We start from the raw sequence: 52541 nt of genomic DNA on the forward strand, positions 1-52541 counted from the left end.
CATCACTGACGAGTTCTAGAAGGATCAAACAACTACATGGTGATCATTACTGACGAGTTCTAGAAGGATCAAACAACTACATGTTGACCATTACTGATGAGTTCTAGAAGGATCAAACAACTACATGGTGACCATCAACGACGAGTTCTAGAAGGATCAAACAACTACATGGTGACCATCAACGATGAGTTCTAGAAGGATCAAACAACTACATGGTGACCATCACTGACGAGTTCTAGAAGGATCAAACAACTACATGGTGACCATCACTGACGAGTTCTAGAAGGATCAAACAACTACATGGTGACCATCACTGACGAGTTTAGAAGGATCAAACAACTCCATGGTGACCATCACTGACGACTTCTAGACGGATCAAACAACTACATGGTGACCATCACTGACGAATTCTAGAAGTATCAAACACCTACATGGTGACCATCACTGACGAGTTTAGAAGGATCAAACAACTCCATGGTGACCATCACTGACGACTTCTAGAAGGATCAAACAACTACATGGTGACCATCACTGACGAGTTCTAGAAGGATCAAACAACTACATGGTGACCATTACTGACGAGTTCTAGAAGGATCAAACAACTACATGGTGACCATCACTGACGAGTTCTAGAAGGATCAAACAACTACATGGTGACCATCACTGACGAGTTCTAGAAGGATCAAACAACTACATGGTGACCATCACTGACGAGTTCTAGAAGGATCAAACAACTACATGGTGACCATCACTGACGAGTTCTAGAAGGATCAAACAACTATACTACATGGTGACCATCACTGACGAGTTCTAGAAGGATCAAACAACTACATGATGACCTTGACCATCACTGACGAGTTCTAGAAGGATCAAACAACTAGATAATGACTACAATCACTGACCATGTAGTTGTTTCATCCTTCTAAAACTCGTCAGTGACGATCACCATAAAGTTGTTTGATCCTTCTAGAACTCGTCAGTGATTGTTATCATGTAGTTGTTTGATTCTTCTAGAAATTGTCAGTGATGGACACCATGAAGTTGTTTGATCCTTCTAAAGCTCGTCAGTGATGGTTACCATGTGGTTATTTATCCTTCTAGAACTTGTCAGTGATGGACACCATGAAGTTGTTTGATCCTTCTAGAACTCGTCAGTGATTGTCACCATGTAGATGTTTGATTTGAAACTCAAACGCCGTTTAATATAAAATGACACAAAAACATTGATCCGCAACTGGCTTTTGGAAACTAGCGATGGTATTTTTGCAAGGTTATAATAGTGAATTCCACTTTCAACAGAAAATAAATGATAGGATAATTTCTTAATTACAAGGTTGTGAATAAGGTGACCAAGTACAATTAAATCGACTACAAAACTACTTACACTTCTGGGAATTATGTTGATAATGGTCACAACTGCACATTCCCATAAAATGATAAAATATCGTTATCGGCCACAAGTTGTCCTCAGTATTATAAGACATTTCTGGACTGTGAATATACCATTAAATTAAGCATAACAAACAAACTGCTGTAATTAAGAGATTTTATTCCACCTTCCTGGTGAACAAACATAAGTGCAATTTCAGCAAAGTGCAATTTCAAAAGTATAATTTTCTAATGAAACTGTCTTTGTTATTCAACTCCTTAAATAAACGACTTCACAATACAAGTATCAAAATAGATTTTACCACAAAATTTCAAATCGTACATTTGAACATTTTGTTGAACATTCTAACATAGCACTGATAGCATACCTTATAAATCTAATTCAATTGTCTTTTGTTGTTAACGTCTTCAAATTTTGACTGCAATTTCACTTTCTCTATTTTCATATACATATACATTGTATCATGTAAATATGCATAAAGAAATAAAAGAAAAATAAGTAAAAAAAGTATTTCGTTTGTACAGATTACAATTTCATAATTTAAAAGAACATCTACCCTTTCTGATTAATAACATAGACAAATATTAACTCTTTAAATATACAAAACTTTGAATACAGTAAGTTGAAACTTGTGCGTAATTCTTTTTTTCTTGACAACAAAAAGAAAATATACAATATTATACGATATTGTCTTTTTGTGAGCATTTGCTCAATTTAACATCATAGCATGGACATCTGATGAAAAGAAAAGCTCCATGAATGGTTTTCTTTATATTTAAATAATAAAGCAGTCTCTTTGAATCTTGCAACAATTTTGAACAAACAATTGTAATCAATGCCACGTCCAGATGGGTGTGTATGTATCCACATCGTATCAAAACATCCTACCGTTTTATGTAAGACGACCTTCAGCGAGTCAGGTGCATAATTTTAAATAAGATACAAAATCAATATCTACAAACACAACAAATAAACATATTTACGCGAAAATAAATAAGTAACATATTCATACATTTTAGAACATTATTGAGTCCTCCACACGGTCGACCCTACGTAGACACAGTATCACAGTAATAGTCTACAGTATTATCACAACACCAACAGGAGAGGAGGCCACCCGGAGCCTGGCGCCCACCAAATAAAGAATATTAACTTGCATAACCGTCAAAATTTGACTTCTTATAGGCTTCAATTGGCACCAAAATCTATACCACTGATCAGTTGGTTAAATCTATACACCCCAGAAAATGTTCAAGACTGTTTTTCTCGAATGTTTAGCAATATTCCCTGACCAGTCTAAACTCTAAACCTCGATGTGGCCAGTTAGTAATTATGAATATATTAAATTGCCATTTGATAAAATGGTCCTTATTTAATACCTTCACTTCTCCAACAACTACACAGACAACGGCAAAATGGCGATTTGATCTGCTTACCAATTATAGACAATAGGCATATAACGTGTCTTTTCTTGCCAATTTATTTGAAAACATTATTCACAAAGAACTATTCGGACATGTTTAGCAAAGATGGGGCGAATAAAAAACGAAAAAACAAAGTTTGATATGAAGTGGTATCGATATCAACTATACATTGTAATTTGTTGCAGACACGCGAAAAAATTATTCATATTTAATCTAATTTCCTAATGTTACTAGGTTTCTAATATGGACCAAAACTTTTCCACAATTTTTCTCGTTCTGATTTTCAGTATTGATTTTATTTCGATTAGAAAATGTTTAAGAAAAAAAATGCTTTTACATGTCTATTTCTTTATAAAGTTTTTCGGAGACGATTATTGTTATTGCGGTAAAATATAAAAATACACAATATATCAGTAAAAGATTCTCCGTATTGACAGGGTAAAAAAGTGCATAAAACATCACATGACAAATCAACTTCCGGCCTGAAATTTACTTCCGGCCATATTGCACCATGATTTAAAAACAATCGTCAGTGTTCCAAATGTCTGTCTCCTGACGGATTTAATGACGTTCTGATATTGCTATTCTGTATCAAAGCAAGCCATACACCTTGTCTTTCTTTGGTATCTTAAACAATCTGACACGTTCGGTATACATATATAGACATCACACCCGTATCACATGTTATGGAATGCAACTATCGTAACCTTAGTGTGTCTACATCGCAGCATCAGTCCATACCTTCCACAATGACCAAAAACTGTTTCTGGACTTAAAACACTTTTCCTCCACGCGCGGCTTTTCCAAAACATCCCAAACGCATCTTTTCTTGTGCCACTGCGTATGCCATTAATATGACAATACAAAATTGACTACCGGTTGGAGTCTGCCAAAATGATGCGGCTGCGGGAAAATATCCACAAAATGATTGATGTGGTTTTCACCTGGATAAATGGGTACTGGGGTGTACATCATGTCCTCAGGTAAAGGTTAACACCGGGCTCTGCAGCAGCTGCACGGGGCTGTGCAATATGGTCGTCTGTGGCATTTCCTCGTGCCCGAAGAAAGAAAACGCCGGAGTCGAAGATGTAACAAGTCGACATGGAGATACAGGTGGTGAGTACTTCCTTTTATTGTTCCGTGTTTGAATTTCTTTCTCAAAGTCCAAAAGTTGTTGTAAGAAACTGATGTTAGGTGAAATAACGCTCCGGCGAGACTTGACAAATTCGAAAGCTTCGTCCAAACTTAAACACTGGCTCTGCATGATGTAAGCCAGACAAATTGTAGCCGATCTGCTGATTCCTGCCTGACAGTGTACAAGCGTTTTCCCGCCTTGACGCTTCACTTCATCTGTAAATATATAGTGATTGAATTTAGTAAGCGGCGAAATAAAACATACTATTGCATTGCACAACACATTGAATTTCATATTAAGGATCTTTTATAAACATGTTCACGACTATTTGATCTAACTTTTAAATGCATCTTACTAATTACGTGCTTAATGTAAAACTAATTCTATAATCGGTAGAATTTCCCTGTACTAACACCAACCAAAAATGGCTGTCTTTTTGCATTATTTCTAAGTAGCAACAAAAGCTCCGTATCTCTCTTGTAATTACATCAGAGGCCCCGATAATTACTTCCTGTGGAAATTGATTGCCTTTGCATTTCCACGATTTCTGATTCTAATTAAAGAGGTTGTGCAGCGTCTTACAAGTGTTTACATGTCGGTCTAAACAACGAGAATTAAGCTAGCGTACCAAATAAGTCTTAATGAGCTTCACTCTTTGGTAACAGATAGTCATACCTAGGAACGTTCTTCTTAAGACGTGTTGAAACATTGCCCAGGCCCCCAGGATCAAGAAACAGTCTTAGACTTGGGTTTTTGCTTAGCCAGTAAAAAATAAAATAACCTTTAGTAACGTCATCTGTGATCGGCTCAGCAAAAAGTTAATACTGTTTTAGATTTAAGATTGTTTCGTGATCCTGGGGCCTGCAAATGTATCTTCTACATAATTTTATTAAACTATATCATTTATGAAAGTAACTGTGTTAGTTTTATTGTGTCTTCCATCATAGAAGAGTAGTTTAAGATAAAAATCATAGTTTGATATTATTCCGTTACCAAAACGCCGTATCTAAATTTAGATCTCCGATAATATTTATCCGATTTCCACACACTCCCTACACTAGACTACATAACGATCCGTCGGTGTGCTTGCCGTGTCTGTGTTAGTTTCATCAGCAGTGTCTGCCGACGAGCGCGTGGGTGTTAGTTCGATCGATCCGGACCAGCTCCGGTGACACCATTATAGTCTTACATAGCCAACATGGCTACCGTAGTCATGGAAATAATGGTTCGCATACAATCTAAAAGGATTACACGGGCAATGTTTTGGTAATTTTTTTCCGAAGAATTATCTTCAAAGTAACCAAATGAAATGCTTTCAGCAATGAAATAAAATAGAAATAAATATATCGTATGTTCATAAGAATACAAGTTCTGAGTGCTTAAACTATTTGGCAATATTCTTAAAGTCTATATTACATTTAGTGTCCAGAAATTAGTATCGAAACCAATCACTTTTTAATCAAAGCTATCCTAGTGGGATATAGTTTGGCTTAAGCAATATAACAATGTTATAATTGCTTATAAATACATATGTAGTTTATGAATTCTTCTAGTCCTTCATTTAACTATTGTAGTCGATTTCAAATGTATCCATGGAGAAAACAAAACGACGAGTTCACACTTAAGATGTCCTTCAGTATAATGGTTGTCAAGACGCGAATTTTCCATTAATACTAATGTAAAGAATCCGTGTCCTTTGAAATCTGTTTCAGCAATGCGTCACGAAGTGGCTGACTCAGGACAATTTACTTTGGACATTTACCGGAAACATCGCACTTAACAACGCCCGCTTCCGGTCAAAAAATCACAGCCGCTATGTTAAACCAGCGTGATTAAGAGTTAAAGAATGGCCCGATATGTACGTGTGTCACTGATACTGGCCTACAAAGACGTGTATGGAATCAGCGGCAGTGTTATTTACTATAACAAAAAGCTCTGTGTGGACAGGAATTCACAATTTACAGAATTAAACCCGACAAAACGCCTTTTCGTTTGATACTAGTTTAGGGTACTAAACGGGAAATTTGTGACCCGATGAGTAAAAATAATTTCATCAAATATTACACCGATACATCGTATTTCATAGTATAATATTCTCGAAAAGTAGTGAATCGACCTGGAGTATCACAAACTATCGCAAACATCCACAGGAACCGGAAATACTTGACGACCTATCCTAATGACTAAACTATTTGGTTTATTTCTGATAGCCATTGTCACAGGTCTTGTATCAACCTGATTTTATGTACAGAATTCAAACATTTGTCTGATGTTCATGAAGGATGTTCAATATAAATCGCCATACATACAAAACATAAAAGACAATTTACATACCTATGAAAGAAATTGCTTCCATAAACCACGTGGAAAGGTCGACCAGAGGATTGTCGTCGACTGGGATGTTCTTGTACCGGAAGTCGGCATCAAAATGGTTCTGACAACTATTTGAAACATTCAAGATGGCGGTGATTCCATGCGTCAACAGAACGTCCTTTCCGGCGGCACATAATGCGTTACCGATGTATAGGTGGCCAAGGAGTTCGACGGGCTCCGACTGGAACACACGGAACAGACAGTAAATAAGATGTAAAACATACCAAAGCTGTTATGTGGGTGGTCCTTATAAATTTCAGTAAACTCATGTTACCCAATTTCACAGTTTTGGTAAACATCGTTTATCAATTTAATGTCATGTTAATTGTATAATATTTTTCACATTGAAGACATAAACTCATTTTCTTATGTTGTAATGCGTTTTTTTGTATGCAATTGGAACCAATTTTGCATATCACACAGTTATCTCCTTTGCAAGTAGGTACCGATTGTGACGTCATTATTTGTAGGCGACAGTCACGTCTTTTTCTGAAAAATGTGACGTTACGCTCGCAATAAGACGTCACAATCAATACATGAATCTACCCGCAAGGACAGTCGACTCTTTAATATTCAAAGACGAGTAGCATTCGCCATTTCTAATTCACCAATAAGCTAACGTACCGGGACAGATATGTTTTGGAAGTGAGGGGTGTTGGAGGTCTTGGTTGTCGTCGAGTCGTCCTGGCTTTGTTTCGTGCATAGTGATGGGAACTGTTGTTTAAATGTGTTGTATCCACCTGGAACATACAAAATTAGGACAAATTAGTCGTATTAACCTACGCCCTTACACATATACACCAACACTACACATTCACCTACAAAGGCTTTTCCCTCCGGGATGCGTGGTCTGTAATAAACGTGACAGATGAATGCATTGGAATATTTTCTATTCAGAATTTGGGTATCGTCTAATGGAAGACATTTCTGTAACTAAAATTCAAATACGTTTGAATTAAAACCAATTTTTACGTCACTGTGAAGTGTAAAGGCCTAGATGGACACTAATTTTCGTGATAATGATTCGTGTGTTAAGTGCTACAACCACTCGCCCACGCAACCTGCCTCGTGATACAAAACCTTCTGCAGTGGGTTAATCTCCATAGCGATATAAATGACACATTCATACTGACACAAACTCTTAATTAAAACCGCTAACGCATTTCACCTGTGTATATAAATAAGCGTCATCATAATTAACATCAACACAATGTATGACCGGAAATTATGATTTTTTTCCCTTCAAATTTTAATTTTTCATCAAATATACTGTTTGTATAACAGATAGACGAGAAGTGTCATTCTTCATAAGGACACGAGTACATACATGTACCTAGTACATCATATATTTAATCATAGAGTATATATATATATACCTAGTACATCATAGATTTAATCATAGATTACATACTTAGCACATCATAGATTTAATCATACTAAGACATGCCCATTGTTTGTGTCTTGCTAGTGTATACAGTAAGTGGCTAGAGTATCCCATGCAAGACTAAATCGTATCTGACATGTTTTTCTTATTAATGTAAACTTGCTATATCCGGACAACATCCTATCTAAAAGTCGCCCTGTGGTCAATCTTAATCAACCATTTACACCAACTACAAATGAATATATACACAACATGACAGAAAAGTGTATAGCAAGAAGTCAAGATTCGATTGTTAACAGATCGTTACAAATTAACTCTACCCACATTCATAACGTATCTCGCCAGAACCTGTTATATAATACAGATTGGTTATGTGGGTTGTACAATTTACATTGTATCATAGATGTGTATATACCAGGGAGTGTTCTCGGGTCTGTATAGTCGTTACCATTTGTTTCTCTCTGTATACACAAACTGAACTGTTTCCATGGCCACATAGCTTCATCGTGTATGTCCTTACAATGTCGTATATATGATATTTTACAAAGAATACAGACTTGCAATACATTGTTGGGTGGATGTGCCCCACCCATAAACATACATATACATAATTACTGATATATGTGGTTGATAATTATCTGAGCATGACCGACTGTGAATGGTCAGCTATTTACGCTGTGTGTATAGTACGGCCGGGTGGACGCACCTGTTGAAAGACTAACGAAAATGTCATGTATTCAATTACCGTAATCGTGAATGGAGATGTTTATTTACAAACGTTGACCATCGGTCATTGAAATTCTCATTACGTGATAATGACGCACCTGTTGGTCACTATTGGCATGAATGGACAAACACCGGATGTTGGTATAGTCCAATTGTTGACTCAGTCGTCTCACGTGGGTATAACAATAGGTACATAAATACACTTTTGAATTTACCAAAGAAAGTGTTGCATCACTATGAGTATTTTACCCTTGCTAATTATATGTAAGTTTACGATTGACTGCGGTCAGCGACTCGCCTCCTCATATGTTGCTGATGAAACGTCTCTGAGAGGTGGGTTACAACTAGCTATCCCACGTTTTGGGCTTGTCTCTATCTATACCTACCTACCTACCTACCTACCTACATAGATGTATATATAGTACGTAGTGATCTAGGATATATGTTGGAATTTTTCTTTATTAAATATAAATTAAACAAGTCAATAAAAATTGTATAGAATTTCTAGTCTCCGAAAGTCCGTGACCGCTCCCGACTATAAACTTCGGAACTGTACATTTTGTAAACGCCACATACAACTTTGTGACACCAAAACAAACCCTTTATATCAAGATAATCGGTCATCGATCTTTAATTGATTAAAATCAGACATTGATTATTTCTGGTGCGTTCGACGAACCAGTAATTTCAAAATATGCTTCGGCTTTGTCTTTTACGAGATACAATGAACTTTATGCTGCCTCTTTTGATATGGGATTGACCGGCGGGATTTCATGTTATAAATTCTCTATACTTTTATAAATATCTGTTCAAATACATGTATTATAATTATACATTACCAAGTTTCTCGCCTTGGAATGACAGTCTCCGCAGCAACTTTGTAAACGGTTAACACTTTACTGATCAATTAATACCATGGCGTATTACACAACTATTGACTCCTGTAGTTATTAACTCAATAGAACTTAAGAAATATTGTAAAACCTATCTCAGCATGAATATAAAGAGAAAATATAAGTATTCAATTGCAGGAGGAAATACAGATGAAAGGAAATCGAACGAGATCTGGAAATTACTGTATCGATAACATCGCCGATTAAGAGGAAGTGCGAGGTTGAAATCGATAGCTTTTAAGTACACTCAACTTGACACTGGCTAGCACTAGAGGCAGACTTGGCGCGTTCGATCCTATCTAGAGTACCATAGGGGCATTCTATATGATCTAATGTTGACAGGATGTCGATATAACTCCGACCCCTATAGACACAGGAACCTGATGCATTTTACAGCTTGTGTCAGTTTAATATATGTAGAGAATATATAGGCGTGTGGAAATTAATGTCCCCATGCGGCCAACGTCCCAATGAACCCTGGTCTTTTATCATACGAGTCATTTTAGGTTACTGCTGATCGAAAGTTAAATTCCTCTTAATTATTCAAATTTGTGAACGAACTATCTTGAACTTATTGATGTTGGTTATCTCAAAACAAAATCGAAATCAATTTCCAACTTTTGGTCGATCTTCAAAAGCGAAGTCTTACCAGGACCGGAAACGTCTGAGTGTTTTATTGCAATTGGGTACGATGAATTGGTTTCATATTTTATTTCATAGCCATTGATAATCAGTGAAGTGAATCAAAGTTTAAAGATTTGCCTCAGGTCATAAACTTTCTCATATGCACAGGAGTTCATTGAACAGCACAACTTCCCATCAGGGACTTCTATTCTTTATTAAAGTTTAGTTGCTTTATTTCAATTGGGTGTCCGAGCGGCCAACGCCTCCGTAAGCCTACAAGGTCTTGTATATAATGATAAAAAATGGTAACAGTAAGTTTGTTTGTTTAGCAAACAGTGGACGTTTGTTAATGCTCATGTGTATAAAGAGAGAGTCAACGACCGAAAAGACGAGTTGAGTTTCCATAACTCACCCACATTGTACTATGACCCTGGCGTTTGTTCATAGACCAATGAACCTCACGTACAATGCAATGAACTGTTTTATATTCACTTTGTATACGACAACGGATTTCAGTCTCACTTTCTATAAAGATAATTTCCAGATAAACTTTGTGTATTTTTTTCTCATCTACATGCTTCTATTTGTCATAAATAAGTGTTCAGTTCAAACGATTTTTATGGGTTTTTTTTTTAAATTTAAAAAGATAGCTGTATAGTACACATATTATTTACGTAAATGTATATTTTAACACGTTAGAATTTATTTTCAATTTTAAAATTTTTGGCCGTCATGATTTTTCCAATCGTAAAAGAGAGCCAAAGTAAATATTTACAAATGGTATTACGCCTACATGTAGCTATATTGTTACTTACTAGTATATGTGTACATTGTACCATATATCCCTCCTGTCTGTATAGTATATAATGTGTGACGTGTTCAACATGTTTTTGTTTATGAAGTCATCTATGATAATTCCATCGTATTATTTTATGTTCATGCAATAACATCCTGGTGTATCGGTATATCTTTATGGTTACTCTATATGTCATGAGATACGACATACCTGATACATTAATATACATTGTACATCTGTATATCAAATATATGAAAGGCGTGTATACGGTTTCATTTTGAACTAAAATGTACACCCGATTCAGTTTACTTAATTTCATTTTATTTTTTACCGTTTTATATCGTTAAAACACAAATATATACTTTGATCATTGATTTAAGACTATATAGACAGAAATTATAAATGTGTGTTTAAAATAATCTTCAGATTCCACAGGATTCATGCATTCTGCTCCATCTGAATAAATATAAATTTTATTATTTAAATATTTATATTCCCGAGTATAAGAAGAAACATGTTTGATACTTGGTTCAACTCATTCAAAATAATTTTGAATTAAAATAGTTTCGTTATAAATAATATTGTGTGAAACACTTTATCTATATATTTACTATCCTCAGAAACATTTTACAGCGCATACGCATGCTAGGTGAACGGATGTCTCAAATAAACAAATGAAATGAAACTTACAGTTATCATCCCATATTCGCCTCTAGAGTGTGTTCATGAAGCAATAAATGCTTTTAGATATATGTGTGTAGTCTGTAGACCACCTCCAGTGATAAACCCGGCTGCTTACAACTTCCTGCACACGAGATCTACTCTAGGATTGTGGAGATAAGGGCCGTCTTATCAATGGAGACACGCAGTTCTCGCCGAGATCTATATAATTGGTGCCGAAATCTTACACCAATATTGAACCTTGTACGCTCTAGAGGTGCATTTCCGTAAATAAGGCGTAAATATGGACTCAAAAAATAATATAAAAAAACCCATCAAAGTAAAGCTAGGGTGGCCAGTTTGATTTTATATGTCGCCATTGCCTAAATGAAACCGGAATTACTAAACCACATAGTTTTGTATAACTTGATTGATATTTTAAAATAAGAGTAAATTAATAAAGTATTAAATTTTTGTGTTGAAACTTAACAATAGATTGTATTTCTCAAACTGATAATTACGGTACTACGAGTGGTATGAAGCCATTCCTTGTGTAGGAGTGGTATATATAACGATGATTGTCTATATAGACACAATTACATGTTTAAGCTGATTATCTATATAAGAAGATCAATATTTTTATGTTCTTTTTATTAATTTCACACGTTGTACTGAACGCAAGCTGATTTCGGCCAAAGGATAAAGCTTTTCTGACACGAGAAAAAAATATATACTTATTAGGTGGAATGTAAAAATAACCATATTCGTGTTTGTGGACTCAAAGTATTATTTCATCTACTTTTCATTCAATTAATTTCAATAAAATCGCTTTGAAATACATCAGGAAAATTTTCTCTGATTTTCAAATGTATATTTCATGTTCCAACAGCCAAAACAAAATTTCACCAGAATATTTTTAAACAAAGGACACCTGACTAAGATAATTTGACATATTGACTTTTGTCTGTCAGATGTCGAAATCTGGTGTTGGGTTCAGGGAAAACTCGGATGAAGTTCAAATAATTTTGTTGGTAATGAGAAGACCACAATCGAAATGACCAAACACAGATATTTTTCTTGATCTGTAATTAAATTATATATTTAATTATCTTAATAAGATATCTTACCTTTGAGGATTAAACACTTTGCATCTTTGGCGAGCTTGCATAATGTACGGTAGACAATGGTGAGGTCTGAGGTGTCTATCCCACAGCTGTTGTTGTTGAGGGTATTTAGAGTCGGGAGACATGGTCCTTCCTGATCATACACAACAATGGTAGAAAATTGTCCACAGATAAGCCGGTTTTTCGTTTCCACTCCAAGCATGGACTCCAGATGCACTTGGCCACCGTTTGCAAACCTCCTCTTCAGAATCGGGGGACAGTACATATTACAAGCCCCGGTGATGTGTTCTTCGTTGTACGCTATGTAGGGTCGACTGTCCACAATTAAAAGTTTACTCTCTGTTTTAAAATTCAACATTTCGTTTTCCATCACCTGCTTCAGTTGATGAGCGCTGACTCTAAAAGCCATAGTATAGTGATATGTCACTCGTAGTACTAGCGTATGTGCGGATATCTCACTGTCTGTTCGGTAAATACTGGAATGTAGCCGAGTTGTGGTCGTAGCCCATTCATAAAACTGCTTGTAAATCAAGCGCCTATATAAACAGCAGGAATGAAACTCTTCCGGCTGATAAATTATCATACGCCTAATTTGGATAGGCGATTTACTCAAACACTACGCGTTGTAATGTAGTTCTCGCTACTTACGATGCTATTGATTAAACCGACACGCTCAGCGACCAGTTATTAGCATTACTTAACATATTGACATTTATCCCGCGCTAAGATTACGTTTGTGAGTCAAATTAATTTATATTATTAAGTTTGTTCTGTGTGGGTTTTATGAATGAAAATCCTCAAACCATTACGTCATCATATAATTTTCATCCGCGTTTGGAAGCCACGCCTCCGAAGACCTTATTTAGCGCCCACATTTCCTTTCAGCGTAACTCTACCGGATGTAAACAAACCACAGCCATGTGAGTGAGCGAGATACAATTAGCAGACGACAGCCTCTGGCTTTTTCCCGCCTGATCGGGTTCGTTAGCAAATTACGAGGCAATGTCATTACATAATTTTCCACTCGGATGAAAGAGACAGGTGCAATTAATCGTCTCCATCGACAGGAAATCAATGTTTTGTGCGCGCGGCGATTTATTTTCTCTTTATACATGTAGGTAGGCGTTGAAATGCACTGCATGAGGTATCGGCAGTGTGGCATGCTTTTGATTGTGCACGATTCCTGTAATTAGCCATGATTAAGATACCAACGTTTGAGGAATATGGTATTTACATTATACGCTCTGCAGGAAAATATGCACACTACAACGACACTTAAATTATACTCCATTCATTTACACGTATCATAAGATACATTATTGTATGCCATGGACTAAATCAAGGACGTACTAAATAAATTGTACTAAATAAATTGTATTCAAGAATGTAAAAACCATGTATATACCAAAATTATTTAGCTGAATGCAAAATCGTTTACAACCATGATATAGTCAACTTATAGACTTATTCGTGTTAAAAAATTGCTAATTAATTAAGTTCATTTATGCGCATCATATTCAAACAAATTACATGTCCAATGGTCTTAGCGAGGAGCACAAAAACCCACATTTCATAAGTACACTGAGTTTTCTATCGGTTTTATATACAAATGTATGTCGTTGACGTTAAAATGAAAAATTAAAAAATTCTAACCTCTAGGTATTTTTATTGGCTTATTCAAGTCGGACTCCGGTCGCGTGTAGATTATACATGTACAGTACAGATTCTTGGCTCAACTTCTATATAATACGTGTTGGTACTAATATACGTTATTAATAAGCGGCTTATCAGGAAAGGAATTAGTGCCACGTCGACATTATCACAAGATATACAATTGTAGCTCGACAATATAATACAGCGTATATAATTGTATACAAGATTATATAGCTGAGAAAGAACGACGTGTTATACGAGTATTCAGCGAATGTATTTGTAAATACTTGTTTTAAAATCGACAGATCAAAGTATACAGACATATTTCTAAAAACTACATTAAAACCATTATAATGGGATTAATCATTATCATGGTGCTGTATGAAAATTATGGATACTGCTAAAGTTGCATGTTAAAGAGGAAATCGCAGTATCTCTATGATAAACCCGTGTATTTATACAAATGAACCACTAGATAAATAAACTTCCATCATTTCTGGAGCGAAAACCTTTTGCGTGAATGGGTGTATCGGAACTCCTCACACCAAACAACCAAACAGTTTATGCACTGATACACAAATAGATAAAAGGGTTATCTTCACGTGCACAGCGCGAGGGTTGCCAGGGGATATAATGCGCACGTGTTGGTTATTAGAACAATTACTACCGGAAACGAGCTATCCGTATTTTGAGCATTCCTAATCACTTCTAGCTGTTCGAAACCGGGAAGCTGTCAGCATTTAATGAGCTTTCCTGTTAATGAAGTTTCCATATTAAGGTCAGACGAAGGTGGTATCCTACAATGTCGGACAATGTACCAGTGTCATCTCCTAACCCAGAACAATTCACCAGTACACTAGTCTGACATATATACCAATGTTGTTACCTTTTTGTATTTCATTTGAATTACCATTTTGAATTTATACATCAAATCCAATTTCGTCAATGCACGCATTAAAATCATTGACTTGAACATTTAAATTACAAATCGACGATCAATTAAATGAGTACTCATTTGAGATATTGTTTCATTTGATAGCATTTTACTCTAATTTGTGCACAAATCTGAACACTGCACCAGCAAAATAATGGCTTATCAGTTTCAAAACCAGTTGTTTGTACGTATGCATGTCTGTGGATATCGGACCCGTCCCCTTTGTACCAACACTGTCTCGGCCCTCCCACCTTCACGATTTTGCATGCATGGCTATCCGCGGCGCGGACATGAGTTGAGGATGACCGAAGTTGAATAGTGTTACGCCGAATTACGCGTTGTTTCACGTTTTATATGAGTATATATAGATGTTCACTCCATGATAAGATATCTCACGTACTCGACTATTCCCGGGCCATAAATTCTTTTATTTCTCCGTTCTCTCTTTCCTGTTCGATGTCCCGGATATATACACTGGTCCGTGTAACATCCTGTTTGTAATTAGAACTAAACGGAAACTCCGGTACGTTTCCGCTCTCACACCTGTCCATCAAAGCGAGGCTCGAAAGATAAGACAAGCAGATGGTATTGGTTCATTTTAAAAGCTTTTAATTGGTTATCATATCATTCTGCTTCGTCACTCAAAAGTTTCCAACGAGCGTTTTAATACCTTATGTAATTACCAAATTTTTCATCACGGACACTTTCTTCAAGGTATACATGCCGTTTTCATTCTTTCAAACCAAGAAGAGCTTTTAATACAAATGGTATTCACCAGTAAAGTTACCACTATTTTGAAAATTACAATACTTCCAATGCATATGCTTTAATTTTAAGTACAAGTAAGAACTCGACAGGAATTTAGCAGTAAAATGAGTACATATGATCAGACCAGTCCACGGAGCCAAGTTGTTGTGGTCTACAATTTTATTGTCCTGTATTTGATTGAGAAAAAATACCATTTGTCAGCGGTGGATCATCTTTAACTTATGAGACCAAATGATTCTCAATAGGTTACCGAGACAAAAATCACATGTCAACCCCCCCCCCCCCCCCCCCCCCCCAGCTATGGCACATATACCTTCAAGAATGCATAAAGATGAACCATATTGCAAAGTTCCATTGCTGCCCCGAACTAAATAATAATAAGATGCATAGTTTTGTATTCAAATTCATATCATCATGAACCGATAAAAAATAGCTATAACCGATATTCGATATCACGGCAAAATGATACAGATATATTTAATAGAAAGACAAAACTCCGCAATATATTGCCATACATTTGCATGCTCGAATGCTTTTAGCACGTTCATCGACATATATTGAATTAGTTTGAAATATTTCCAATTGTTGATTATCCGATGAGTAAACGCGTATAAGTTTGTAACATTAAAAATGTCAAAAATTTTCATTTACATACAAAAAGTTCTAAAGATACTGCGTGGTTAATGAATTAACTCGTGGTTATTTCTGACACCTATTTATAGAACATAGGTGCGACAGAAAGGTAAATAAAACTTACTGAAGCAGCACCGGTTGACCAGAGATACGATAAATGGATATGTCTAGATCTATCTGCCTGTAAAGATTTTATCATATCTTGCGGTTTGTAATAAAAATATAACTTGTAGATTCAGATTTTATAAATGGAAGAAGATATGAAGCAATGAAGTCATGGCTATATTTAAAATTAATAGAAACATTTATATAAATTGTAATTTAATGCAGGCTATTCAGCATTCGCTGAACCATACTATTTAAAGCACATTCTCGTTTTATAATGATATATAATCATTTATTTCCTGTCATTTGTTACCCCTCAAAAACTTAAAATTAACTCTGTGTTCACAATATACTAAGGAAATGTCAAGGAAACAAAGGTATTATAGGATGAACAGATTAATATTAAATTAAACATAGAACATGTGATGAAATCTTGCGTGTGCCTGTATCTATTTATTGGATGGATTGAGGCCATGTATTATACAAACAGCGTGTATGTTTAATATTTCAGTTATGTGTAATGATGAAATGGGTTGATTTATTGATGGGAAATGGTAACATCCTTGTTTGGTTATATATAGGCGGCCTCGGGACACACTAAACCGCACTCCGCTGTCAAATAGAATATCATATCACCACAATCAAAGTAATCAGAACTATTTACATGTGGAAAAGAAAGCTACAAATATAACCCGAGTTTTTAACATTACATGGAAACAGTTATGAAAATTAAAAGACATCATTGGCAGATTAGGTCGATGTTGTTGGTTTATTAATTACGTTTAAGCGTTCTGATTTCAATTTAAGGACGGGCCACCCTGTATGCGGAATGCAGCATGTTGGGAGTGCATGTGTTTTTGGAGACATACAACCCGAGACAACGAACAACAGATTATTGGACAACCCTGCCTTAAGCCAGGGGACATTTTGGCTTGGTTTTGTGTAATTCGATTTAATTAAGAACCAGTGCCATTTTTAACACATAATCAAAGATAAGATCCTTATTAAGTCACATTTTTTTAATTTGTCCCTACATGCAGGGCCGAAACTCTAAATTTAGTCGCCTTTTAGGTAATCTGATTAAAATACAGATCCATATTATCACTACGTTTGATAAGAGAATCTGACAACATCCCGTTAGGGGTCACGTCCAGATGACCTTTGCAAACGGCCAATCAAGTTGGCACTGCCAGAATCTTGACTGGGGATCGAATAGTTTGAAAGAGTTGTCCGAATTATTTTCGTAAATGTAGTCATCTCGCCCAAAGAGCACAACAAAGGTAAATGTATTTGTATACTGGGACGAAATGGCGTTATCGATTTACGTTGCAATGTGTAGAAAATCTATTTGATCTGAAATACACGTGGTAAAAAGGTCACCGCACATGACCCCTTGTGGGGTGCTGTTAGATCCTCTATTGAACGGAGTGGTTATAAAAATCTGTACTTCTATCAGATCATGCAAATACATAAGCAGGCACAATTCTTACGCCCTAGCGGCAGGGAACACTCCACTTGGTCACTTTATACCGACAATGTAAATATATGTGCAAACCAATCTTTCTATTGCATTTGTGCCAAGCGCCAATTGTCCTGCATGTAGGGCGTTATAGTGATCGTAAAAGGCGACTAACTTTAGGATCTTATTTTGTCTCTTCTTCCGAACTGACTTATCCGTCCGAATACCTCCCTTGCTATCGCCTCACTTTTGAATTTGTGCTGAGCGTTCGAGGAAGACTCTGGGTTCTGTCCACCTGGCCGATACACAACAACGTCATAAAACTGGTAATTTATGCTCCCTGCTTAGCGCTCAGCATTAAGGGAGTAGGACGACGGGTTCGCCCGTTGTCAGTATGTGACCGGGTGTGGTGTGTTGCTTGGTGTCTTCGGCGGCATGCTTCAGAAACATATCGCTGAAAAAGGGGAACCAAACGAGAAGACATAACATGAACATACCAGTCTCCCAAAACACGCACCTCGAACTTCACACACTGCATACATTGGATGCCGTCCTTACATGACCATGTCTGCATAAGGACGTTCAAATAATCAAACAAACAATCCAAGAGCTAAGCAGGATTCTCGGCCACTGTCAGTGTTGACTGAAAAGAACCCAGAGCTTCACAAGGACGTGCGTGCAATGGAAGGCCAAAAACAAGGCGATGTCAAGCGAAACGTTCGGAAGAAGATAAAAGATAATCTCCTAAATTTGGTCGCCTTTTAGGCAATAGGCCTAGTGGCTATAGTGCAGGCACACATGTAATGTTCCACGTACAGAGCCAGGTCAGAGGTTTGGCCATTGGTTCACAGATGTCCATGGCCTTCCTCTTAGGGACTAACGCTCAAATCTAGACCAAAAGTGAGACGGTGTCAATAGGAACAAATACAAAATCAGTTTGGAAGGAACGTCTAGATTTAGAACCATTTAAAATTAGAAACAGAAAGATGGCGTAATCCTTTTGCATTGATTTTAATTGTTTCTCGCTTAATAAATTTATAGTGTATTTTATCTCCTGTTTTCATTTTTATTCAGAATATTTATTGTGAGATGTTAATTCAAGCGGTTGTTTCCTCGAAACAGGTCATTTCATCACCCTGCCACACTTATCATCATATAGAATAGCGGGTTCAGACGGAAAAATCAATCGGGGTAAGACACTAGATCGCATCCTTGACCAGCACATTCCCCGCAAATCGAAAGGTCTAAACCATTCAAAGGGACATGATTTAAAGTTATTCTGTAATTTTAGCGGAGATGTTTATTTCTGGTTTTGTTTTAAATATTTCGTCATTTTGTCAGACTATAAATAACACTTTATCATGGCGACAATGTTTTATAGTTTCCCTTAGTTACATTCTTAAAATACGGATTACCAAGTAAAGTGAAATATATTACGTCAATCATAAACACCTCCCCAACAAAATGACAAAGTTTACGTTCAAGACACCTGCGCAATTGCTTTCCATCGCCCGTATCAATTATCACTATATGTAGATAAACATCCTGTAGGCCTGGTACTAACGTGTGCAATTAATATTAACATCTATGTATGGAATACAGTATATCAATAGAAAATTCACCAAATATTTGTAGTGAAATGAAAATTAGCTAATTTTGTATATGGATAATTAAGCATATTATACTTCTGACGTCCGTCTCTGGCGTGGGAAACCAAACCAGGTACCACTAAACACCGATTATGTTTTGTCACAAACACAATTTAAAACAGTGTAGTACATATAGCTATTTATATAGGAGCATTTAAATCTTATATTGACAAAATATTGGCTTATCACAACGGAAGATCATATAATCAATTATGTTTTCATTATATTTTTAATAACTTTGAAAACTAAATGATTATCAATTTGACGAGTTAAACCTCCTCTTTCTCATTATTTATGCTGATTACCTTCTCCTCTTTCTCATTATTTATGCTGATTACCTTACCTGTTTGCTATCTTATATATTTACACTTAAACATTGAATCTAACGGTGAATGTTAGGGCATTGTTTACACTTAAACATGGAATCTAACGGTGAATGGGCAATGGTTCTATGATGGCAAGCTATTTGAAATTGTAAAACCAATTGACGTAATTGGAAGTTGTTTGTAGATTTGGTAAGGAGATTTTATTACTCCCCTGCTGGTGTAACCGGAGGGGACTATTGTTTTTGTTCCCGTCTGTCTGCCTGTCTGTGTCTGTCTGTCAATCCGGATTTCGTTTCCGGACGATAACTTGAGAAAAAAAATCAACGGATTTTGACCAAACTTCACACAATGGCAGCATATGGGAAAATACAGCCTGGGATTGAATTTGGGGTCAAAAGTCACTGTTACTAAAATAGTTGGTTTCACTCCAGACAACTTTGTTCAAACTTCATACAATGATAGCATAACTAAGCAATAATAACTGGTCATAGCTTAGAAAAGTGTAATTGACGACAGGGGACGTGTGTTGCTTCCAACACTTACTGTAGTTCATTACAAAAGTGTCTTAACAAGGGTAAAACGTTCCACTTGCCTTATTTCAAAATATAAATATATGCAATCGGATTTTTTCACTTTTGTTTTTATTTGATTTAAGTTATACTTCAGAAGTCTGGGGTGGTTTTAAACAGCTCCAGATATTGAAAAGATACCATCTGAATTCTGTAAATGTTTATTACATGTTAAAAAATCCACGTACAATGTAATGAGTCCTTTTGAATTTGGTTATCTTTCGCTTTTCTATTACAGAAAAATATTGTATGATGATATAATAACTGAACATTATATTCTAATAACTTCATTTTGGAAACTGCATATCTGGTACGGTGTTTTATTAAATTAACAGAAATTGTTGTGTCTCCCTAAAATAGTGGACCCTATGCCCTTTTTATACTGTTATCTCCCTCAATCGTGTAGCACACGCCATCCGGTCACATTACATTGATAACGGGCAAAGCAGTCGTCCCATTTCCTTTATGCTAGCACTAAACAATAGCAAGAATAACATTTTATGGACTATAGTATGTATCGACAAGGAGACAAAATACAGAGCCTTCAAATATTTCAAGCATTGACTTATCCATGTCTGACGAAATAGCATTATAAATATATTGGAATATCATATTCTCGACACAAATATACAAATTATATCCTGGTCTCGTAGTGATCTGATTTACGACTGATGTAAGTTACAATGTTATGTCGGGATCCAAGACACAAACACTTTGCCTATCGTTGACAAATTTGGCAAATTAATGTCGCTGTGTTGAACAAACCATACAAAAGAATAAGATTAAAGGCCCACTACCTTTCCGGAGCTAAAAGTAAAGGTTTCTTAAAAACATTAATAACATAAGAAAATGCTTATCGATGGCTTAAGATGAGGTAACAAAACCAAACATATGCAAGAATCCTGCATAATACATGAAAACTGAACTACCGCGCAGTAATTGGGACGACGGTGGGAAACATAAGACGAACCGCGTTATTTTAACTATTTGATCGGTGATTTAATCCAGAAGATGATAAGTGTAGTATTAACATTAAGTTAATAACATTTGCAACTCCGCAAAATTATCGATCTCGTTTTACATTCCATTTAAAAAAATAAAAGCCGTTTCGGAAAGGTAGTGGGCCTTAAAACTAGCTTACCACCGAGCATAATTCAAGGTCATTTATGGACGGCCTTCCAGGATGTTACTCATTTGTGTTGTTTCACTTTGTAATAATTTATGATTTGTAAGGTATACCAGGATTTAGAAATGAAAATGAATTATCACCATAACTAATTGATGAAACATTATGCTCCGAACACTTTCTTGTAGGAGGGAAGTTCAAATCAAAACCACATACACAGGTTTTGACAAACTGTTTTTTGTGTGTCGTAGTTGGCTACGTAATTAGGTTGTTAGTAGGTGTTTTTGTTTATAAAACTGAAAATTGGGTTGGTTTTGTTGTTTATCATGACATACAGAATAAAGCAGTTCAAAATTGTTGATACGTTAGATCAATAGAAACTCAAGATGTGTCCGTTTCTCTCAACGGAAATATAACTGCGTCACGTAGTTCTGAAAACCTAGCAGCGATTGCCTTAGTATGGGTTGGTCCTTCTTGTTTGCCAAGATTGTTTGTAGCAGGGAAAACGGCCTTCTAGCTGGTTTTCCGGTTTTTCAGAAGTCGTTGTAAACAATATTTCATTGCTGACCGGACCAATGTTGTCTTGATAGTTCTTGAGGATGTGAGGAGTGACATATATGATAGTTCTTGAGGATGTGAGGAGTGACATATACGTACAAAGCGAAAAGTGTTTAAACGTTTAACAGGTGTAAAATATGCTTTTTATGTACGTTATAAACCGCACGTAAAACGGATGTTCGAAACGTGTGGTAAACACGGGTAATACGCATGGTAAACAAACGTAATACACACGTTTTTTTCCAAACGGCCGTAAAACGGACGTTGCGTTTTATGTCCGTTTATAAACATCTAGAAACACTATTATTTTGTTTTAAAGTAAGGTAACTTGTTAGGCATTATCATCATTTTATATCATTATAAAAGCTTTATTTGATTGATTTAGGTTATCGATAAGTTTCCCTTTCTAGACAGCTTGCAGTTGCTTACCACACCAATAATATTTACAAATACCGACATTGTTCTAAACAATTGTTTAACGGTCATTTCTGCGAATCCTTATTTTCACGCTCCAGCTTCAAAGAATATACTCTTACAAATATTTCAACAACATGGAAATCGCAAAAATAATAATATGGTGTGTGTCATACTGATGGCAGGCTTCTTTTACAGCTCTTTTCTCCTAAATATATTTCATGTTATTCTGAGACGTTGTTTTATTTTCCGTTTTCGTTGACTTTTCTAGTGTGCGATTTATGACAACTCCTTGGTTAAGCAACATATACATAATAGCTGGTCTACATTATCAGTAAAAGGGATTATCAATAAATGTCGTTCATGTTGACATTTTTACATTTTCACTGCAGACACACTAAGTAACCTTAATAAGCGCAGTTGGCAGTCATATAAGCATTGAACGTCTTTCAGTTGGCATCCATAGCCAATATGAATGCCAACTGGACAGATGCAAATCCAACAAGCGCACTGCGCTTCATGGAATTTGCCTCAGTCCAGTTGGCATTCATATTTTCTATGAATACCAACTGAAAGAGGTTCAATGCTTACGCGCTTCATGTTGAATTTGCCTCTGTCCAGTTGGCATTCATTTTGGCTATGAATACCAACTGAAAGACGTTCAATGCTTAAATGCTACTTGTAAAATGCTGCTACTATATGTTTTCAATTATATTTTAAAAGAAGGCATTGTACTGTGTGAACCCCATAGATACAGGTAGGCCATCACTCATTGTATACGCCTACACCAGAAAGAAGCCGAACTCTACTACATATAAGACTGAGTGTCAACTGTTATAGCTCCGTACTAAGTGTACATCCCTGTGGACCTCACACGGTAAAGATGGTTAGGATCCTCACACACACTCTGATATTGATAGGAGAACTACACTCATAAAGAATTGAACCGATCGGGTTTGTTTTCGTCCTAGTAGCACAGCATCCTTGACTTATCACCAGCATGTCACTGAGCTGCTGCTATCAGAAGTAAACAAGATAATAACAGCAGCAGCTCAATCTGATATTGACACCATTTGTACTTGTTGTGAAAGCCGACCTTATTGTGCTTTCAGTAGTACACACACATCTATATGGTCGGCTTTCAGTAGTACACACACATCTATATGTTCAGATAAAATATGTAAAGAGATACCGGTACCACATACATGTACGAGTATATTTTCTGTCCTTTTGCTCTTTCAAAACACATTTTTATGAACAATAACCGAACATAACATTCGACCCCAGTCTCCATTAGATATCGCTTCAATGAGACGACAAAATTAAATAAATACCTTCAGTTATAACAAGTTATAACAAGATAGACGTATTAAAACATTTCTGAGTAGTTGTCTGTGTGAATGGCCAGTGTATGCATGTGGCTTCGTGGTACAAGATTTCGGGAAGCGAGTGTTTCTCGGACAATGCATTCCTTGTGCTTGGAACCATTATCAGCCTGGGCTGAAAGATGATCGTTCTTATCCTCACAGATCAAATAACCTCACAGATCACATTAGTTTTACCGCTGATAGACAAATGTTTAGTCACCATTAATTTGTCCGATTATTTATCCAACGAGGGTTAACGTCCGCTAAAGTAGGTCTCTCTAACTGACAGAAAACATTAGAAAATGGAGTAAAAGTGTACATAGTTTTGGGATGAAGAGTGATGTTTTTGGTTTATGAAGTAATTTGTATTTGACCTACGTTCACAACCGATTCGCTGGTATAAAGCACATTGAAAGCTAATTATATATGCAATATGTTGGCGGATATAAATGCAGTTCTGATCAGCGTTCTTCCTGCTAAGTCAATTTTGACACTATATATACATGTACACATTCATTTATTTTGGCACATGCAAAATAACTACCATGTATTGTTTAACATGATTCACATACACCAAAGTATTACTCGCAGCATAAATATACATATTGCATGTGTGTATATGTTACAATGTCATGTCTTCTTTTCTTCTTTGGGAGAGATGTTGTATCATTTAGCTTTGTCAGACATATTGTCTTTACCTACCGAAATCATTATTTACCAATGAGGGTGGCATGTTTCAGTGATATAGTACTATAAAAAGGGCAACAGTTACACTATACATGCAAGAAGACACGAACATACCACAGTTTCCCAAAACACGCACCTCGAACTTCACACACGCTACACACTGCATACATGGGTTTGTTTGTTCTTTGTTTGGTTCTTTTAACGTCCTATTAACAGCCAGGGTCATACAAGGACGGCCTCACATGTATGCGGTCTGTAGCGGGTGTGAAGTGCGAGATGCGTTTTTTGGGAGACTGTGGTATATACGTGTTGTGTCTTCTTGTATAGTGGAACTGTTGCCCTTTTTATAGTGCTATATCACCGAAGCATGCCGCCGAAGACTCCAAGCAACACCCCCACCCGGTCATATTATACTGACAACGGGCGAACCAGTCATCCCAATCCCAGTATGTTGAGCGCTAAGCAGGAGCAGAAACTACCACTTTTATAGACTTTGGTGTGTCTCGGCCAGGGGACAGAACCCAGTGCCTTCCTCAACGGGGCGAACGCTCAACTCAAAGCCAAAAGTGAGGCGGTGCCAAGGGAGGCATTAGGAAAGTTTTAAATTTAGTCGCCTTTTATGATCATGCAATAGGGGCAGCAGGTATAATTCCTCATATTACCTGCAGGGCTACATGGAGTAGTAACAACGTCCCTACATGACGATGGATGTTAATACGACGTTAAAATATTCAAACAAACAACAAACAATCTTCATGTGTCGGCGATATTGACGTTGGGAATAGTGGCTCTCTTAGTCAAATTAATTTTGGGATGTATGCTAGCAGGTATATCTGGCATTTCTAGCCAGTAATTACTTTACATCTTAATGTTTATGCAATTAACCAATCAGATTAATTAAAAATGAATTTCAGCATGCTCCTTCCCAAAACTCTTCTACAGCAACACGAATGTCGTGATTCATTGTGTCCCTTAGAGCCATCGACGTAAACTACAATGTAACCGATTTTATTTTCGTATCAACTCCTTGAAGCAGCACGAACCATTATGTTCCCATTTACAATGTAGCCCACTAATTTATGCTCTCAATCAATGGAACTTTTTTTTCCACATCACGTATACGAGAGCTTCAGGAATATCAGCCGATCGATCGAGCGTACGTCGACACAAGTGCATACACTTTGAGTGTCGGTCGTATTTTGAATCAATGCGAAATGCTAAAGGTAGGTCTACTGGGATTCTATTCACTGGCTTACTTGTCCGATAGTGTTTTATTATCAAATATGTACAGAAACATTAGGTAAACTACTCCTGTCATAGTACAAACTCAGAATGTGACACTGAATAAGATGGGGTCATGATGCGATTTTCAACACGCGCAATACAACATTTCATTTCTCAATGATAACATTAGTTTTGTGCCAGACCATCTTTACACGTGGTCTGAAATACGCTGTCTACTCTATCCTCACTATTCAATTATTCGACACAAAACGGTTCTCGGTTTCATTGTTACTACTGCAAAATTGCGGCTTACACATCCAGTATCCATGGCAACGCTTATTTATTGTATAGATACTAGATATATGAATGGGTTTCACAGCCGCCCAACACGAATCGATACGTCACACATTTTTGAGATCGATATAGCCGAAGGCCGTCCACAGGAAGGGAACTGATACTTACCAAAACGATGGTTATCGCCCTGCGAACTACTTTACTCATCTTTCCACGCGAAACCGTATGGTTGTTACCACACTTTGTTCCCGCCTTTTGTGTTTTATGTGAAATGCACGGAATATATTGTTGCTACTCTCTAAGATGTAGATACTTTTACATTGTTATGTGTATTCAAGTGGTACGTTATATGCATATCTTTAATAAAGTCATTCTCGTTTTAATGTTATGATGTTTTAATTATGTTTGACTTTGTTGAGAGAATACAGTAGTAATAAGCATGTAGCATTAGGACAAATTTTACAGCCACAGACATGTCAATTACAAATTGTTCTTCATTTAGCTTGTTTGGTTTGATTGTAAAAAAACATGCATATTACTACGGAATAGGAGTAAAATATTTTTTTTTATGGTGTATTTGAATTGTTTGATGTAATGCATCATCATACAGTCAATGACATGTTGAGGTTATCTTCAAATATTATCATTAAACACATTTTATTGTTAGATACTTATGATATCAATAACTTTTCACCAGTATTGATTTTTCTCAGGTTTCCCTAGCTTTTCGTCTTAGAGTGTCATTAAAAATTTAGATACTTCAATTATCACTTGTTAAGATACCCACATTCTCGTTTTAACATTTACTAGTAATGCTATTTCATTGCTTTTATAGCAAAATCTCGTGTTGTCATCTGCAGCTATTCGGGTTGTTTACAATTAATTAAATATTTCCACCTACATTATTACATGGCTTTCCTCATTGGTTTCTCTGTCACCATTCCACAGGCCTATACCGCCCTTGAACAATTTTAAAGATGCTCCACCGCTGACAAATGGTATTTTTTTCACTATCAAAAACAGAAGCAGACGATTTATTATTTTTCTTCAGTTACTAAAGTTACTTACTTTACACCATTACCATATTTGAAAAGTTTGAGTTTCTAATTTTACTTCAAGTTCAAAAGATGAAAAATAATTAATTGCATCCCGAAAAAATTCCATGGCACTATATTCTATATTGAATGAAGCACTGATTACGCATTCACCAAAGGCAAAATTAATTTGTTTTGTCTTAACTAGACCTATATATACACGATAAAAAACACCAATTATTGTTTAAATGATGAATATCATTTATGCTCTGTTGCCAGTGGTGCATCTTTAATGTATGCCTGTTGTTGTTGTAAGTAAATGTAAGTAAAATAAGTGCTTATAATCTTAGGCAATATCTGCTGACGACATGTATAGTCCACTTTATGTTTATCAACAATAAATTCTAAAGCAATGCGTTTTGGTTGGTTGTTTGAGCTTGTGCGTTCTAATGTCATCACGGGTAATCGAGAACGGTCTCCCTTGTAACTCTGAAGGTTTACATTTTAGATATCCAAATACATTTTTGTATATATATATACTCAGCGACTCGATCTCACTCAAAGGTCTTTATTATGCTTATTATTTACTCAGCGACTCGATCTCACTCAAAGCTCTTTATTATGCTTATTATTTACTCAGCGACTCGATCTCACTCAAAGCTCTTTATTATGCTTATTATTTACTCAGCGACTCGATCTCACTCAAAGCTCTTTATTATGCTTATTATTTACTCAGCGACTCGATCTCACTCAAAGCTCTTTATTATGCTTATTATTTACTCAGCGACTTGATCTCACTCAAAGCTCTTTATTATGCTTATTATGTATTGTAAAAAACAAAATTCCAGTGAAATCATCGAATAGTAGATATTTTATGTACTCACAAAACAGTGAATATCTTTATCGCAATTGCGCGTCAATGTTAAGAAAATTTCAGTGTGTTTAATCAGCTGGGATATGGTAAATTTTAAAAGAAAATACCGGATAGATGGTTATTAATCTTCCTTTATAGATATGTTTTAGGGGCTATGGTTGCTTAAAGCCTTAATGTCAATGAAGATTGTTGACGAGACAAACAACTTTACTTTGAACAATCCTTCTCGGCACATCACTCATCACTGCCAGACAATGGGAAAGGAGATGCTCCTACAATATCTATATTCAATAATACAGTCTGTACCTGGTGACTCGATTACATTGTCTATATAGAGATCAAACAGTCTTCCAATAACGATGAAAAGATTTAATGCGAAGAAAATTCGTAAACAAAGCTTTGTTTATCGATAATGTGACCCTATCGTACGTACAAATAACATATCTAGTTGTCTGTCTTACACAATGCGGTAAACTATATGAAACTTAGGAAAGTATAATATACAAACTAGACTTTCATGTATACTCATGGAAGATACAAGGGAAGGAACCAAGAGCTTCGGAAAATACCTGCCATATAAATCTGAGTACAATCCGGGTAAAATCGCAGATCGAAATTGATCTTCGAAGTTGATCTGCGATAGCTGACCAAGATCGCCTACCGTGGTTTCTTGTTTCACTGTTGTTTAACTGATTATGAATAACAGCTAGGGTGGCCTCTCCTGTATCCAGTGTATTGGGTTTGTGTTTTTGGAGGCTATGGTATATTCGTGTTATAGTGAAACCCTTCACCTGTTTATAGTGCATATATAAGTTACTAAGGTGCTTACTTAGAAACACTCAACGAGGCTGAATAGGTCTGTAATAATATCTCCAATTTACACAGTATTTACCAATGACACCATGGTGTCGACCATAAAACTACGCCATAGTCCTCTCATCTTTGTGCGCTAATAGATTTTGAACAAAAATAATAACCAGTGTGGTAAATATTTTCCATATCAAGCTAGGATAGCGCAGGACCCTAAACTACATGTGTCAGCAGTAAAATGCAGTTTAATTAATATAACAATGTACATGTGTTGCCAATATTCCCTATCAATCAAAACATACAGCCGTGCTGACTAGTGCACGGACATATGTACTTATAAATCAATAAGGTCAGGCACTTCCACACTGGGAAATGTAGAAAGTAATTATATAAGACAAGAAAAAAACCACATTGATTTGTGTTTGATTTATTATCAATATTTCTTTTTTATTTCATCACATGTATTCACTGCAGTATTTTCGGTATTGTAACGTGTGCGTATAAACTAGAGAGAGAGAGAATCCTCGTGTAAATGGAGTAGAGTACGCTGAGATCTATACTCTCACATCCAGCGTACTCCCATTCACAACATTGTAGCCACTCCATTGTGTGCTTAGAAACCACAATCCACACAAATATTGATATGGCCTATATTTAAACATCCTTGCAGCCATATGAATGAAATATCAATCAGTCATGAATGAAGACTCCATTCGAGAGGCGGAATCTGATCAATGGACCAGCGCTTTATTGATATCCTGGGCTATAGTTTATTGGTGTAAAGAGTGGCCATCATGTGTTCAATAAACACAGATTTTCTTCGTTTAAAATTGTTTCCTCTGCATATGTTGATGTATTATAACGATGAACGTTTTTACGTTCCAGCATCACAGACAAGCGCCAAAAAGAGAAATTAGTCAAACTGGTTTCTTAATAGTATCACCAAGAAGAGATATATAAGTGTAGAAATGTAAAATACACATAATCACTTGTGTCATTAATGGTATATGGTACTAGTAGAAAACAACATACGTATACACTAGCAGCCAAAGTCACAGAAGCGATGCGATAAAATAAATATTGGATACATAGATTGTTTGGCATCTGTAATGGTTGTGTTCCCCTGTAGTCTTTTAAAAAGGCACCTGCTACTCTTGCTTATCATTAAGGGAGTGGGACCACTAATTGACCAGTTATCAGGAGTTTCACTTTTATAAGGAGACACGAAACGAATTTACCGCAGCCTCCCATGAGATAGACTTCACACACATACAGGAAAACTTCGCTGTTACTAGGATATTAAGTCAATCAAACCAGCACACAACTGTCGATACACTAATGTCCAAGGTTATCAGTTTTGACCTCTCAATTTAATCAGGATAACATGAAAAACGAACCGAACGTAAAGATATGTATATAAAAAAAATATCACAAAAACAGTAATAATACATCACAAAAAATACAAAACAAAATCACCAACTAACGAAGCAAGTAAACCTACAGACCGTTCCTTTGTAAATATTGATTGGTTCACATGAATAAGAATAAGAACCATTCAACAAAAATCAATTTTCCTTTTTATAGTGACAATCCCGTAGTTATATTTATACCTGACTCAACTCCACCGGGATTTTGGACATATTCCCAACCCACGATCTACATATATATATATGTATTTAAAGGTATTATGGTTATCGAGCTAACGTAGGGTTCCCACACAGAGATGTATTTGATAGTTTTATATTAACATCTTAAATTCAAATAAAAGCTTTTTATCTCATTGTCAGAGTTGTTTTTTTAGAAGCATCTCAAGAACGGGATAGGACTAAAATTCATTGCATTTCTCATAAATGTCACAATGCAACTAGCGCTTTTCCTGGTAAATTATATTTTTTTTAAATTATTCATGGCATTATCTGCAATTTTACAACTTTGTTATAATTTAGAAAACACTAATCTACTGCATACAAAATTCCTACGAATCCAGTTATAAATGTCACTTTGAAAACTCCTACAATGTTAATGCTTAAACATCGATACGATCAGTATGTGAATAATCACCAATCGCAAGAAATGGTTTATGAAAAAGTTAAGTGAACATTTCTTTACTTAGGGAAATACGTTAACAAAATAAATCATTATGCTATATTTTATAGTTCCGGGTCAAGAAATACAAATGATTTGCCCCATAAGGAAACTTAATAGAAATAGTTTAAAACAATTATGTTGCTTGTAACACACCTCATACAAAAACAGTCTAATTTTGAAAGTGACAATTATTTTTGTTCTATATATACTTTCCGCAATCCCATGATAATTTCGACAAATATGCTATGCAGGATCTATATATAGGTTTCACGGCAATCACAGACTTACGTCGAATAACAAGATAATCATCTCGTTAGTATCATTTTATAAATAAGCTACTACAGTTTTGTCGATTTTGACAGGGGATATTCATCGAGTTTGCCCACGTCTAAACATTCGACCGGATTTAATGCAATCTGATTAAAGAACATATCCTTATTGTCACTCCATTCCATAACGAATCTTAGAACATCCCATTTAGGGTCACGTTCAGGTGACCTTTTTACAGCCAAATACGTGTTTGGCACTCTGGCTACATCATATTAACACGACATATGCATTTAGGTTCTACGGACGAAATGACTTCATTCACGATCATGATTCTGATCACTCAAAAAATATTGAAGATGTGATTTGATCGGTCAATTCTAAAGGTCACCAGACCGTGCCGGATTCTCTATGAACGAAATTAATATATAAAATTAATATAAGAATCTGTATTTTAATAGCCTCGAGCTCCCAAATGTTCTGACATACACACAGCCACATTGTATACAGAGGGGGCCGTCCTCCAACAACCCCAGCTGTTAATAGGACGTAAAAACATCTACCAACCAACCAATCTGCAATTTAAATAGATTGGAATATATATTAAATGGACCGTTTTTGTTACAAAACTTTCTTTTTATAGTTTACATTTCAGTGTCCTATAAAGTTAAAATTATTATTTACACACCACAATACAGGCGTTTGTCCAAATGAAAGCTCCACACTACGACAGGTTCTAACGAGTTTATGACATATAACCCCCCCCCCCACACACACACACACACACACAAACTATATATATAATTCAGAATAAAATTTTGAAATGGGAGTGGAAATTTGTTGGTAATCATTTTATTATTCCATTATGTGCTTACATGCTTAGAAGATTTGCATGCAAGACATCAATTGAAATAATCTCGAATTGATATATAATTTATTGATTAGACAGAATTTCCCCATGATTCGCTGTAATTGTTAAAATGAAATGAAATCCCTTTGAAACTGACAGAAGTCGATGTTTGGAGATCCGGGTGACTTCTTTATCGAAGTTATCGCATATTTCACAGTTTAAGCATACACCCACATTTAGGATAAGTACGTTTTACATCGATAATCCCATTGGTGGTAATTATGTTAGCTCTCTATTACGTATAGAGATTGTATCGATTGAAAGTTATTAGTGAGTAAATTGATGATGAAAAATGCATGTGGGAAACATGCACACCGTAATACGACTCCAACACTCGAGGGTTAGGATAACATCTCACATTCATAAGTTGGTTTTTTGTATTACATTTTGTATGTCAGTTTTTATACTTCGGTATACTTGTAAAGGTATTTTTTGTGTGATCTTTAATAGGGATTGGCATCATCTTCTGGGAGCAACACTAATCCGGAAACATCACACTTTTATATTTTTACATGTTTCAGCCGAAGACACCTTATAGTTTCCGAACTTGTTCAAAGTTGGCGAAAATCAACCAATAAATACGTTTCCTTTCCATTTCAGCATCCTTCTAAAGCCTCCATCGTAAATATTGAGTTTGAAGGTCGCCATTTGTAAAACCGAAGACGTTCATTTCCTAAACTTCTACATTCATTTCTCTTCTATTCGATACCAATTCTTAAAGATGCTCCATCGCCGACAGAGCATAAATGATATTCATCATTTGAACAATAATTGGCGTGTAATCGTGTATATATCTGTCTAATTAACACCAAAAACTAATAAAAATAATTTATTTTGCCTTTGGTGCATGCGCAATTAGTACTTCATTCCATATAGGATATAGTGCCGCAGAATTTTTTCGGGATGCAACTAATTATTTTTCATATTTTTACCTTGAAATAAAATTAGAAACTCAAACTTTTCAATGGTGGTAATTGTGTAAAGTACGTAACTTTTGAAACTGAAGAAAAATACTAAATCGTCTGCTCCTGTTTTTGATAGTGAAAAATACCATTTGTCAGCGGTGGAGCATCTTTAAAGTTAGTCTCACTTCACCGAGTTTGAACTTATACTATATAACATCTAATGAATACGTAATAATATAGACATAATTAACCCCACCAATCTGTGCCAATTATACACTAACCAGTAGGCTAAAACAATACACTGACCAGTAGGCTAAAACAATACACTGACCAGTGGGCTAAAACAATACACTGACCAGTAGGCTAAAACAATTCACTGACCAGTAGGCTAAAACAATACACTGACCAGTGGGCTAAAACAATTCCGTTATCTTTACTGTCCTTTTCTGAAAATGTCTGCTTATAGGCAGAGGTACTGAATTCTCATATCCAAATATGGAACGCCATTACAGTTGTACTTTGTGAAATGTCATTGATAGTGGTTATAGTAAAGAAAAGTAAATACAAATCTATAGCAACAAATTAACAAATCTTTATTGAGCAGAAAATATATGAAGAAAAGTGTCCTTGACCTGCGATATCAACATAAACATCAGTCTAACTTCGCCACAATCCTAAATCCGTAGAATCAACTCAGCATGAAAAAACTACTATTGCTTTTCTTTGTGCCTAAATTTTCTAAACGCGATTCTGATGTGAACAACTGTCAAAGTAACTGTCAAAATAACAGTCAAAACTGCCTACATGTTTATGTAAGTTTTCTTGGAAAGAAGTCGTGATAATATTTACATAGTTTGTGGGAGAAAAAGAGGCGAACTGTCTTCAGTAAGAATTCTAAAACACATATTTCTGATTTGAACGAGTGTTCGCTACTGATCCATAACACTGCCTTCAATCGATATAGAACAGGTAGCAGGTCTTTGTAGTGTTAATGAGAACGTTACTGTCCACCCACAGACACTAGGGATAGGCCTGTAATTATAGAGACAGACACAGCTTGTCAACAGCTGGCCTGCTTCTGATCCACCTCATTAAACTACACATCTATACAAACACACCACGCAAAATCACAATGTAAACGGTACTTTTTATTGTTTTATTTCCCATTGCGATATGACAATGTCATGTGTTTTATATTGTGTACTTTGTTTTCGTATTTTTATTCAAGCATTGATGTCACTACTTTTTAATTTTATCAGGGTATGAAAAAAATTGTTTGCAAACTGTGTGAATCCGCGTAGCGAATTCTCACAAAAGTTTGCAAACAATTTTTTTTTCATAACCCGATAAAATTTAAAAATAGTGACATCACTACTTATAATTAATTTTATTCTCTATTTGATAAAATTATGTATGTTTAAACGTAACATTATAGTGGTTTTTCAAGGGATTCTTTTTCCGAATCAATACGCAACGTCAATGTCTCTATTGTGACGTCAAGATTAACCCCATAACGTCGGGGTTTCGCGCCGTTCTCGATTTTTTTTTCATAGTGGTATGCAAAAAAAGTATTGGCCAATCAGAAAGCCGGATTTGGTTTGAAAACAAAAAAAAATTAATGGTACCATTTTGTGGATAGAAATATTACTGATTAGCCGATGAAATAAAAGCGTCAATTAGATATTAAACAATATTCGTTGTTTCCACAGCAACCATGAAAACAGCAACGAACATTTCTTGGCATACAGTATATAAAAAAACACCTCACCTTCAAAAAGCAACTCGCCTTTTACAATTTTTGTTTTGTACACATTCAAAACGCATGTCACATTTCTTGGTCAAGGAATGGTAAAATTTGTGCTTTTTGTGGACCTCAGTGACAAACACCTAGTATTGACGTCTAAAGGCCTGAATGTCAGCGGCATATTTTTGTATGATAAACATTCCCATGGCCAAATTTCATTTTGAATCAATTAAATATTAGATTACAATGTTACATATTTTGTATTTTCTGCCTGCAATCTATTGCACTGGAGATGAGATTAGTTTCATAAAGCAAAATTTGTAGATTTTTTTCGGACTGAAGAAGGCCCTATAGTGGCTGAATATATATTCCATAGAAATGATTTTGATTTTACTTTGAATTTATTTTGGCCTTTTATTTCGGATTATTAATATACTAGCTTTATACCGTTTTTCCTCAGTAGAATTTTTAGGTCTTGTTAAGCATTTTTTCCCAGTTTCTTATCAAATATACCACAGTTAACTAAGCAATAGCTAGGATTGAATGTTTTATATTCCTTTGTAAGTTATAATACAATGAAGTTATCTCCAACACAAAGCTGAAATTGTCGTCATTGCACAATGACGCATGTTAATATACAACAAAGTTTATCGTCATTCCGATAGCGATAAATCCCTCTAATGCACAGCGATAATTCTTTCTAAGACACAGCGATAATTCTTTCTAATGCACAGCGATAAATCCCTCTAATACACAGCAATAAATCCCTCTAATGCACAGCGATAATTCTCTCTATTACACCGCAATAACTCCCTCTAATGCTAGGCGATAATTCCCTCTAATGCACAGCGATAATTCTCTCTAATACACAGCGATAATAATCTCTAATGCACAGCGATAAATCCCTTTAAAGCACAGAGATAATTCTCTTTGATACACCGCAATAATTCCCTCTAATGCACAGCGATAACTGCCCCCAATACACAGCGATAATTCTCTCTAATACACAGTGATAACTTCCTCTAATAAACAGCGATAACTCCCTCTAATGCACAGCGATTATTCTCTCTAATACACAGCGATAATTCCCTCTTATACGCAGCGATAAATCCCTCTAATGCACAGCGATAACTCCTTCTAATGCACAGCGATAACCCCCTCTTATACACAGCGATAGCTCCTTCTAGTGCACAGCGATAACTCCCTCTAATGCACAGCGATTATTCCCTCTAATACACAGCGATAATTCCCTCTAATGCACAGCCATAACTCCTTTCTATGATTCACAGCCATAATTCCCTCCAAAGCACAGTGATAAATCTCTCCATAGCAAAGCCATAAATCTTCCCAATGCACAGCAATAAGCAAAATCATTGCACAACGATAATTCTCCCTAATCTATCTATTTGTTTCCAATTCTTATAAACTCACAACAATAAATTCCCTCATTGGATAGCTTGTTTGTTTGATTGTTTGATTAATTTACGTCCCATTAACAGCCATGGTTTTTTAAGGACGGCCTCCCATGCACATGTATGCGATGTGTTGCGTGTACAAAAATGTATTAAGCGCAAGGTGCGTGTTTTAGGAGACTGCGGTATATTCATGTTGTGTCTTCTTGTATAGTGGAACTGTTGCCCTTTTTATAGTGCTTTATCACTGAAGCATGCCGCCCGAGACACCAAACAACACACTCCACCCGGTCACATTATACTGACAACGGGCAAACCAGTCGTCCCACTCCCTGTTTGCTGAGCGCTAAGCAGGAGTAGAAACTACCACTTTTATAGACTTTGGTGTGTCTCGGCCAGGTACAGAACCCAGAGCCTTCCTCACAGGGGCGAACGCTCAACTCCAGGCCAAAAGTGCCAAGGGAGGCATTAGGAAAGATAAAGTTAGTTAGGAAGTCGCTTTTTACGATCATGCAATAGGGGCAGCAGGTACAATTCTAACGCCCTACCTGCAGGGCTGTCAAAACATAACGACCATTATCTTGCCAACAAGTATACTGACCCACTCCCTTTATGCATTTCAGGTGCTTATATTCAAGAAAAAAACACTAGTTGAAAGCAGATTTGAAAGAGATGACCGCATTTTGAGAGTCACAAAAAACAACGAAAGAAAGAGTGTTCGTAAACACTAAATGCCAAAAACCAATTGTTGTACTTGTATATGTAAAAACGAGCAAAACCATGGTAAAGATACGATATCAATTAACACCAGTTCATATCACATGTATCATTATGATACGAGTTTAAACAAATTATTCATAAATACATATACATCAGATTCCAAATATACGTAATTAAATAACATCTGTGGGATAAAAAACTTGAATCAATGATCAGTTGTGCTTTGGGGCCGTTGATAATTCAGAACGTCTACGGGAAACTTGTGTAAATGAATACTTGTTTTCGAACAAATAAAGCGTCGCTTGTATTAAGGAAATATTTGTTTTCTAATTGAAATTTATTCCATCTTATGTTTAATGAATCATAATGAATCATATAGAAATGTAATTCAGAGCAAAGACATCTGGCAGCTCGTGCGTGCAGCTAATTAGGGATTGAACAGCAGAGATATACTTGATCAATGGTGAAACACTTATTTAGCCGATGTAGTGTGACACGAAGGGACATATCGAACGTAATCTGGCGAATGATCCATCCCAGGCTTCCACAGCTGTTCTCAGCATGGGATCGGTCACCTCTACATCTGGTGATCACTTCCGGGGGCGGGGCCTTTAGTACCACAGTAGTGGTGTGTATAATTACTGTTAATCCTGATGAAAAGATCGGACTGTTGATTTTTAATTAAATCTTGTCTTCGGTAATATCACGCAGACTAAGTTTGGGACCAGATTCATGGCGGACGAAGGACATTAGAACAATTTGGTATTCTGTCGAAGACATTTAAGACCATATCGACAAAGGAAAAATCAGAATAAGACAGGTGTTCGTTTCGAGTATCGGCTTCATATATATAATTTATGGTCATCAAAATTTGGATCATTTTTATCTAGACTACACAATACTCGCAAAGAGAAGGTTTGACAGTAACTTGAGGAATACAATTCAAAATGTTACATCTATATTGTATACTTCGATAATGCATTTTCATCTCCACTTTGATGAATGGAGAAAGTTAAGATAGTGTTAGCTTTAATGTGACAATGCGTCACATAACAACAACATACTAGTTAATGAATAAGTCTATAAAGATGATTGGCCGCGCCGACTAATATCAACATAAAAGTCAGGGGCAATGAATACCAGACAAAAAGATTTTTGTAAATCAATAACTATAAAACAACGGATGAACATCAAATAAGAAGTTTAGATAACTTTCAAGAAATTAGTAATGAGCTTTGGGAATGAGGCAAGCGTTACAGGAAACGTGTCAACGAATATCAACATATGGATGTTTACCTGAAATTAACTCAAATGACTCAAATGAGAGCGGTTCGTTTTACAACAGACTCATTGTTCGCTAAAATAAACCTTCATTGGTCTTCTTTTTCGGTTCCATTGGTGTTTTTACCTTTTTTGATTGAAAGAGATCGTGTGTCATTACCCTATGTGTTCTAAGGTATTTAAAATCAAAATGGCTGAATTTGCCACATGTAGCACATGGGCTTCAGATTGTAAAACGGTTATAAATATCATTAATTATCTAATGGGAAAATGTCTTTGACTATCAGCTCAGCCAATCAGAATGCCTCGTTGTTAATGACCGGTCGGATTAAAACAGGAGTGGCTCGTCTTTGTCGGTCTTCAGTCACTTACCGGCGAAACATTGATCTTCATAACATTAAACTAGAGAATTAAAGAATCAATCGATAGTTTATTTAGATTCCAAGTTATACCACAGCTGGTCTGTGGTGTGGGCGTCTAACCTATTAAATTCTACACACTTGGCAGTAAAATCAGAGATCAGACGACTGAAGACATGATTGTCTTCGGCTGCAATGGAACAACCCAACATCAGATTGTAGTTTAATTCAAAAAGTAGTTAAAAGCGATCAATAAATAGGAGGAAAGAAATTTGACGGATTCAGTTATCTCCTATATTAATATATCTGATGGCATTCAAAATTTGGATTTGGGGTTGGTATTTAAGGAATTAAAAGCGACTCGAATTTAAACTTTATTCTGCGTACTGCGCCGAATCTTGCCTTTATTAAGTAAGGGATAAGAATATGGATTATCAATGTCATCTATGAATGGGTGTACGTTTTGAAGAAAATGGAGTGAATACAAAAACAGTCTAGGTAAGCTGTGGGCGTTGTTCGAAGTGGTGCATGATTCCATTTGAAACTAAATACAGTAAAGAATACTTTATTAGGGAACTAAAGCAACAGTAACCCAGGGTCGAGATACTATAAACTATTATTCACATGCAATTTACTTTCGCGAATTTTTCAATGAATTTTCAAAGTAAATTCGAAAAGATTATCTTCGAGAATTAATATCTCCCTCAATATAATGTAATGGACTTCCATAATGTTTCGATCGACGAAGGTAAATCTTCGCGAATTTGTTTTCGAATGAATTTCGCGAACATTTTAGCAGCGAAAGAACGTTGGTTTACAGTAGCTTAAGTCACTTTTCTGTGAGTTGCTATAGAGAGTAATAACGATCTGACTTGACACGAAGCCCCGATTGTTTTGAATGTGGACCATGGTATGGCAATTTGTACCATGTTATTGCTTTATTAACGTTATCGCCACATCACTCCGTAAATGACCTTAGACCGAGCACTTTGTCTTGGCCGTAATTACGTATTGGCTTTTAGAAAACTGCTCTTTGCCTAACTGTTGATAAAGCATTATTTGAGTAATGGGATTAGGAATATCTTTTCAGTCTGTATACTGAAGCTATTGTTTTCTACATGCAAAGGAGTGTCAAATTTGTCATAATCGAACAGAGGTGTGGTATTCATTAGTCACATAAAGCTAATCAGAGAACATGATTCGAGCGGGAAAAAAGCTTGCTGTAATCATCCCTCCGGTGTCGAATTCATTGCAGACGAAACTGAGCGATATAGTTCTCAATTTCGTGATAGTAGTATCAATAAAAGTAAACTGAAATCGTAATAGTTATATCATTTCACGGCAAGAGGGAAATGGGGGAAGACAGCTTATCAATGCGAAATAAACAGTCTGCATATATATGTAGCTAACCGAACACAGACCAAATTACATAATAATATTATTGGCCGTGTTTACCCGTGCAAACGAGATCTGTCAAACTTGATTAGAACAATCAATCAAACACTGCTATAAGGTGTTGTTTATATCCCTGTCAATCACGGACTGACATTATATAGGTCAATGACCGAGACGACGAGTGACCTCTGGACGTCTGTGTCACTGACCGGAAGTGATGAGTATCGCTCCGCAACTCCCACGCATATGATCATGTACACAATGACCCAGAACAATATAAGCTTATCATGTTCTGTTTTTGTGCGTTGTTTAAAAAACAATTATCGTCGTGAAATCCAAACGTCAAGCATTGAAAGATATGGCTTGAGAGGAGTTTTTGCAACTGCTGATGATTATATGATAAATATTTCATCGACTGTAGAGTTAGTCCAATAATTCTGGTTGTAAACCATATGACAAATATAATTGTGGTGCAATGTTTATCTCTACAAATTCCATTTCATAGCTGTCCCACTTGTAGTCACGTGTGCTATTTTGAATATGAGGGTATTGTAATATTTGTTGATGAACACGGTGATAAAAAGGCATATAGATCCAAAACGTCAATATTTCAGGAATAGTCATCCTACATATAGCTGGTGAGCTATTTCCGCATGTACAATGTCAGCACACATCACGTTAAAGGTAGGTTTCGCCCAATGAAATATATAGACTACGAAATTGAAATTTATCCTGTACATAGATATAATCTTCAGATCATTTTCAATGCATACAGCGAACAATATGGGTGGTCAGTTGCCTAGCTTGACCAGGAAAATACTCCTCTAAAAATAGAGTGAAGTCAAGCTTTACATAGAACATGAGATTTTTTTCCAAAACGAGGCCGCATCAACAAACGGAAGCGTGCAACAAAATGTCAGATAGAAGTGACAGTCTTGACACGGCATGTTTAGTTAAAAAAACAACAACAACAAATCGAAGTGCGATGGATTGTTTATACATATCATATAATCTAAAACACTTCATGTTACTTACATGCGCTCGCTAGCTTTGTACACCAAATATACATGTAGTTAGTCTGCGGCTGTTTGTGCGCATGTGTTGAAATTTAACTCACCACGTGCAATATAATGCCGTTACAAGAGTCCCAACAGATTCGGGCAAGTTCCACTTGAGATGTGGCTTCTGTTTCTTCTATTGTACATGCCATCTCTGAATTTAATTCCCTATAGATATCCTAGGACGCTACCGAATCCATTATAATTTCCTCCACTTTGTTGCCGATTCAGATATATTTTTCTTTATCTCACACACTTTCGTTCAGCCATTTTGTTTACTTTTAGTGCGTGACAATGCGCATGCGCGAAACTTCGACAACACAGTCCTTCGCAGCTTCATTTGCATACTATTTTGTCTGACGGACACCGTAATAAAATCAAGGATTTCCTTCAATTTTGTATTCAAGACACATTTATTCAATCTCAAACGCATAAAGAAATTAAATTGAGGTATTTTAATATGTTTTTCCATCTTTTCTTCCGTTCATCGCATTTCACAAAAAAAAAATATTTATTTGGTTGGGCGAAACCTACCTTTAAAGACTTCTAAGCTCTTTTACAGCCAAATATATCATTATAGAAACCGACCTATTCAAAATTAAAATACAATTCATCGAGCACGTGCAAAGAAAAATTCCTGATCTATATAGCTATTTCATATATTTAGGGCACCGTTGAGCATGATTAATATAGTGTCGGCTTTTCGTATACAATTAATAAAGGTCTTAATGGAATAAAGGCCGTAAATACATTATTAACGGATGATGACGTAGAAGTACAAAGAAGAAAATTGTTGACCTACGGCCGATATAAATGGCAACTGCATCATGTAAGAGGGAAGGCTATTGGTAGAATGCTGGATATGTGTTGAGCACGCTTGTAAGTCAAAGAACATATACATTAGTCTATAGTGGGTCTTTGACTTACCAGCGAGCTAAACACCTATGACTCTTGATCATGTAAGAGGGAAGGCAAGTGGTAGAATGCTGGATCATGTAAGAGGGAATGCTAGTGGTAGAATGCTGGACCATGTAAGAGGGAATGCTAGTGGTAGAATGCTGGATCATGTAAGAGGGAATGCTAGTGGTAGAATGCTGGATCATGTAAGAGGGAATGCTAGTGGTAGAATGCTGGATCATGTAAGAGGGAATGCTAGTGGTAGAAGGCTGGATCATGTAAGAGGGAAGGCAAGTGGTAGAATGCTGGATCATGTAAGAGGGAATGCTAGTGGTAGAATGCTGGATCATGTAAGAGGGAAGGCAAGTGGCAGAATGCTGGATCATGTAAGAGGGAATGCTAGCGGTAGAATGCTGGTAGAATGCTGGATCATGTAAGAGGGAAGGCAAGTGGTAGAAATGCTGGATCATGTAAGAGGGAATGCTAGTGGTAGAATGCTGGATAATGTAAGAGGGAATGCTAGTGGTAAAAGCTGGACCATGTAAGAGGGAATGCTAGTGGTAGAATGCTGGACCATGTAAGAGGGAATGCTAGCGGTAGAATGCTAGACCATGTAAGAGGGAATGCTAGTGGTAGAATGCTGGATCATGTAAGAGGGAAGGCAAGTGGTAGAATGCTGGACCATGTAAGAGGGAAGGCTAGTGGTAGAATGCTGGACCATGTAAGAGGGAATGCTAGCGGTAGAATGGTGCATCATGTAATGTGGAAGGCTATTGGTATAATGCTGCGTTACGACATAAACAATAGCAGGATCTATAAGCAGAAAAGCCAGTAATACTGTCCTTGAGATTTCTTAGCAAAAACAACAAATGCATGCAAATACATATTCTAAACATGTATTTTTTGGTTCCGGTGTGGCAAAGACTGTAGAAATGGTTCTATAAGACCATAACATATGTAAGATTAATATATGATGACCGAAATCAAGGGTTCTTGGTCGTTCCTACGTTCCTTTGATGTTGAGAAGAAGTGAAAACATGATGGTGAAGGGAAAAATTGCTCCATCGTCATCGAGATTTTCGTCTTCATTCCATCAACATTGTATTTTCGTCCCTTCATTCTGTCGTGTTTTCACATCTTCCCATCGTGATAAGGTTAAAGGACCTATAGCTTAACTTTTACCTTGCAGGGACAATATATTCTGTCACGCGTCTTCTTTTGGTGACGGTAACTCGCAGAAGGTTCTGACTGTGTTGTAGGTTTAATATGTAGCGTCCTGGTATCTTACTTTTGGTGACGGAAACTCCTGGAAGGTTCTGACTATTGTAGGTTTATTATGTAGCGTCCTGGTATCTTACTTTTGGTGACGGGAACTCCCGGAAGGTTCTGACTGTGTTGTAGGTTTATTATGAAGCGTCCTGGTACATATTTTTGTATCTTACTTTTGGTGACGAGAACTCCCGGAAGGTTCTGACTGTGTTGTAGGTTTATTATGTAGCGTCCTGGTATCTTACTTTTGGTGACGGTAACTCCCGCAAGGTTCTGACTATTGTAGGTTTATTATGTAGCGTCCTGGTATCTTTCTTTTGGTGACGGGAACTCCCGGAAGGTTCTGACTATTGTAGGTTTATTATGTAGCGTCCTGGTATTTTACTTTTGGTGACGGGAACTCCCGGAAGGTTCTGACTATTGTAGGTTTATAATGTAGCGTCCTGGTATTTTACTTTTGGTGACGGGAACTCCCGGAAGGTTCTGACTGTTTTATTTCATTACAGTCAAATTGGCATGTCACTAGAAAAACAATAACTTTCCGGAGATATTCAGTCGACTGTCAATCAAGTTAGGTGTTCCCCTTTCGCCGAATCCATCCTCATTACGACGAAATCCGACTCTACCGTTGTTGACCGACAGAACAAAATGTATGGAGCTCTTAGCAATGGAGAGTGGCTGTCAATTCCAGTGCCGTGTCGACAAATTGATTCTGGAGGCTTTCAGGTGGGTGCGGTAGTTTCGAATTCGTTAGGAGCCACAGCAAACAGTTTTCGTATTGAAATATTTTCTGGCAATACATGAGAGGATAGGAACAGGCGATGAGGCTCTAAATCGATCGGTCACTGGGTGGGACATGAATGGCGTTAACATTTTGTTCCAGATGTATGTGGTCTTTTAAATAGATTTACAATTTGTTTGTTTGTTTGATTAATTAACGTCCTATTAACATCCACGGTCAGGACGGCCTCTCATGTATGCGATGTGTTGCGTGTATGTGTGCGCGGTGCGTGTGTTTGGAGAATGCGGTATCTTCTTGTATAGTACAGCAGTTGCCCTTTTTATAGTGCTTTATCACTGAAGCATGGCGCCGAAGACACCAAACAACACAGTCGTCCCACTCCCGTTATGCTGAGCGCTAAGCAGGAGCAGAAACTACCACTTTAATAGACTTTGGTGTGTCCCGGCAAGGGGACAGAATCCAGAGCGTTCATCACAGGGTCAAGCGCTCAAGATTTACAAAAAAAGAAGACAGATATTAAAACATTTAATGATACAAACGATCCTAAATGATCCTAATGTACATAGTTGAGATGGTTGTTGGTTGTGTGAGTTTGCTTAACGCTCTATTAACAGCTAAGGGCATTATATAGCCCTAGGCATGACGTGAAGAATTGTACCTGTTACAGTGTATCCCTGTTGCATGATGTAAAAGGCGACTAAATTAAGGATATTATATTTTCTCTTATTTCATTAACCCACTTTCGGCCTTCAGTTGAGCACTCGTCCCTGTGAAGAAGCTTCTGGGTTCTGTCCCCTGTCTTGCAAGTAGAGCGTCAGAATTGTGCCCGCTGCCCTTATTGCATGTTCTTAAAAGTCGACAAAATTTAGGTTATGATCTTTTCTCTTTTCATTTAAACCAATTTTATTGAAAAATGACAAAGTTTGGGCAACAGCCGGAGATATACAGATTAATTCATATATTTGTACACAGCTGCTCAATTTAACAACATATTGATTAAACAAACTAGGTTAGTATCAAAGAAGATTAGGGACGAGTGCTCAACTGAAGGCCGAAAGTTGGTTAATGTTTAGAAAGAAGGAAGTAAGTTAGAAATAAGTTATTAACATGCCATATATTATTAATGATGCTCCTATAAATATTTGTCTAAAAATACATTTCAAATTGATATTTTTGTTAAATAATTGTATAAGGGAGATAATTCATTAATAGACAGAATAATAGTATAATAGTAAAATAGTGATATAATAGACTAGTAAGCTACTGACATTTTTTGAGGTTTCTCAGTTTTATTGGGTAGGTCAAGTGATTCGGCCTGTGTCTCTGACTACAAAAGTCCACTGGCAATTATTGGCAAAAAAAAAACCTTTACATATGCGAATACTAGATAACGGTACCCAATAAAACTGAAAAAGAGAGTAATACTTAGGTCATGATCATGTTCATCATTTAAGATATTTAGATGTATTAAGGATGTACTCCTCTGAGAAGTCAAAATTTTCTTGTATTAAACTTTTTTTCTCATATAATTTTTTGGAAATAGGAGTTCATGCCATAAAAGAAAATAGAAGAAAAAACATATGTCCGTGTGCTCGTTTTTGAGCTATTGTCACTCAAAGATACTCAATTGACAAAATAATGGATTTTATATTAATTTTGCCGCTTTGATCATATACACAAGAGATTAAAGCCATAATTTCCTAATGAGGTGTTTGATATGTATGGATGTTTGTAGAATTTATTTTCTGTTTGTCTTCTTTAAAAATATACCAGTTTTGATCAATAAGACTTATATTTTTTATCAGAATAACAACATATGCTATCCCTACCCCTTAATTTTGAGCTACAAAATGCACCATTTTCAGCCATTTTTGCCAAATTTAGCCCTTTATAGAAAAAGTTCTGGTATTAAACTTTTGTTAATATTTTGCATATCAACAGGGAAAGGGTTGTTCTTTCTAAATCAGGCAGAAAAATGGGGGGTCCGTGTGCTTACTTTTTGTCCCATTTGAATATTTGTTATTTTTCAGTATTTTCGGGTAAAAAATAAATGTGCTCAAATAACCATTAAATGTAAAAATAAAGTGACAAAAGTGTATCATATCACACATTTATGCTCAATATCTTAATGACCACGAACCCAGTAAAGATTTACAGCAAAAATTAGCTCGATACAGCTAAAAATACTGGCACAGTAATGATTTAAGTAAACACAATTTCAGTAAAAATGGTAAAACTGTGGCTCTACTCAAAGCGGAAAAAGATTAAATTTCAAAATGGCCGCCAAATGGGCCATTTCTTAAAATCCCCGTATAAAAAAATCCACTAAAACTAGAAATGTAATTTTTTGACAAAATTTGCAACTGGTAACTTCCTACAGATACTGATAGATTTTATTTGAAAACCTCATAACTTCTTTGATCTATGTCGAAACGAGACTTCAACGGGACTGAAACCTCAGAAGAATACAACCTTAAAAGGATATTTTTCTTAACTTCGTCTTAGCTTTCTTTCTTCCTCCTAAGGTCTCCATTTACACCGCCTCACGTTTGGCCTTCTGCTCTGGGTTCTGTCCGCTGGTTGAGACACGCCAAATCAACAAAAGTGGTAGTTTCTGTTCCTGCTTAGCTCTCAGCATTAAGGATGTGGGACGACTGGTTTGTCCGTTGCCAGTATAATGCGACCGGGTGGGATGTGTTGCTTGCTTTAATGCGATAGCACTATAAAAAGGACAAGAGCTCCAACTATACAAGAAGACACAACACCATGCAGGGCCCAGTTTCATGAACATTTCTTAACTTTAAGGAATCTCTTAACTTAAAATTCTCCATAGGAAAGCATTACAGATTTTAAACTTCTGTAATGTTTTACTATGGAGAATTTTAAGTTAAGGGATTCCTTAAAGTTAAGAAATGTTCATGAAACTGTGCCCATTATACCACAATATTCCTAAGAATACGACATTCACACACTTTATCACCTTACACACATGGAAGACCGTCCCAATAGATCTCTGACTGTTGATAGGATGTTAACATATTAAACCAAATTAAAGGTCATTTAAGGATGTGATGCTTCTGTGTTTGGAGAATGATTATAACAGCATGCTGACAACGACTCCAAACAGCACTCCCCGCCAGGTCACATTGTATTCAATATCCTGACAACGGCCAAACTAGTAATCCTCCTTCATATATGTTGAATAAAAAGATAAAGGTTTTGTAAAAAAAAAATATTACAAAAGAAAATTTTATATCAGTAGGCGAAGTAAAATAAGTTTCCTTTTGTAATCTATGTTAACTGTAAAGATTCATTTCGTTGTTTTGCCGACTGACGCAGTGATAGTCAACTAACGTGAGGTAATTAGGAAGACGGCGGCAAACATACTACAACCCGCGTTATGAAAATTAAAATTTAATTGTATTGTTTCATAGCTGACGATAAGCTTTTGTAGCTCTACAAAATCATCTATCAAAGCTAATAACTTTTGCGACTCTACAAAATTATCAATATCTCTTTTCTCTCATACCTACACGTGTAATACTGGCTGATCTAGGGTAATACACTAATGTCGCCTGAAGCTGTATTGCATGACTACCCATGCAATAAAGCCTCTTGACGTCACAGCGTCAACAAAATTACCAATTTTTCGGTACAATTTGAACATTTTTTTCAGAAACTATGCTGTATTTACTTTAAAAGACACAAACAATAGAATTATCACGTCGATGTACGACAGAAAAATATGGCAAGCCTCGGGTTTTACAACATTTTGTGACCCTCTGGTAGAATATCCCTATCCTTCATGTGATATCCACTTACATAATGTATGAAAGAGTCTTATATCATATTAGCACTTTAAAAAGCCAAAGTCGCTTCGAAAGGGTAGTGGGCCATTACATAAGATAAACAAATACCACTGTTATGGCGTGCAATAGTAAGGGAACAAAACTTGGACCTTAAACAACCCAATCTCAATAAAAAAAAAAGTAAACCAATGTAGGGATAGGAAGTTTCAAATAGCCCTAACGTGATTAAAAAGTTATTACATTGTGTTTGAAGAAGATGTTATGAAAGTAAAACGCAAGTTTCTATTTTCTATTAATGTTTATGGCCCATCAGAGTATCAGTTAACATGTTTGACATGATAACAATGTACTTGGACTGTAAATCAATATTGTGAACATCGTCAAACCTTTAATGACAAGACATTTCTTCATTAAGATAATCATATTTGATAAACTGTTCCTGTATAAGGTATTGTCTATAATGTTTGTGTTGCAGGATAGACGTTAAATACGCCACGAGATACCACACAAATAATCATATACGTCAACTACAGTTATGAAGTTATAAACACTATATGCGCTAAGATCGTGAATACAATAACAACCAGTTATGGTCGTGACGCAGAGAATAATTTTGAATCAAACACTCTGTTAGTGGTAATAGTTAGAGGAGTGCTGGAGGTCAATGGATGATCTCTTTACAAGGCAAAACAACAGTCTGTAGGGAGATAGATATTTAACTTCTATTTACTCCTTACGTTATCAAGGTCAACTAGTATGAAACATCGACATGATGGGGATAACATAAGTGTCCATGGGAAATATATTGCTGGAGATATTTTCGTTTCTACAAAGCATTTATAATAGATAATTGAACCCAAATACTGAATGTATGACAATGGTTGTTTTTGGGTACTATGACATTCACCTCCGAAACCAGGTCTGAGCTCAAATGAATCTTGTTGTTAATTGGACTTTAAACAAACACCCAGTAAACATTGTAGCCCAAATATGGAGGATGAAGTACTAATTTGTCTATGTATGCATTTTCCCAGTAATAACTTTTCAAGTTATATATGTGCCGTATTTTTCATACTCGCGAGTCAAGAAGAGGTTTTAATATGATATTCACCACCAAAATTTTGAGAATTACAATATTTACAATGCATAGGTTTTAATTTTACAAGTATGTACATCTACATGGCCGTGAAATGAGCACATGTAACATCACTGCCCCTATGGTATTATGAAAAAGTCGGACCTGGATACAGTCAGACCATGAAGCCAAGTTGTGGTCTACAATTTACTGTCACATTTTACACTGTTATTAGTTATAGCAGAGTGAAGTATGTTTCCATCTAACCATACAAATGTATGCAAGGCATTAAAAGCAATAATTTTACAATGCGTGAATTCTGTGTTGTAATTAATGTTTATAAGGCATCATACGTGTCTGTCCATTTGAATGATTTGCACAGCTTTATTCATCCAATCTTATGGTTTTCAATATATTACTTAAGAAAAATAGGATGTCAACATATTATCGCAGTTATATGACATATTCCGTCTTTGCATATTACAGAGTTAGTATCGATTGTTACGTCATTATTTTGTGGGCACAAATCACGTCATTTTCTCCGAAAAAATATGACGTTACGCTCGCAAAAACATGACGTCACAATCAGTACCTACCCGCAAATGCAGATAACTCTGTAATATGGAAATCCGGAATAGCATAATACCTACCTATAGTGGTAATATAGGGTTATCCTGTACATTGTGAAATCCAGATGTAGATCAATTTGTTACCGTATTTACTGTCAAAAGCCAAATAGTATTGTTAATATTTAATTAACCATTAAATCAGGATATTGTTGGATAGGGGAAAGTAACTACCAAGTAAAATGGAAGTCATGGGGACTATAAATTTGTCACAGGTTGTTCAATTTAGTTTGTTGTAGAAAGATCTATTCAGCATTAGAGTCACGTCATCACGCTTAAATAAATTTCATAAAAATCAAGATATTGTACAGTAAATATAAACTACTAGTGTTGTTTCCACTGTCTTAACATCTTGTCATACGATGATAGTTTGTCTGTGCTCCTTCGAATCTATGTGTGGTGCTTGAATATGGGCCTTATTGGTCAATATTCAATGAAATGCGATCTTGCAAAAATCGCAATCACAAAATATCTAAAAATGTAGTTTGTGTCTTTTTCAACACTAAATGAAACATTTAATTTAACTATTGAAATGTGCATGACTTTACTCTGCTGGATACTTTTGCATTTCCTGATATCTGTTTTATTGACCCTGGAGAGAAGCTCTACTAGCAGTGTTTAAATGTCACGTATAACGATCATTTTGGCTGAGATAGATGTCGCATTGCTATCAGTAACCCTAGGGTATTGAGAAATCAGGTCAAAAGAATCTACAATGTTTACCCTACACGCGTACGGAAGACAGCTTTATCCACCAGAATGTATCTACGCTTTAAAGTGACATGTGATTATTTTTTGCTCAACATTGCTTTATGTTTTTATGTTGTGTTTCTCAGTCGGTCTATCATGCTCTCATTCAATGATCCATTTCTCTACTTTTGATAAGAGATGGAGTTACGTACTGTAAGGCTATTCTGCTTGGTTCTTCCCGTGTACATCTCTTGTAACCATTGGATCTATCGGAACCCTGGACTCTCTCTCTCTCTCTTTGTACCTCTATTGAAAACCTTGGCTCTCTCTCTCCTTGTACCTCTATTGGAACCCTTGGCTCTCTCCTTGTACCTTTATTGTAACCATTGGCTCTCTCCTTGTGCCTCTACTAGAACCCATGGCTCTCTCCTTGTACCTTTATTGGAACCCTTGGCTCTCTCCTTGTACCTCTATTGTAACCCTTGGCTCTCTCCTTGTGCCTTTATTGGAACCCTTGGCTCTCTCCTTGTACCTCTATTGGAACCCTTGGCTCTCTCCTTGTACCTCTATTGGAACCCTTGGCTCTCTCCTTGTACCTCTATTGGAACCCTTGGCTCTCTCCTTGTACCTCTATTGGAACCCTTGGCTCTCTCTTGTACCTCTATTGAACCCTTGGCTCTCTCTTTGTACCTCTATTGAACCCTTGGCTCTCTCCTTGTACCTCTATTGTAACCCTTGGCTCTCTCCTTGTACCTCTATTGTAACCCTTGGCTCTCTCCTTGTACCTCTATTGTAACCCTTGGCTCTCTCCTTGTACCTCTATTGAACCCTTGGCTCTCTCTTTGTACCTCTATTGTAACCCTTGGCTCTCTCCTTGTACCTCTATTGTAACCCTTGGCTCTCTCCTTGTACCTCTATTGTAACCCTTGGCTCTCTCCTTGTACCTCTATTGTAACCCTTGGCTCTCTCCTTGTACCTCTATTGTAACCCTTGGCTCTCTCCTTGTACCTTATTGTAACCCTTGGCTCTCTCCTTGTACCTCTATTGTAACCCTTGGCTCTCTCTTTGTACCTCTATTGTAACCCTTGACTCTCTCTTTGTACCTCTATTGTAACCCTTGGCTCTCTCCTTGTACCTCTATTGGAACCCTTGGCTCTCTCCTTGTACCTCTATTGTAACCCTTGGCTCTCTCCTTGTACCTCTATTAGAACCCTTGGCTCTCTCCTTGTACCTCTATTGGAACCCTTGGCTCTCTCCTTGTACCTCTATTGCAACCCTTGGCTCTCTCCTTGTACCTCTATTGTAACCCTTGGCTCTCTCCTTGTACCTCTATTGTAACCCTTGGCTCTCTCCTTGTACCTCTATTGCATCCCTTGGCTCTCTCCTTGTACCTCTATTGTAACCCTTGGCTCTCTCCTTGTACCTCTATTGGAACCCTTGGCTTTCTCCTTGTACCTCTATTGTAACCCTTGGCTCTCTCCTTGTACCTCTATTGTAACCCTTGGCTCTCTCCTTGTACCTCTATTGCAACCCTTGGCTCTCTCCTTGTACCTCTATTGTAACCCTTGGTTCTCTCCTTGTATCTCTATTGTAACCCTTGGCTCTCTCCTTGTTCCTTTATTGTGAACCCTTGGCTCTCTCCTTGTACCTCTATTGTAACCCTTGGCTCTCTCCTTGTACCTCTATTGTAACCCTTGGCTCTCTCCTTGTACCTCTATTGGAACCCTTGGCTCTCTCCTTGTACCTCTATTGTAACCCTTGGCTCTCTCCTTGTACCTCTATTGTAACCCTTGGCTCTCTCCTTGTACCTCTATTGAACCCTTGCTCTCCCTTGGCTCTCTCTCCTTGTACCTCTATTGTAACCCTTGGCTCTCTCCTTGTACCTCTATTGTAACCCTTGGCTCTCTCCTTGTACCTCTATTGTAACCCTTGGCTCTCTCCTTGTACCTCTATTGTAACCCTTGGCTCTCTCCTTGTACCTCTATTGTAACCCTTGGCTCTCTCCTTGTACCTCTATTGTAACCCTTGGCTCTCTCCTTGTACCTCTATTGTAACCCTTGGCTCTCTCCTTGTACCTCTATTGGAACCCTTGGCTCTCTCCTTGTACCTCTATTGTAACCCTTGGCTCTCTCCTTGTACCTCTATTGTAACCCTTGGCTCTCTCTTTTTACCTCTATTGTAACCCTTGGCTCTCTCCTTATACCTCTATTGTAACCCTTGGCTCTCTCCTTGTACCTCTATTGAACCCTTGGCTCTCTCCTTGTACCTCTATTGTAACCCT

General features: G+C 36.6%; 1 protein-coding gene across 1 annotated transcript; it reads right to left on the minus strand.

Moving 5' to 3' along the window:
- Window positions 1-1532: 1532 nt before the first annotated feature.
- Window positions 1533-13128, minus strand: LOC138334720 (dual specificity protein phosphatase 1-like). The gene is made up of 4 exons (XM_069283407.1): window positions 12533-13128; window positions 6947-7062; window positions 6284-6503; window positions 1533-4164 (listed from the first exon to the last, which is right to left on the minus strand). Exons 1-4 carry the CDS (start codon window positions 13110-13112, stop codon window positions 3794-3796), a joined length of 1287 nt encoding a protein of 428 aa, XP_069139508.1. The 5' UTR covers window positions 13113-13128; the 3' UTR covers window positions 1533-3793.
- Between the last annotated feature and the right edge of the window lie 39413 nt (window positions 13129-52541).

The sequence above is a fragment of the Argopecten irradians genome, chromosome 11 (genome assembly GCF_041381155.1).
Source record: "Argopecten irradians isolate NY chromosome 11, Ai_NY, whole genome shotgun sequence".
NCBI lineage: Eukaryota > Metazoa > Mollusca > Bivalvia > Pectinida > Pectinidae > Argopecten > Argopecten irradians.

What these genes read in the sequence shown, in the direction of transcription:
- LOC138334720 (XM_069283407.1), bottom strand. Translation starts at nt 13,112, where the DNA reads ATGATAATTTATCAGCCGGAAGAGTTTCATTCCTGCTGTTTATATAGG. An exon ending in AAAGTGTTTAATCCTCAAAG is followed by an intron (nt 7,063 to 12,532) that starts GTAAGATATCTT and finishes TGTATGTTCCAG; the next exon opens with GTGGATACAACACATTTAAA. An exon ending in TCCAAAACATATCTGTCCCG is followed by an intron (nt 6,504 to 6,946) that starts GTACGTTAGCTT and finishes CGTGTGTTCCAG; the next exon opens with TCGGAGCCCGTCGAACTCCT.